We start from the raw sequence: 72,089 nt of genomic DNA, 5'->3' as shown, positions 1-72,089 counted from the left end.
GGAATGAAAACCACGCTCCAGCCACCGAAGACCATTGAACTCATAAAGAACTTTACAAAACCAAAGAAGAACAGCAAATTTTTTTTGGTGTTTTCGAATTTGGAAACAAGAACAAAAGGAAACAAGCAAACAAAGCAAAATCTTTTTTTTTTGGGTTTTCTTATAGCAAACTAGCGATAGCAAATAAAGCAAGATAAAAGCAAGAAACTAAAATAAACAAGTGGTGAAGAGAAACAACAGAAATATTTTTGGTCTTTTGGTGTTTTAGGAAAGAAACAAAGTAAGAATAAGAAAATGAAAACTAGAAGAAACACAGAAAAGCAAGATGGCAGAAATCTGCCAAAACCTGACAGCAGTACAGAAATCGATTTTTACAAAAATCTTCCGTTGCTCAGCTCGAAAAGTGTTCAACTAATGAAAGTTAGATAACAACCTGGGGAACATGCACAAAAATTTTCAGCTCAAAATAACGTTCTGGCTGTGCGCACGAAGTTTTTTAGTAACAGTCCAGAATCTGTTTTCAGGCAGCACTTCCCCAAATATCATCTCCCTCTCATTAGAAAACCACTCAAAGAAACTAAACAAGTATGTACAAGTATCCAGCAACCATAATATGCAAAGAATGAGTGATGCCGGTATACCTCTCCCCAAGCTTAGGCTTTTGACTCTTCTTGATCACATTATATCACCCTTCTCTCTTGACCCTTAAAAACTTATGCCACACCAAACTTCTCATAAACTTCATTAGAGGGGTTAGTACTCAAAAACTTTAATCCACTTTAGTCCTGTAGTGACACATTGCAAGAACTCAATAAAACATTAGCTACAGCTCTCCACGTCTAGAAAGCCTTGCTTAAAGTCCACAAGAGACAATGCGAAAAACAGAGACATAATCTGCCAAAACAGAACAGCCAGTAAAGACGAATTTTAAAGAGGTACTTCCGTTGCTCAAATCAGAAAACTCAAAACTAATGAAAGTTGCGTACATATCTGAGGATCACTCACGTAAATTGGCAGATTTTTCTGAGTTACCTACAGAGAACCCTACCCAAATTCGTGACAGCAAGAAATCTGTTTCTGTGCAGAAATCCAAATCTAGCATCAACCTTCTATTAGAGACTTTACTTAGCACAATAATGCAATAAAGTAAAGATACAAATGTATTGCTACAGTAAGTAAAATAAGTGGAGGAAGAAAGATATGTTGTTTAGTTTCTCTATGCATATAAAATGAATTTGTTAACAAGGTTGATCAAGTCTTGCCACCAAATAAATTTTACATAGCATGTGAAGAAGTAAACCTCAAATCAATCATGTTACCTTGAATTGTATTGATATGGATCCAATCACAAGAGTTTGATATTCTTCTTTAGGCTCATATATTGGACAATCAATAGTTCCCACTTTGATAGTTCTCACATTAGAAATGGTATTAACTCCACATGCTTTCTCAATCCTCTTGGGAAAATAAATGGTGTGCTCCCTATCATCAACATTGAAAGTAACCTTTCATTTATTGCAATCAATAACAGCCACTGCGGTGTTAAGAAAAGGTCTCCCAAGAATAATAGACATATTATCATCTTCAGGCATTTCCAACACAATAAAATCAGTTAATATCAAGTAGTTATTAGTAACTTGAACAGGAACATCCTCACATAGGCCAACAGGAATAGCAGTAGATTTATCAGCCATTTGCAAAGATATATCAGTAGGTATCAACTTATCTAAGTAAAGTCTCTTATAAAGAGAAAAAGGCATAACACTAACACCGGCTCCCAAGTCACATAGAGCAGTTTTAACATAATTATTCTTAATAGAACAAGGAATAGTAGGTATACCTGCGTCGCCCAACTTCTTTGGAACTTTGCCATTAAAAGAGTAATTAGCAAGCATAGTGGAAATCTCCTCATTAGGAATTTTCCTTTTGTTAGTAACAATATCTTTCATATACTTTGAATAAGGAGGCAATTTAATAGCATCAGTCAAAGGGATTTGCAAGAATAAAGGTTTCATCCAATCACAGAATTTATTATAGTGTTCTTCTTCCTTTGATTTTAGTTTCTTAGCAGGAAAAGGCATTTGCTTTTGCACCCAAGGTTCCCTTTCATTACCATGTTTCTTAGCAATAAAATCTTCTTTAGTATACTTTTTATTTTTATCTTGCTTTTCAGGTTCATCTTCAACTTCTTCTTTATCAGAAACATCATTCTTATCATTATCTTTATCATGTTCATTACCACTTTCAGTTTCAGCATCAGAAATAGAAATACTATTAGGATCATTAACAGGCTCAGAGGATTCTACAACATTTTTATGTTTCTTCTTCTTTTTCTTAGAACGAGCACTAGGTTCAATGCGTTGAGAATCTTGTTCAATTCTTTTGGGATGCCCTTCAGGATATAGAGGATCCTGGGTAGAGACACCACCTCTAGTTGTTACTTCATAAGCATGTTTCTCTTTAGAATTATTTTTTAATAAGTCATTTTGCACTTTAGTAAGCTGATCAATTTGAGTTTGAACCATTTGAAAATGTTTAACAAGCATCTTAACATCATTGGAGGTTCTCTCCACAATACCATGCAATTCACCAATAGCTCGAGAATTTTCCATTAAATGATTCTCTACTCTCATATTAAAATTTTCTTGCTTAACAATATAATTATCAAACTCATCTAAGCATTGCGCAGGAGGTTTTGAATACGGAATATCTTCCCTAGTAAAGCGCTGAAGGGAATTTACCTCAATCATGGATGAAGGGGGAATTATCTCACATATATCTTCTATGGGAGGTAGATTCTTCACATCTTCAGATTTAATACCTTTCTCCTTGAGAGACTTCTTGGCTTCCCTCATATCTTCAGCATTCAATTTAATTAAACCCCTCTTCTTCAATATTGGCGTTGGAATTGGTTCAGGCGTAGTCCAATCATCATGATTCTGGCCTATTTTAGCCAATAATTCTTCAGCTTAAATGCAGTTCTTTTTCCTGAAAACACAACCAGCACAACTATCCAAATATGCCCTAGACTCAATGGTTAGTCCACTATAAAATATATCAAGTAGATCATTCTTTTCTAAATCATGTCCAGGTCGAGCTCTGATAAGAGAACAAAATCTTGCCCAAGCCTCGGGCAATTTCTCTTCATCTCCCTGGTCAAATCTGTAAATTTTCTGTAAAGCAACATGTTGAGCACTAGCAGGAAAGTATTTTCGAAAGAAAACATCACGCAAATCAGTTTGACTTTTAATAGAACCAGGAGGCAAATTATTATACCAAGTTTTAGCATCATCCTTTAATGAGAAAGGAAAAAATTTAGCGACAAAATAAGTACGCATCTTGACATCATCAGAAAACAAACTACTCATAGAAGAAAGTTCAATCATGTGTTCTACATCACTTTCTTTTTCAGTACCACAAAAGGGTGCTTTCTCTACAATAGCTATATGAGATAGATCAAGAGAAAAATCATAATCTTTATCCTTAATGCATATAGGAGATGTGGCAAATTTAGGATCAGGAGATAACTTATGTCTTAAAGTATATTGTGTGAGAAATTTTTTAATTTTACTTGCATCAGCAGTAGCATTGCATCTATTAATAAAATCATCATTAAGCTCCACATAATCTTTATCAGGATCATCACTAGAATAATCAAGTTCAGGTGAATTAACAGGTGTAGTAGCATTAGGAGTTTCAGTATTTTCAATTTGTCTAGACCTAGCAATTGTAGCATCTAGAAAAGATCCCAATGAACCACTATCATCAAGCACAACAGAAACATTATCAATATTATGAGAGTTTTCAGATTCAGCAGAAGTACCAGCAAGTGAAGCTTGTGGCGGTGAAACAAGTTTATCAATCACAGATGGTGAATCAAGAGCAGCAGAGGTACTCAGAGTTGTACCTTTTCTTGTAGTGGTTGGTAATATGGCGACTTTAGGATCGCGAGGTTTACCCATGATGGAGAATTTGCAGCGAACAATATCAATCCAAGTGAACTTCCAAATAAAGCTATGCTCCCCGGCAACGGCGCCAGAAAACAGTCTTGATAACCCACAAGTATAGGGGATCGCAGCAGTCTTCGCGGGTAGTAAAACCCAATTTATTGATTCGACACAAGGGGAGACAAAGAATACTTGAAAGCCTTAACAACTGAGTTGTCAATTCAGCTGCACACAGAGCAGACTTGCTCGCAAGAGTTTATCGATAGTAAGAGTTTTATAGCGATGGCAGTAGTGAAATAATAGCAACAGAGTAACAGAGACAGCAGTAGTGATTATAGTGAACAGCAGGATTAAAATACTGTAGGCACGGGGACGGATAACGGGCGTTGCATGGATGAGAGAAACTCATGTAACAATCAAGCAGGGCATTTGCAGATAATAATAAAATGGTGTCTAAGTACAAAGCAATCAATAGGCATGTGTTCCAATTATAGTCGTACGTGCTCGCAATGAGAAACTTGCACAACATCTTTTGTCCTACCAGCCGGTGGCAGCCGGGCCTCAAGGGAATCTACTGGATATTAAGGTACTCCTTTTAATAGAGTACCGGAGCAAAGCATTAACACTCCGTGAACACATGTGATCCTCACATCACTACCATCCCCTCCGGTTGTCCCGATTTCTGTCACTTCGGGGCCATTGGTTCCGGACAGCGACATGTGTATACAACTTGCAGGTAAGACCATAAACAATGAATATCATGATGAAATAATAACATGTTCAGATCTGAGATCATGGCACTCGGGCCCTAGTGACAAGCATTAAGCATAACAAGTTGCAACAATATCATCAAAGTACCAATTACGGACACTAGGCACTATGCCCTAACAATCTTATACTATTACATGACCAATCTCATCCAATCCCTACCATCCCCTTCAGCCTACAGCGGGGGAATTACTCACACATGGATGGGGGAAACATGGTTGGTCGATGGAGAGGCGTCGGTGGTGATGATGGCGATGATCTCCTCCAATTCCCCGTCCCGGCGGAGTGCCGGAACGGAGACTTCTGGCTCCCGAGACGGAGTTTCGCGATGTGGCAGCGTTCTGGAGGGTTTCTGGCGACTTCGACTTCTCCCCCGTGCGTTTTTAGGTCGAAGGCAATAAGTAGTCCGAAAGAGGGCATCGGAGGCCAGCCGAGGCCGCCACACACTAGGGCCACGCGGGCCCCTCCTGGGCCGCGCCGGCCTAGTGTGTGGGGCCCTCGGGCCCCCACCTGGCTTGCCCTTCTGGCTCCGTCAGTATTCTGGTAAAATAGGACCTTTCGCATAAATTTCGAGGATTTTCCTGAAAGTTGAATTTCTGCACAAAAACGAGACACCAGAACAGTTCTGCTGAAAACAGCGTTAGTCCGTGTTAGTTGCATCCAAAATACACAAATTAGAGGCAAAACAATAGCAAAAGTGTTTGGGAAAGTAGATACGTTTTGGACGTATCAAGTATCGCGTGACAAAGGGAATCGGTATCGTATGTAAATGGTTCAATCGATCACTAAGTTATCGTTGAATATGTGGGAGCCATTATGGATCTCCAGATCCCGCTATTGGTTATTGGTCGGAGATGAGTCTCGACCATGTCTGCATAGTTCACGAACCGTAGGGTGACGCGCTTAAGGTTCGATGTCGCATAAGTAGATTCGGAATATGAGATGGACACCAAAGTTTGTTCGGAGTCTCGGATGGGATCCGGGACATCACGAGGAGGTCCGGAATGGTCCGGAGAATAAGATTCATATATGGGAAGTCATTTTCAGGGTTACCGGAAAAGTTCAGGATTTTTCGGTATTGTACCGGAGGTTCTAGAAGGTTCCGGAGGGTACCATAGTGGGGCCCACCTATCCCGGACGACCAACATGGACCGGAGGGGTCGCATAGGCCCACATGGGCCATGCACACCAGCCCCCCAAGGCCCATGTGGCTGTACCAAGTGGATAAGATCAAATCCCTTGAAAATAGGGACTTAACTTGGGGGGGAAGTTCCCCCCTTGTTTTGGCCGACCCAAAGGCTTGGAGGAGGGGCCAAGGAAGCCCCCCACGCCTATATAAGAGTGAGGGGAGGGCTGGGGCGCAGCACATTGATACGTCCCCGACGTATCCATAATTTCTGTCGTTCCATGCTTGTTTTATGACAATACTTACATGTTTTGCTTGCACTTTATGATGATTTCATGCATTTTCCGGAACTAACCTATTAACGAGATGCCACAGTGCCAGTTCCTGTTTTCTGCTGTTTTTGGTTCCAGAAAGGCTGTTCGGGCAATATTCTCGGAATTGGACGAAATCAACGCCAAACCTCCTATTTTTCCCGGAAGGCTCCAGAACACCGAAGAAGAGTCGGAGAGGGGCCAGGGGGCCACCACACCACATGGCGGCGCGGGCTAGACCCTGGCCGCGCCGGCCTAGGGTGTGGCGCCCCCAGGTGCCCCCCTGCGCCGCCTCTTCGCCTATAAAATCCCTTTCGACCTAAAAACGCAGTACCAATTGACGAAACTCCAGAAAGACTCCAGGGGCGCCGCCGCCATCGCGAAACTCCAATTCGGGGGACAGAACTCTGTTTCGGCACCCTGCCGGGACGGGGAATTGCCCCCGGAGCCATCTCCATCGCCGTCTTCATCGCCATCTTCACCGCCATCGCTGCCTCCATGATGAGGAGGGAGTAATCCACCCCCGAGGCTGAGGGCTCCGCTGTAGCTATGTGGTTCATCTCTCTCCCATGTACCTCAATACAATAATCTCATGAGCTGCTTTACATGATTGAGATTCATATGAGTTTTGTATCACAATTTATCTATGTGCTACTCTAGCAATGTTATTAAAGTAGTTTTATTCCTCCTGCACGGTGTAATGGTGACAGTGTGTGCATCCGTGTTAGTACTTGGTTTATGCTATGATTATGATCTCTTGTAGATTATGAAGTTAACTATTGCTATGATAGAATTGATGTGTATTATTCCTCCTACATAGCATGAAGGTGACAGTGTGCATGCTTTGCTAGTACTTGGTTTAGTCGAATTGATCTTTCATGCACTCTAAGGTTATTTAAATATGAACATTGAATTGTGGAGCTTGTTAACTCCGGCATTGAGGGTTCGTGTAATCCTACGCAATGTGTTCATCATCCAACAAGAGTGTAGAGTATGCATTTATCTATTCTGTTATGTGATCAATGTTGAGAGTGTCCACTAGTGAAAGTGTAATCCCTAGGCCTTGTTCCTAAATATCGCTATCGCCGCTTGTTTTCTTGTTTCTTTGCGTTACTACTGCTGCAATACTACCACCATCAACTACACGCCAGCAAGCTATTTTCTGGCACCGTTGCTACTGTTCATACTTATTCATACCACCTGTATTTCACTATCTCTTCGCCAAACTAGTGCACCTATTAGGTGTGTTGGGGACACAAGAGACTTCTTGCTTTGTGGTTGCAGGGTTGCATGAGAGGGATATCTTTGACCTCTTCCTCCCTGAGTTCGATAAACCTTGGGTGATCCACTTAAGGGAAACTTCTTCTGTTCTACAAACCTCTGCTCTTGGAGGCCCAACAACATCTACAGGAAAAGGAGGGGCGTAGACATCAAGCTATTTTAAAGCGCCGTTGCCGGGGAGGAAAGGTAAAAGGTACTCACACTCCGGATCTCGGCTACTAAGCTATTTTCGCCGTTGTAAGTACTCAAAGCTATTTCCTTTAGATCCTGCAATTGCATCTTTTTGTTTCTTGTTTACACTAGTTTGGCATAATGGACAAGAATGATCTTCTTATTCTATTTCCTGATTTAAAACATGGATTGTTTGATGCGAAAATTAAAAAACCTATGGAATCTTATTTGCATACTGGTAGTAATATTAGTATGAACGCTTTGAACACCATTGTTGATAATAATATAGAAAGTTCTAAGCTTGGGGAAGCTAGTTTTCATGATCTTTTTAGTCCCCCAAGCATTGAGGAGAAAATTTTCTTTGATGATACTTTGCCTCCTATTTATGATAATGATATTGGTCTTTTAGTACCGCCTGTTATGGAGGATAAATTTGATTATGATTACAATATGCCTCCTATATTTGATGATGAGAATAATGATGATAGCTACTTTGTTGAATTTGCTCCCACTACAACTAATAAAATTGATTATGCTTATGTGGAGAGTAATAATTTTATGCATGAGACTCATGATAAGAATGCTTTATGTGATAGTTATATTGTTGAGTTTGCTCATGTTGCTACTGAAAGTTATTATGAGAGAGGAAAATATGGTTGTAGAAATTTTCATGTTACTAAAACACCTCTCTATGTGCTGAAACTTTTGAAGCTACACTTGTTTTTTCTTCCTATGCTTGTTACTTTGCTCTTCATGAACTTTTTATTTACAAGATTCTTATGCATAGGAAGCATGTTAGACTTAAATGTATTTTGTATTTGCCTCTTGATGCTCTCTTTTGGTTCAAATACTATTTCTTGCGAGTGCATCATTAAAACTGCTGAGCCCATCTTAATGGCTATAAAGAAAGAACTTCTTGGGAGATAACCCATGTATTATTTTGCTACAGTACTTTGTTTTATATTTGTGTCTTGGAAGTTGTTTACTACTGTAGCAATCTCTCCTTATCTTAGTTTTGTGTTTTGTTGTGCCAAGTAAAGTCGTTGATAGTAAAGTCAATACTAGATTTGGATTACTGCGCAGAAACAGATTTCTTTGCTGTCACGAATCTGGGCCTAATTCTCTGTAGGTAACTCAGAAAATTATGCCAATTTACGTGAGTGATCCTCAGATATGTACGCAACTTTCATTCAGTTTGAGCATTTTCATCTGAGCAAGTCTGGTGCCATTTTAAAATTCGTCTTTACGGACTGTTCTGTTTTGACAGATTCTGCCTTTTATTTCGCATTGCCTCTTTCGCTATGTGGGTTGGATTTCTTTGTTCCATTGACTTCCAGTAGCTTTGGGCAATGTCCAGAAGTGTTAAGAATGATTGTGTCACCTCTGAACATGTGAGTTTTTGATTATGCACTAACCCTCTAATGAGTTTGTTCCGAGTTTGGTGTGAAGGAAGTTTTCAAGGGTCAAGAGAGGAGGATGATATACTACGATCAAGAAGAGTGAAAAGTCTAAGCTTGGGGATGCCCCGGTGGTTCATCCCTGCATATTTCAAGAAGACTCAAGCATCTAAGCTTGGGGATGCCCAAGGCATCCCCTTCTTCATCGACAAATTATCAGGTTCCTTCTCTTGAAACTATATTTTTATTCGGTCACATCTTATGTACTTTACTTGGAGCGTCTGTGTGTTCTTGTTTTTGTTTTTGTTTGAATAAATGCTTGTGTGGGAGAGAGACACGCTCCGCTGGTTCGTATGAACACATGTGTTCTTAGCTCTTAATTTTCATGGTGAAGGTTGAAACTGCTTCGTTAATTGTTATATGGTTGGAAACGGAAAATGCTACGTGTAGTAATTGGTATGATGTCTTGAATAACTTGATATTTGGAAATTGTTGTGTTCTTGTTTAAGCTCTTGCATCATATACTTTGCACCTATTAGTGAAGAAATACATAGAGCTTGTTAAAATTTGGTTTGCATGAGTGGTTTCTCTAGAGTCTAGATATTTTCTAGTGAGGTGTTTGAACAACAAGGAAGACGATGTATAGTCTTATAATGCTTGTAATATGTCTTTTATGTGAGTTTTGCTGTACTAGTTCATACTTGTGTTTGTTTCAAACAACCTTGCTAGCCTAAACCTTGTATCGAGAGGGAATACTTCTCATGCATCCAAATCCTTGAGCCAAACAACACTATGCCATTTGTGTCCACCATACCTACCTACTACATGGTATTTCCTGCCATTCCAAAGTAAATTGCTTGAGTGCTACCTTTAAACAATTCAAAATTTATCACCTCTGATTTGTGTCAATGTTTTATAGCTCATGAGGAAGTATGTGGTGTTTATCTTTCAATCTTGTTGGGCAACTTTCACCAATGGACTAGTGGCTTCATCCGCTTATCCAATAATTTTGCAAAAAGAGCTGGCAATGGGATTCCCAGTCCCAAATTAATTAACAAAAATAGACACTCCTCCATGGTATGTGATTGTTGGACGGCACCCGAAGGATTCGGTTAGCCATGGCTTGTGTAAGCAAAGGTTGGGAGGAGTGTCATCATAATAAAACTAAAATAAAAAGGTACTCCTTCATGGTATGAGATTGTTGGCAGGCACCCGAGGATTCGGTTAGCCATGGTTTGTGAAAGAAAGGTTGGAAGGAGTGCCACCCAAAAATAAAATAAAATGGGAGCCGCTCTTTGAAGGTTTGTCTGGCAAGGGGGTTAGAGTACCCGCTACCATTCGTTGACAACAACAAACACCTCTCAAAGTTTTACTTTTATGCTCTCTTATTGTTTTCAAAACCAAAGCTCTAGCACAAATATAGCAATCAATGCTTTCCTCTTTGAAGGACCTTTCTTTTACTTTTATGTTGAGTCAGTTCACCTATTTCTCTCCATCTCAAGAAGCAAACACTTGTGTGAACTGTGCATTGATTCCTACATATTTGCATATTGTATTTGTTATATTGCTTTGCATTGACAATTATCCATGAGATATACATGTTACAAGTTGAAAGCAACCGCTGAAACTTAATCTTCCATTGTGTTGTTTCAATACCTTTACTAAGAATTTATTGCTTTATGAGTAACTCTTATGCAAGACTTATTGATGCTTGTCTTGAAAGTACTATTCATGAAAAGTCTTTGCTATATGATTCACTTGTTTACTCATGTCATATACATTGTTTTGATCGCTGCATTCACTACATATGCTTTACAAATAGTATGATCAAGGTTATGATGGCATGTCACTCCAGAAATTATCTTTGTTATCGTTTTACCTGCTGGACGAGCGAGAACTAAGCAGGGATGCTGATACGTCCCCGACGTATCCATAATTTCTGTCGTTCCATGCTTGTTTTATGACAATACTTACATGTTTTGCTTGCACTTTATGATGATTTCATGCATTTTCCGGAACTAACCTATTAACGAGATGCCACAGTGCCAGTTCCTGTTTTCTGCTGTTTTTGGTTCCAGAAAGGCTGTTCGGGCAATATTCTCGGAATTGGACGAAATCAATGCCAAACCTCCTATTTTTCCCGGAAGGCTACAGAACACCGAAGAAGAGTCGGAGAGGGGCCAGGGGGCCACCACACCACATGGCGGCGCGGGCTAGACCCTGGCCGCGCCGGCCTAGGGTGTGGCGCCCCCAGGTGCCCCCCTGCGCCGCCTCTTCGCCTATAAAATCCCTTTCGACCTAAAAACGCAGTACCAATTGACGAAACTCCAGAAAGACTCCAGGGGCGCCGCCGCCATCGCGAAACTCCAATTCGGGGACGAACTCTGTTTCGGCACCTGCCGGGACGGGAATTGCCCCCGGAGCCATCTCCATCGCCGTCTTCATCGCCATCTTCACCGCCATCGCTGCCTCCATGATGAGGAGGGAGTAATCCACCCCGAGGCTGAGGGCTCATTTGTAGCTATGTGGTTCATCTCTCTCCCATGTACCTCAATACAATAATCTCATGAGCTGCTTTACATGATTGAGATTCATATGAGTTTTGTATCACAATTTATCTATGTGCTACTCTAGCAATGTTATTAAAGTAGTTTTATTCCTCCTGCACGGTGTAATGGTGACAGTGTGTGCATCCGTGTTAGTACTTGGTTTATGCTATGATTATGATCTCTTGTAGATTATGAAGTTAACTATTGCTATGATAGAATTGATGTGTATTATTCCTCCTACATAGCATGAAGGTGACAGTGTGCATGATATGCTAGTACTTGGTTTAGTCGAATTGATCTTTCATGCACTCTAAGGTTATTTAAATATGAACATTGAATTGTGGAGCTTGTTAACTCCGGCATTGAGGGTTCGTGTAATCCTACGCAATGTGTTCATCATCCAACAAGAGTGTAGAGTATGCATTTATCTATTATGTTATGTGATCAATGTTGAGAGTGTCCACTAGTGAAAGTGTAATCCCTAGGCCTTGTTCCTAAATATCGCTATCATTTGCTTGTTCTTGTTTCTTTGCGTTACTCTTTCATTGCAATACTACCACCATCAACTACACGCCAAAGCTATTTTTACGGCACCGTTGCTCTTTGTTCATACTTATTCATACCACCTGTATTTCACTATCTCTTCGCCGAACTAGTGCACCTATTAGGTGTGTTGGGGACACAAGAGACTTCTTGCTTTGTGGTTGCAGGGTTGCATGAGAGGGATATCTTTGACCTCTTCCTCCCTGAGTTCGATAAACCTTGGGTGATCCACTTAAGGGAAACTTGCTGCTGTTCTACAAACCTCTGCTCTTGGAGGCCCAACACTGTCTACAGGAAAAGGAGGGGGCGTAGACATCACACATCATCCCCCCAAGCCCTAGCCGCCCCTCTCTCCCTCCTCCTTCTTCCTGCGCAGGCTTGGCGAAGCCCTGCAGGAATTTCTCCTCCACCTCCACCACCACGCCGTTGTGCTGCTGGGATTCCGAGGGGATCTACCACACCTCCGCTGCCCGCTGGAACGGGGAGAGGACGGGCTTCATCGACACCGTACGCACGACCGAGTACGAAAGTGCTGCCGGATTGCAGCACAGGATGATCGACTACATCAACAACGAGATCTAATCTCGTAGGCTTTGGAAATCTTTGAGGGTTAGTCTCACATGATCTTCTCGTTGCTTCAATCTTGGTAGATTAGATCTTGGGTGTTCCATAGATTAGATCTTGGATTTATTCGTCTTGCGGTAGGAAATTTTTTGTTTTCTATGCTACGAACCCCATCAGTTTTAGGACAAACACGGGGTAGAATTGGAAAAGGGCTATGCACTTCATCGCAAAACGGGGGAATTTTTGCGCCTAAATGGATAAATCCTAGGGGGTCGATGTCTCTCTCTCTTGCTATGAATTAGGGTTTAGTCGTGGCGAGAGTGCGATAGATTTCGACATGATCTCTTTGATATTAGGATTTGAGGGGAAAGAAAATTGAATTGGAAATTCAAATCATCACTTTGAATTCAAAATGGAAGTGCGTTTAGGAGTATTGTAAGGGCACATTGCCTCTATGCGTGGTTTTGGTAATTAATGACAACCCTGTGGACTAATATTTTCATTGAGTTTATATGAAGAAATATTCCATAGGTAATACTTGTAGTCCATGTGTTGGATTCAAGTATGGATGCCATGAAGATAAAAGATATACCTTGAGTATTGGCATCAAGATTATCGATTTAAAGACATATATGTGATATGATTAAGAAGAAGAAATGAAGATGCAGTTCTTATGTGGAACTCAATATTAGCCATGCTCTAGCTTATGTGTTAAGTAATGAATGATCAAGATGTTGAGTGCTTGATTCCAAGTGAAGAATTCAAGATATGGCTCTAAGTCGGTGTCATGATAGTCTCATAATTTGAGCTAGGATCGACTAAGATTTAGAGCATGCAAACAAATGAAGAGTTCTTTATACACCTGAAGATAGTATGATAGAGCATGAGAAGATACAAGGTTGACCAATACAAAGAGTGAAGAATAGATTCAAGTTTGGTCAACACATGAAGCATGAAGAATGTTGAAAGGACACGGATGTCGCCTAGAGGGGGGGTGAATAGTCGATTTAAAACTTTTACGAGATGGGCTTAACAAATGCGAAATAAAACTAGCGTTTACTTTGTCAAGCCCAAAGCCTATATACTATTGTTCACCTATGTGCACCAACAACTTATTCTAAGCAATGGTTCACCTATGTGCACCAACAACTTATGCTAAGCAATACAAGCAAGTATGTGATAGCAAGATATATATAACTTCAAGCACGATGGCTATCACAAGGTAAAGTGCATAAGTAAAGAGCTCGGGTATAGAGATAACCGAGGCACGCGGGAGACGATGATTTATCCCGGAGTTCACACTCTTGCGAGTGCTAATCTCCGGTGGAGAGGTGCGGTTGCTTAGTGCTCCCGAACGCCACAAGAGGCTCACCTTGAGGTGTGGTTGCTCGATGCACACCAACGCCACAAAGGCCTCACCCCAAGATGCGGTACTCACACCACACACCGAACGCCACGCAGGCGCCTCACCTAAATCTCCAGTGACCCTCGCCACAAAGGCCTAGGTCACGGTTCCACTAAGGGATTTCCTTCGAGGCGGAAACCGGGCCTTACACACAGATTGGGGCACACATCCACAACTTAATTGGAGGCTCCCAACAAATCGCCACAAAGATGCTCAAGTCCTTCTCTCTCAAATTCCAACAAAGCTACAAAAGCTATTGGGGGAATAGGAGAGGAAGAACAAAGAGGAGAACACAAAATTCTCCAAGATCTAGATCCCAAAGATTCACTCACAAAGAGATGATTTGGTTTGGTCAAAGTGTGGATCTGGATCTCCTCTCTCTTTTCCCTCAAAATGGGGCAAAAATCATGGAGGGATAGAGAGAAAGGGCAAGCTTCTCAAGAACAACAATGCAGGAGAGAGAGAGTAGAAGAAGCAACAGCCCAAGGAGGAAGAAGAGCCGTTGCAGACTTTCGAGGGCCGGATAATCCGGCCTAAGTTGGGGCCGGATAATCCGCCCCCACCAAAAAATCCGGCCCAGGGGAAATTCCGGGCAAATATCCGGCCAAAAGTCCGGCCCATGTCCAGGGTAGTACTGAGCCACATCGCCAAAAGTCCTTACCCGATTTGGGGGGGGGGGGGGGCGGATATTTGCAAAAAATCCGGCCCGGAACGGATTTTCCGCCCCCCTGAAAACTGGCAGAGACAGCAAACAGAAACGGGCATAACTTTTGCATCCGGACTCCGATTTTGATGATCTTGGGCTTGTTTTGAAGCTAGGAACAAGCTCTACAAGATCATGCAGGGAACCATCATAGTCCAACAAGGGAGTATAGAAATAAGTGATGAAAGGTTTGACCTATCTAAAAAGTACATACCGGTAAAACCTCCAACCTTGAAAATTCAACAAGTTGTCTATGCGAAATCCGTTTTCGATGAACTAGAGCTTGTCATGAGAATAAGCACAAGCTCTAAAACATCACATGGATAAGATCCAAATAACAACCAAGAAAGATGATGCAAGGATGCAAAGGTTTGAGCTCTCCGAAGGATACGATCGAGTTACTCACCCGAGAGCCCTCTTGATAGTACGGCAACTAAACTATAAACCGGTCTCCAACTACACTATGAGACCGGTGAGAAAGAAACCCTATCAAGAGCAAACCTTATACTTGCGCATTCCACTTGAGCTCGATGATGACGATCTTGACCTCAACAAGATGGAACGCCTTTCTTGATTGTGCTTGCTTGACGAAGTCTTGTGGATTGCTCCCCCATAATCCACCATGGGAGAGCTTCTTCTTTGGCGCATCTTCACATATCCATGAACACCATATGGATGGCAGGAGTCAAGCAAAGGATCTCTTCAATATGGCTCATCTTGAACTTGCACTTCATTTCTTCATGTAAAGCTTCAAGCATATGATCTCTTCAAGTTGGCTCATCTTGAACTTGCACTTGATTTCTTCATGGCAAGCTTCAAGCATATGATCTCTTCGAGTTGGCTCATCTTGAACTTGCACTTCATTTCTTCATTCTTCATCATGTTGATGTCTTGAAGTAACTTGAGGGCTCACTTCATCTTCATCTTCAAGACATACTTGACACTTGATATCCTTCATCAATTTCTTCTTATTGCAACCTTGAAGCCAACATATGGTTCAAGAATTGCCTACGGACAACTCCTACAAATATAACTCAATGCAAACATTAGTCCATAGGGATTGTCATTAATTACCAAAACCACACATGGGGGCTCTGATAACCCACAAGTATAGGGGATCGCAGCAGTCTTCGCGGGTAGTAAAACCCAATTTATTGATTCGACACAAGGGGAGACAAAGAATACTTGAAAGCCTTAACAGCAGAGTTGTCAATTCAGCTGCACCTGGAAACAGACTTGCTCGCAAGAGTTTATCAGTGGTAACAGTTTTATAGCAGTAGCAGTAGTGAAATAACAGCAGCAGAGTAACAGAAACAGCAGTAGTGATTATAGTAAACAGCAGGATTAAAATACTGTAGGCACGGGGACGGATAACGGGCGTTGCATGGATAAGAGAAACTCATGTAACAATCAAGCAGGGCATTTGCAGATAATAATAAAACGGTGTCTAAGTACAAAGCAATCAATAGGCATGTGTTCCAATTATAGTCGTACGTGCTCGCAATGAGAAACTTGCACAACATCTTTTGTCCTACCAGCCGGTGGCAGCCGGGCCTCAAGGGAATCTACTGGATATTAAGGCACTCCTTTTAATAGAGCACCGAAGCAAAGCATTAACACTCCGTGAACACATGTGATCCTCACATCACTACCATCCCCTCCGGTTGTCCCGATTTCTGTCACTTCGGGGCCATTGGTTCCGGACAGCGACATGTGTATACAACTTGCAGGTAAGACCATAAACAATGAATATCATGATGAAATAATAACATGTTCAGATCTGAGATCATGGCACTCAGGCCCTAGTGACAAGCATTAAGCATAACAAGTTGCAACAATATCATCAAAGTACCAATTACGGACACTAGGCACTATGCCCTAACAATCTTACACTATTACATGACCAATCTCATCCAATCCCTACCATCCCCTTCAGCCTACAGCGGGGGAATTACTCACGCATGGATGGGGGAAACATGGCTGGTCGATGGAGAGGCGTCGGTGGTGATGATGGCGATGATCTCCTCCAATTCCCCGTCCCGGCGGAGTGCCAGAACGGAGACTTCTGGCTCCCGAGACGGAGTTTCACGATGTGGCGGCGTTCTGGAGGGTTTTCGGCGACTTCGACTTCTCTCCGTGCGTTTTTAGGTCGAGGGCGATAAGTAGTCCGAAGGAGGGCGTCAGAGGCCGGCCGAGGGGGCCACACGCTAGGGCCGTGCGCCCCTCTCCTGGGCCGCGCCACCCTAGGGTGTGGGGCCCTCGGGCCTCCCCCTGACTTGCCCTTCTGGCTCCGTAAGTATTCTGGGAAAATAGGGCCTTCTGTATAAATTCCGAGGTTTTTCCTGAAAGTTGGATTTCTGCACAAAAACGAGACACCAGAACAGTTCTGCTGAAAACAGCGTTAGTCAGTGTTAGTTGCATCCAAAATACACAAATTAGAGGCAAAACAACAACAAAAGTGTTCGGGAAAGTAGATACGTTTTGGACGTATCAGGCTCCATGCACTTTCAAATGTGCCACGTGAAGTCATGTGGTATGGTAAGGCTTGTCAATTATGCTTTATGAACTAACCCATCATATATGTGCTCTTGTGTTGTCTATGTGGGTTAGATATCTTTTCATGGGCATGCATCAAAAGTGAGATCTCATATAGCCCATGAGAGGATGACATCAAGTGGTGATCGTCATCAAGGTTGAGTTGGGCAAGTTCAAGTTGAGCATCTCAAGAGGATCACATGCTTGAAGCTTGCCGTCCATTTAGTGATAATGGACATGTGAAGATGTGCTTAATGAAGCTATCCCATAATGGCGTATGGGGAGAAAATCATGAGTCTTCACGAACAACGATGATCAAGTGATGCACTCCGGCTTGATGGAACTTGAAGCGTTGTCATCAAGATCAAGCGGGTTGTGCAAGGCAAATGTATGGCCTTGCTATGTTTTCCTTTTACCGGTCTCAAGGTGGTTGTTGGGGGACCGGGTTATAGGATAGATAGCCGCACTATCAATAGGGGATTTCGGTTGGGTAACTTGATCACATCGTCTTAGGGAGCTCAATCCTTTGCATACTTTTCATATCCCTATTGCTTCTTGGTATTTTTATGTGTGAGGTTCTTGAGCTTGTTGCTAGCTTTTCAACAAGCCTAAGTTCATCGAAAACAGAATCCGCATGCATCATCTATTGCGTTATCGAGTTTGGACGCCTTTACCGTTTCTTGATGTTGGGAGACTCCCTCTCTAAAATCATCTAAAAATATTCTACGAGGAGTCTCAGCATTTGTTGGGGTTCTATTTGTCGTTATCTTTCCAACAAAATTGGTTTCATATAAATCAGAGTTCAGGAGCATTTTCTGTTTAAAAGAAAAGGAAAAGGTTTTTCAGGGGTCCCCGAAATCCGGCCCACCACCCGGCATCAGCGCGCCAACCACCGGCCTGCTCGGTGGGGACCGGCCGCTGGGCTAGTGCACACCGGCCCGCTCCAGGGGGTCTCCCGGCCCAAGTCTGGCACCCCGTCCGGTGGCCACCGGATCGGCCGGCCCAGCGCCCGGTCAACCCCCTCCCCCCGCCGGTTGGGCTCTTTTGGCCGCTGCCATCCTGCTGCACCCCGCCCGGCCTGTCCGGCGCTTGGCCCGGTGGACCGGCCGGCTGGGTCATTTTTCTGCCCGATTTTCTCCCCAACGGCTCTATTTTTTCTCAGACTATAAATAGGCTTTCTTCCACCTTAGGCTAGGTAAGTTCTTCCACTCTCTCTCTCTCCATTGTTTACTTTGAAGAACTTGCTGTAATAACCCAGAACATAGGAACAACGAAGGGTAGATTTAGAAATGGGATGTGCATTTCATCGCAAAACGGGGGAAATTTTCGCACCTTATTGCAACTAAACCTAAGAGGGATCGAGGTTCTCTCTCATTTTGCACTTAGGGTTAGGCAATGTGAGTTAGGGAAATTTCGACATGATCTCTTTTGTATCTTGTTGATTTGGGGAATTGATTTCATTTAACAAGTAAGATGCATTTGGAATATCAAACATTAAGTATAAATGAATATGGAAATTGAATTCACAATTCAAAAACAAATTATGAATTCAAATAACTTTGAATTTCAAAGTGAATAATAAATACAACATTTATTCCAAAATATAAACATTACACAAATCAAAAGCTCATAAGTAAAATTTGAGCTTTATTGATATCACAACACAGATTACATTGTCTTTACAATATTCTTGATACAAGAATTGATGAATAATAAATAGAAATGAAAATGAAGATTACAATATTGCTCCTAAACTAAAACCTAGACTAAATGACTTGAAGTATATCTTCATGGTCATATTCATCTTCAAAACCTGCAATATAAATCACAAGTGCTAAACTAGAATGTAAGTGTTAGCAATTTCAGTTTGGACAGTTAACACAAACCACAGGAATTCAGTTTGGACAGTGAAACTGTCACTGTACACTTGTGCTTGTCCAAAACTCTGGACAGCACAAGATAAGGGCAACAGCAGACCAAACCTGAGCACCACCAGGGGCTCAAGTTTCAGCATATGAGAGCACACAGCTCATGTGTGCTGGGCAGGCCACAGCAAGGCAATGCACCAGCTTAGTCACCAAAGCAAGCTAGGCTTGTGTGTCATTGCAAGAACAGAAGTAGAGTTCATATAAAAGGGGCACAAACCCTAGAAACAGTAACCAGTCGACCAGATAAGGATTCACAAGGTAAGGGTGAGGCAAGAACAAGCACAGTTCATCCAGTTCTTGCTCAAGAACAGAACCAACACACACAACCACTCAACCACCAGAAATCATGGTGACCTGAGAAGATCATCCAAGACCTGGAGGTGAAGGGCTGTGACACAAACCACAAGTCTGCATCAACACAAAATCTCAATCTAGGAGCTGGAACAAGGTATACCAAATACCTGGACAGATCCAATGGATCTGATCCATCATATGCATGAAATAAGCATGGGATGAGCAGATGCTCAAAAGGGTAAATCATCACTTGGTTTTCACCAAGGATTACTGCCAGTCTAGAAGCCACTAAAACAGAAATCATCCAGATACAGATCTTGTGCACACACTAGCAAGATCTCATGCACAGATAGCACCAGTAGATGTATTGCAAGGTTTAGCAGCTAACCAAGACTACACAGAAAATCCTAAGCATACAACCATCAGGAAACCCTAGATTTCTTCACAGGCAAGCATATTGGCATTCATATTTATTATGATCCCCAAATATGCAAGCAAAGATGAGTAGCCAACAAGATCCAACCAACCATGTGAGCAACCAGTCAGTAGCAAGGCTACTGAGGTCACAGCACACTTAGCACCAATTAAGAGAAAGCCAAATATATCACATCATTATCCAGGAATGGATTCAGATTTAATTGCTTGCCAGATAATCATGAACAGCCAAAATCATTTGCAAGCAAATCATTTAAATCATTACTGCATAAGCAGTTCATCATAATTTAATTAATACAAGCATGAATTTATCACAGATCCATGCTTAGCACTGACAGTAGCTTGAGTAAGCAACAGCATAGTGATGCTTGAGCATCAGCATCACAAGGAAATTGAATCACTTAGTCACAGTATTAGCCAGTAAGCTATCACTGATAATTGAATTGATCAAATGGATCAATTATAGCAAGCCAAGTTACACAGAGAGGTTAGCCAACAAGCAAGGAATGATCCAATGGATCATTGGCTTGCATAGGAAGCACTGAAGCATATCACAGGCACCACTGGCACACACACAAGTGTCACAGATGCATAGCAGTACACCTAGACAAGCAAGCATGATATACCAGTAAGCTCATAAGCATGAACAGCATGGCATAGCAAGCAATAAGCAAGCAACACATGACATGCACAGCCAGCAACACACTGGTTAGTACCAGAGATTGGTAAATTGGCCAGAGCTTGCAGTAAACAGAAGCACAGGCAAATTGCACAGCAATAGCAAGGCTCTGCATGATCACAGGATCATCAGAGAGCAGTAGAACAAGAGAAGAAGGAGCACAGAATCTTGGGAGGCGCACAGGCATGGAGAGGAGAAGGAGAAGGAGCAGAGCAACTTACACGCACCTGGTGGCAGAGGCTATGGCATGGCGAGGCAGTGCTCGTGCGGCCATAGCAGCTGCAAAGCCAGGGAAGGCGCCGGCGTTACGCCGACGAACACCACCACAGCAGCACGGCACGGAGACGACGGCACTGGTACTGTGAGCAGCACCCGCGCCAGGTCGGTCTCGGAGGCGCACACGTCGACGGCGAGGGCGAGAGCTCGTCGGAGATCACCCAATCGCCCTAGGCGATTCTCCACGAGATCCAGAGAGGAGGCGATTCGCCAGGAGAGGAAGCAATCGGAGAAACCACGCGGACAGATCGATAGATCGTCTCGCGGCGGTCCAGATCAGGTAGGTGGCGAGGTCAGGGAAGCACGGCGATGGCCGGAGCGAGGCGGCGGCCATGGCGGCGACGCCATCGCCAGGGCGTCGCGAGAGAGGCTAGGGTTAGGAACGAAAAGTGAGAGAGGGCCGAGTGAGTGAGAGCGGTGGGCTCTTCGGCTCCACCGAGCCGCTATGGGGCAAGCCTTAGTGGGCTGTCCCATGGGCTTAGGTTATTGGGCTGGGCCCAATATGGGTCCAGGGGGGTATTTTGGTCTTTTAACATTTAATAAAAGGCCAGAACTTTACCAACTTTTAATAAATCAAATACAACTCTAAAAATCCATTAAAAATTGGATTAATGAATGAAAAATAAGTCTTAACAAGAAAAAAAATATGAAATGGAATTTATGAAACAAATTCAAAATTATGAATTTTAAGAATTCAAATAATAACTTGGAATTTAAAATTATTATTTACTTGTATTTAAAATTCAAGGAAAAATCTCAAATAAGTTCAAATACTTATTTTCAAACATTTCAAAATGAAATTCTATTATTCCAAGTCATTTCTTTTGGAAAAGGGTATTTTTCCCAGAAAAATACTATACTCCTTTTTATTCCAAAAACTATAGAGGTAACTCTATAATTTTCAATTATTTTTGGAATGATTAAGGGAATCACCAAGTAAATAGTTTTACTTTAAATTGTTGTACTTTGTGTGAATTAAAATGGTTTATACTTTTAAATCAATTGTAAATTACTGTCAAAGACATAAATCTTAAACGCAACCCTAAATTGATATAACTCAGCGGGGTAAAGGGATTCAACATAAAATAATACATCCATGATTGCATTATTTGGATTTTATAACATTGTCCTTACCGGACAATGATGCTTCTTACAGAACCCGAGGTCCAGGTTCCATCAAGCGCATTGAACGCACTATCTCGCAGTCCACGGGCAAGTTCCGCCTTGCTCCTGTCAACTTGAGTATTTTCTACTACTTTAATGCAAAGCTATATACTTATCATTCCTGCATCGCAAATAAAATGTTACTTTCCAACTATGAATATGACTATGTGGCTGGCAATGGAACCATGGTATGTGTTGATATGGTGGAGGTTCCATTGCAATGGGTTATATCACCCTAGGATTAATTACCAATGCCGTCCAGTGATTCTAGCGCCGTACAAACCGCGTTGACCATGAGATCTATAATGGCTCTGGGGAAGCCAGCCGTATCTTTTCCCTTCTGCACACCAACGGATTGGTAGAGCCGGCGGGGTGTTGGAGGCACTGCCGTAGGTTGGGATAGCCTTTTAAATCCCCATCCATTAGTGATGATGGCTCTACGATCTATGAAGGATTGTCCGGAGTACACCATGAGTAAAGCCGTATTATCGGGGGAAGTCTACTGGAGGTGTACGGTTGGACAAAAGGGTGGGTTTGCAGTCGCGGAGAAGGTGGTGTGGGCTTGGATCTTTATACCTGGCCTCACACCAAAGGAAGTGTGAACGGGGGCAAGTCCCTGCGGATGGCAAAAAGGGTGAGATCTCTTGTGGGAAAAGTAACGCACCTCTGCAGAGTGTATCAAATTGTGGCTGTCACTCCTTGTTCCGGGAAGGGAACTGCGACGAACGGCAGAAAGGAACTCCACGAAGTTCTAGTCAACCTGTGAAGACTGACGGGCATAGTTTTCATAATAAAAGCAACCTTTTGAAGAAATGATTTCAAAACATGCATTGACCTGCGATTTCCTGATCAATGGTCGTAGCTAGTGCATCAAACACCTTTTTATTCTTTTAGAACTTGCTGAGTACCTCTGTACTCACTTTCTTTCGACACCCTTGCTAGACTGTGATCCGGAAGTGGAGGCCATCAACGATGGAGCACCAGAAGGAAGTTACGAGCTGGTCTACGAAGAACCTGATCTTACCGGAGGAGTTGAAGGAGTAGACTATGGGATAGTCTATGGACCCGATGACACGGAGGTGGAGGAGTAGTGATATACCTAGCATCATAGAGCCGAGCAGCGTAGAACTTACCTAAATAAGCTGTTGAGCTCTTTCATCTATAGTATGAGTTGTAATCGTACTTTAGTAGTATCTTAGGGTGTTCTCATAGGACCTGTGAGAATACCAACTTGTTAAGACAATGTTTATAATAAAGTATGGAGTGTTATGACCTGCAATGTTTCTGTTGTACCACTCTGAGGGATATGGCAATTTGTGAAGAAGTCCCTTCACAAAGATCATATCAACGACTTGTATACTACAACATGCAGTGGTATGCTGGGTCACCGCAGCTGGTATCAGAGCACATGTTGCGACCTTAGGTTGGAAAGACCTAGTATAGGGAAGAAACCTGTAGGAGTTTAGTAGAAATAGTAAAGGATTCTCTAGAAATATGGTGATTATTCACTTGAGAATAGCAAAACCATATATTTTAGTGCGATAATTCTTTATTATAGCTATTATGATACATCATCACTACTAATATTCTGCTTTTGTATACAGCCATAATGGCGTACACGTTTCCTAAGAGGACTATGAGGAAGGTTGAGAGTTGGCTCGGTGATTATGATGGACCAATAACAGCTCTCCTGTGTGGGATGCTGAAGGAACTTCATTGTGATCCACGGATACCTGTTCTCAAGTATACCTATTATGACGGAGAAATCCTAACCAAGTGCAGAGTCTCGGTCCAATTACCGGCGCAACTGCTGATGAGTCGTATAATGCCATACGGAGAAGCCAAAACTATCACCACAGCCTACCACATGGGCCTATTCAAGGCAATCCTTGAGATAAGGCAGCACAAGTCAGTAGAACTGCTATGTTCAGAGTTTTCTCATATACCTCATGCCGAGGAAGATGAGGATCCCACTCTGAATCATTTGGTGTTAGCACACAGAAGTCCTGAAGCTGCGGCAAAGCACATGGACAGCTGTAAGTCTTTATTGACCACGATGTACCTTTTACACATGAAGATGAGAGGTGAGATTGACCACATGCTAGCTGAGTTCACGGACCCTGATAAAGTCCAAGCTCGGATGCATGATTTGAGGGCACAACCCCAATACACGACACCCTTCTTTAGCCTCAACAGCCCTGTAGATTTGAGTGACCAGTTGCCCAAGAGAGATCCACTTACACCCAACTTTGTCCCACACTATCCACACGTGTCAGCATCGTATGATACTGGATATGGGGGAGATCATTCATGGAACTTAAACTGCTCGGAGTCACCGATCGAGAACTCGACGGGTTGGCGTTTCGGGGAACCTTTCGGAGATGAGGAGGAGCCGATTCCATGTGATACAGGAGATGAAAGTGGTGGGGTTAACCAATACGTTGACCAACACTACGGGCAGGAAGAGAAAGGTACTGATTCCATTTCCTTAGATTTGGAGATGGGATTATCTAAACCATCACAGTACGAAGAAGGTGAGAGCTCTGGAGTTAAGAAGAAGAAGAAGAAGATGATGAGGGGGCAGGTGAATAGAAACCCTTCATGGATGACGGAAGAAGGAGGTATGTATCCTACTGGGGATACATACGAGTCATTGTCTAGCTACTTAGGCATGACTGATCTCTGTCTCGACACTTCGTCCGATTCAGATTACATACCTACTGGAAGGACCTTTGTTCCGGACGGTGTCCGGAAGACAAGTCGCTGTACCGGATGGACCCCAGGAATATATGCGGAGGCGAATGAAGACGATGAGGAGTAGAGTTCCAAGGAAGAATAAAGTAATCTAGGTGGTATTGTAATAGAACGTATTTTACATTCCGTTGGCTTGGGCTTGAAGCCAAATAAGTGGTTATATATGTACCACATGTAATATATGTGTGTATGTTATGTATTATACGGTGTATATACATAATAAATGTTTGTTTTGGATTTGCTTCTTGATTTTATTGTGTGACTAGTTCTGGGCAATGAGTTGAGCTCAGAAAACATTCGCATGGTGTAATTATGAGTAATCGCTCTTTGTTACAGGACTAGGGGGAAATGGCGTTAGTTGAAACTGAAGATGCTCGGAGAGAGCGAGAGGCGAGAGAAAAAGAGGAGGCAGATGCAGCAGCCAGAGCGGAGAATGCACCACCACCACCACACCCAATGATGCACCCAGACTTCCAACAGTATATGAGGTCAATGGAGGAAGATAGGAGGCGTTACCAGGAAAGCCAGAGCAAGAACATGCAAGATTTCTTTACCCACGTCATCAATGATAGGGGTAATGAAGGCAAGGGAGTAACTCTATCAGACTTTCAAAATACAAGACCACTACCTTTTACGTCAGCTCCAGAACCAATGGATGCTGAAGACTGGCTCATGGATACGGAACGGAAGTTGAAGACCGTTGGATGCAACGATGAGGAGAAGATCAGATACACAACTTATCTGTTGTCAGGACCAGCAGCGTCATGGTGGGAGAACCTTGTAGCAGTACACCCTCCAGATAAGGTATTCACCTGGGAGGAGTTCAAGAAGAAGTTCCGGGATGCTCATGTTCCGGACAGCGTGGTGGAGCTGAAGAAGAGGGAGTTTGAAGAACTAAGACAGAATACTGCACCAATCATGCAGTATGTTCGGGATTTCAATAGGTTATCCAGGTATGCACCTGAGGATGTAGATACAGAGGAGAAGCGGAAGAAGCGGTTCATGAAAGGCATGAATCCATACATGAAGATGCAACTGAGGTTGGCACGGACTGCCGAATTCCAGGAACTGATTGACTCGGCAATCACTTTCGAGGATGATTATAGGCAAGTCCAGGAGGACAGAAGGAAGAGGGCTCGTATAGAGCCAAGGAAGTACCCAATCAGTAAACCAACACCTGATCGGAGTTTCAAACCCCGATACAGACCTACTACTGGTAATCAATATAACCGGGGAGGTCAGAATCAGAATCCAATCAGCCAAATCATCTGCAACAATTGTGGCCTAAAGGGTCATTTGCAGAAGGATTGTCAGAAACCCAGAATCATTTGTTATGGTTGTGGGAAGGAGGGACACATCAAGCCGGAGTGTCCAAACAAGGCGTCTTGGAGCGGACAGAGCTCTGGAGGACGAGGTGGAAACAACAACAACAACAACAACCGCAACAACAACAACAACAACAACCGCAACTACAACTACAACAACAAGAGGGGAAAGCCTTATGGAAAGCTAAATTGCACATCTTTGGAACAAGCGGAAGAGTCGGATCAAACAGTCTTAGGTACGCTAAGCATTCTTACTCATCCTGGCAAAGTATTATTTGATACTGGAGCAACCACATCATTTCTTGCACGGGAATTTGTGGAAAAATTCGGGCTTAGATGTTCTAAGTTAGAAACCCCTATAATTATCTTATCTGCGGGGGGAACGATCTTAGTAACCCACGTGAAAGAAGCACAAGTCCTAACCATATGTGACTGTGTGTATTTCGCGGACCTATTCATCATACCCAAGAAGGACATATCAGTCATCCTAGGGATGGATTGGTTGACAGAAAATGGAGCGGTGATTAACTGTGGAGACAAAACAGTATCACTTCGCAACTCCATCGGAGGTCGAATAGTATTCCAAGGAGATAAGTACAGTGAGTTGGAGATCGGATTGGAACTAAATAGCCTGAAGGAAGTGAGAATTGAAGATATTCCTGTAGTGAATGAGTTTAAGGATGTATTTCCTAAGGAACTACCGGGAATGCCACCCGATAGAGAGATAGAATTCACAATCGATCTGATTCCAGGCACATCACCAATAGCACAACCACCATACAAGATGGGGCCGAAGGAATTAGTGGAACTGAAAGCTCAGATTGATGAGTTAGAACAGAAGGGATTCATTCAAGAAAGTGTGTCACCATGGGGTACACCAGTTATTTTTGTGGATAAAAGAGATGGAGGAAAGTGAATGTGTGGAGATTACAGAAATTTGAACAATGTAACTATCAAGAACAAGTATCCTTTACCTAGAATCCAAGACCTTTTTGATCAAGTTCAAGGAGCAGGAGTCTTCTCGAAGATAGATTTAAGGTCAGGATACCATCAAATCAAGATCAAGAAGGAGGATGTACCAAAAACAGCGTTCGTATCAAGGTATGGACACCATGAATACTTGGTTGTACCATTTGGACTAACAAATGCACCAGCAATTTTCATGAATTTGATGAACAAGATATTCATGAAGTACTTGGACAAGTTTGTGATAGTGTTCATAGATGATATTCTAATCTATTCCAAAGATAAAGAAGAACATGCCAAGCATTTGAAGATAGTTCTGCAAACTTTGAGGGAACATCAGCTATATGCGAAGTTCAGCAAGTGCAAATTTTGGTTAGATAGTGTTGAATTTCTTGGACATGTCATAACCAAAGAAGGCATAGCGGTGAATCCAAGCAAGGTGCAGTCCGTATTGGAATGGAAATCACCTAAAAATGCTAAGGAGATACGAGGATTTCTTGGTATGGCAGGCTATTATCGAAGATTCATAGAGGGATTTTCGAAGATTGCAGGACCAATGACCAAGTTACTCAAGAAAAATACTCCATTTGTGTGGACAGATGAGTGTGAGGCCAGCTTCCAAACACTCAAAGATAAGTTAACCACAGCACCGGTGTTAGCAGTTCCTGAACCTGGAAAGGATTACACGGTGTATTGTGATGCTTCCAAGAATGGACTTGGATGTGTTCTTATGCAAGATCGGAAGGTAATAGCTTATGGATCAAGGCAGTTGAAACCACATGAACACAACTACCCAGTACATGATCTCGAGTTAGCGGCAGTTGTGTATGCTCTGAAGAGTTGGAGACAATTTCTATATGGATCCAAGTGTGAGTTATACACCGATCACAAAAGTTTGAAATATTTCTTCACCCAGAAGGAATTAAACATGAGACAGAAGAGATGGTTAGAGTTGATTAAGGATTACGACCTTAAGATCAACTATACACCAGGCAAAGCTAATGTAGTAGCAGATGCCCTAAGTAGGAAGAGTACGGAGAATCAACATACGGAATGGGAGATTCCAAAGGAACTTCGGAAAGAGTTAGAGGAGGCTCAGATCTTGTTTATTCAAGGTGATGATAAGGGAAGTATAGCAACCATGAGGATTATGGATGAGATGTATTCAGATTTGAAGTATGAGATTATCCGGAAGCAAGCGGATGATTTGTTCATACAAGAGGAAATCAAGAGGATTGGTGAAGGAAGACCATCGGAATTCCATCTAGGGGATTTTGATTCACTATACTTCCAGAAAAGAATCTGTGTACCAGATGATCCAGGAGTGAAGTCAATCATATTAAAGGAAGCACATGAAACCCCTTATTCAATACATCCGGGAAGTACTAAGATGTATATGGATTTGAAGGAGATGTTCTGGTGGAACAACATGAAAAGAGAAATAGCACAATATGTCTCGGAATGTCATACATGTCAACGAGTGAAGGCAGAGCATCAGAGTCCTGCAGGATTACTGATACGTCTCCGACGTATCGATAATTTCTTGTGTTCCATGCCACATTATTGAAGTTATCTACATGTTTTATGCACACTTTATGTCATATTCGTGCATTTTCTGGAACTAACCTATTAACAAGATGCCGAAGTGCCAGTTCCTGTTTTCTGCTGTTTTTGGTTTCAGAAATCCTAGTAACGAAATATTCTCGGAATCGGACGAAATCAACGCCCAGGTTCCTATTTTTCCCGGAACCATCCAGAACACCCGAGAGCCGCCAGAGGGGAGCCCTGGGGGCCCCACACCACACCCTGGCGCGGCCAGAGGGGGGGCCGCGCCGCCCTATGGTGTGGGCCCCCCAGAAGCCCTCCTGCGCCGCCTCTTCGCCTATATAAAGCCTCCGTCGCGAAAACCCTGATACGATTGGCGAAAACCACAGAAACCTTCCAGAGCCGCCGCCATCGCGACGCCAAGATCTGGGGGACAGGAGTCTCTGTTCCGGCACGCTGCCGGAGCGGGGAAGTGCCCCCGGAAGGCTCCTCCATCGACACCGCTGCCATCTCCACCGCCATCTTCATCACCGCTGCTGCTCCCATGAGGAGGGAGTAGTTCTCCATCGAGGCTCGGGGCTGTACCGGTAGCTATGTGGTTCATCTCTCTCCTATGTACCTCAATACAATGATCTCATGAGCTGCTTTACATGATTGAGATTCATATGAGTTTTGTATCACAATTTAACTATGTGCTACTCTAGCAAAGTTATTAAAGTAGTTCTATTCCTCCTGCACGTGTGTAAAGGTGACAGTGTGTGCACCGTGTTAGTACTTGGTTTATGCTATGATCATGATCTCTTGTAGATTGCGAAGTTAACTATTGCTATGATAATATTGATGTGATCTATTCCTCCTACATATGCATGAAGGTGACAGTGTGCATGCTATGTTAGTACTTGGTTTAGTCTGTTGATCTATCTTACACTATAAGGTTACTTAAATATGAACAAATTGTGGAGCTTGTTAACTCCGGCATTGAGGGTTCGTGTAATCCTACGCAATGCGTTCATCATCCAACAAAAGTGTAGAGTATGCATTTATCTATTCTGTTATGTGATCAATGTTGAGAGTGTCCACTAGTGAAAGTGTAATCCCTAGGCCTTGTTCCTAAATACTGCATTCGTTTGCTTGTTTCGTTTTCTTTGCGTTACTATTACTGCAATACTACCACCATCAACTACACGCCAAACAAGCTATTTTTACGGCACCGTTGCCTCTTGCTCATATATATTCATACCACCTGTATTTCACTATCTCTTCGCCGAACTAGTGCACCTATTAGGTGTGTTGGGGACACAAGAGACTTCTTGCTTTGTGGTTGCAGGGTTGCATGAGAGGGATATCTTTGACCTCTTCCTCCCTGAGTTCGATAAACCTTGGGTAATCCACTTAAGGGAAAACTTGCTGCTGTTCTACAAACCTCTGCTCTTGGAGGCCCAACACTGTCTACAGGAAAGGAGGGGGAACGTAGACATCAAGCACTTTTCTGGCGCCGTTGCCGGGGAGGAAAGGTAAAAGGCACTCATACTTCGGTTCCAGGTAAAGTACTTTTCTGGCGCCATTGTGTTTGTGCTCGAAGCTATTTCCTTTAGATCCTGCAATTGCAACTTTTTGTTTCTTGTTTACACTAGTTAGGCATAATGGAAAACATCTGTGAGCTCTTTGTACTATTTCCTGAGTCAAGACATGAATGGTTTAATGCGAAAATTAAAAAACCCATGGAACATGTTAGCATGAATACTTTGAACACCATTGTTGCTAATGATATGGAAAATTCTAAGCTTGGGGAAGCTGGTTTTGATGAGCATGATCTTTTTAGTCCCCCGGGCATGGAGGAGAAAATTTACTTTGATGATACTTTGCCTCCTATTTATGATGATTATAATGATAGTAGTCTTTTGGTACCACCTACTATGGAGAGTAAATTTTGTTGTGATTATACTATGCCTCCTACACTTGATGAGAATAATAATGATAGCTACTTTGTTGAATTTGCTCCCACTATTACTAATAAAATTGATTATGCTTATGTGGAGAGTAATAATTTTATGCATGAGACTCATGATAAGAATGCTTTGTGTGATAGTTACATTGTTGAGTTTGCTCATGATGCTACTGAAAGTTATTATGAGAGAGGAAAATATGGTTGTAGAAATTTTCATGTTACTAAAACACCTCTCTATGTGCTGAAATTTTTCAAGCTATACTTGTTTTATCTTCCTATGCTTGTTACTTTGCTCTTCATGAACTTGTTTATTTACAAGATTCCCTTGCATAGGAAGCATGTTAGACTTAAATGTGTTTTGAATTTGCCTCTGGATGCTCTCTTTCGCTTCAACTACTATTTCTTATGAGTGCATCATTAAAACTGCTGAGCCCATCTTAATGGCTATAAAGAAAAGAACTTCTTGGGAGATAACCCATGTGTTATTTTGCTACAGTACTTTGTTTTATATTTGTGTCTTGGAAGTTGTTTACTACTGTAGCAACCTCTCCTTATCTTAGTTTTGTGTTTTGTTGTGCCAAGTTAAGCCGTTGATAGAAAAGTAAGTACTAGATTTGGATTACTGCGCAGTTTCAGATTTCTTTGCTGTCACGAATCTGGGTCCACCTCCCTGTAGGTAGCTCAGAAAATTAAGCCAATTTACGTGCATGATCCTCAGATATGTACGCAACTTTCATTCAATTTGAGCATTTTCATTTGAGCAAGTATGGTGCCATTTTAAAATTCGTCAATACGAACTGTTCTGTTTTGACAGATTCTGCCTTTTATTTCGCATTGCCTCTTTTGCTATGTTGGATGAATTTCTTTGATCCACTAATGTCCAGTAGCATTATGCAATGTCCAGAAGTGTTAAGAATGATTGTGTCACCTCTGAATATGTCAATTTATAATGTGCACTAACCCTCTAATGAGTTGTTTCGAGTTTGGTGTGGAGGAAGTTTTCAAGGGTCAAGAGAGGAGTATGATGCAACATGATCAAGGAGAGTGAAAGCTCTAAGCTTGGGGATGCACCCGGTGGTTCACCCCTGCATATATCAAGAAGACTCAAGCGTCTAAGCTTGGGGATGCCCAAGGCATCCCCTTCTTCATCGACAACATTATCAGGTTCCTCCCCTGAAACTATATTTTTATTCCATCACATCTTATGTGCTTTTTCTTGGAGCGTCGGTTTGTTTTTGTTTTTGTTTTGTTTGAATAAAATGGATCCTAGCATTCACTTTATGGGAGAGAGACACGCTCCGCTGTAGCATATGGACAAGTATGTCCTTGGTTTCTATTCATAGTATTCATGGCGAAGTTTCTCCTTCGTTAAATTGTTATATGGTTGGAATTGGAAAATGATACATGTAGTAATTGCTATAAATGTTTTGGGTAATGTGATACTTGGCAATTGTTGTGCTCATGATTAAGCTCTTGCATCATATGCTTTGCACCCATTAATGAAGAAATACATAGAGCATGCTAAAATTTGGTTTGCATATTTGGCTTCTCTAAGGTCTAGATAATTTCTAGTATTGAGTTTGAACAACAAGGAAGACGGTGTAGAGTCTTATAATGTTTTCAATATGTCTTTTATGTGAGTTTTGCTGCACCGGTTCATCCTTGTGTTTGTTTCAAATAATCCTTGCTAGCCTAAACCTTGTATCGAGAGGGAATACTTCTCATGCATCCAAAATACTTGAGCCAACCACTATGCCATTTGTGTCCACCATACCTACCTACTACATGGTATTTCCTGCCATTCCAAAGTAAATTGCTTGAGTGCTACCTTTAAACAATTCAAAATTTATCACCTCTGATTTGTGTCAATGTTTTATAGCTCATGAGGAAGTATGTGGTGTTTATCTTTCAATCTTGTTGGGCAACTTTCACCAATGGACTAGTGGCTTCATCCGCTTATCCAATAATCTTGCAAAAAGAGCTGGCAATGGGATTCCCAGTCCCAAATTAATTAACAAAAATAGACACTCCTCCATGGTATGTGATTGTTGGACGGCACCCGAAGGATTCGGTTAGCCATGGCTTGTGAAAGCAAAGGTGGGGAGGAGTGTCATCATAATAAAACTAAAATAAAAAGGCACTCCTTCATGGTATGAGATTGTTGGTAGGCACCCGAGGATTCGGTTAGCCATGGTTTGTGAAAGAAAGGTTGGAAGGAGTGCCACCTAAAATAAAATAAAATGGGAGCCGCTCTTTGAAGGTTTGTCTGGCAAGGGGGTTAGAGTACCCGCTACCATTCGTTGACAACAACATACACCTCTCAAAACTTTATTTTTATGCTCTCTTTATGTTTTCAAAACCAAAGCTCTAGCACAAATATAGCAATCGATGCTTTTCCTCTTTGAAGGACCATTCTTTTACTTTTATTGTTGAGTCAGTTCACCTATCTCTCTCCACCTCAAGAAGCAAACATTTGTGTGAACTGTGCATTGATTCTTACATACTTGCTTATTGCATTTGTTATATTGCTGTGCATTGACAACTATCCATGAGATATACATGTTACAAGTTGAAAGCAACCGCTGAAACTTAATCTTCTTTTGTGTTGCTTCAATACCTTTTACTTTGAATTATTGCTTTATGAGTTAACTCTTATGCAAGACTTATTGATGCTTGTCTTGAAGTGCTATTCATGAAAAGTCTTTGCTTTATGATTCACTTGTTTACTCATGTCATATACATTGTTTTGATCGCTGCATTCACTACATATGCTTTACAAATAGTATGATCAAGGTTATGATGGCATGTCACTCCAGAAATTATCTGTGTTATCGTTTTACCTGCTCGGGACGAGCAGAACTAAGCTTGGGGATGCTGATACATCTCCGACGTATCGATAATTTCTTGTGTTCCATGCCACATTATTGAAGTTATCTACATGTTTTATGCACACTTTATGTCATATTCGTGCATTTTCTGGAACTAACCTATTAACAAGATGCCGAAGTGCCAGTTCCTGTTTTCTGCTGTTTTTGGTTTCAGAAATCCTAGTAACGAAATATTCTCGGAATCGGACGAAATCAACGCCCAGGTTCCTATTTTTCCCGGAACCATCCAGAACACCCGAGAGCCGCCAGAGGGGAGCCCTGGGGGCCCCACACCACACCCTGGCGCGGCCAGAGGGGGGGTCGCGCCGCCCTATGGTGTGGGCCCCCCAGAAGCCCTCCTGCGCCGCCTCTTCGCCTATATAAAGCCTCCGTCACGAAAACCCTGATACGATTGGCGAAAACCACAGAAACCTTCCAGAGCCGCCGCCATCGCGACGCCAAGATCTGGGGGACAGGAGTCTCTGTTCCGGCACGCTGCCGGAGCGGGGAAGTGCCCCCGGAAGGCTCCTCCATCGACACCGCTGCCATCTCCACCGCCATCTTCATCACCGCTGCTGCTCCCATGAGGAGGGAGTAGTTCTCCATCGAGGCTCGGGGCTGTACCGGTAGCTATGTGGTTCATCTCTCTCCTATGTACCTCAATACAATGATCTCATGAGCTGCTTTACATGATTGAGATTCATATGAGTTTTGTATCACAATTTATCTATGTGCTACTCTAGCAAAGTTATTAAAGTAGTTCTATTCCTCCTGCACGTGTGTAAAGGTGACAGTGTGTGCACCGTGTTAGTACTTGGTTTATGCTATGATCATGATCTCTTGTAGATTGCGAAGTTAACTATTGCTATGATAATATTGATGTGATCTATTCCTCCTACATATGCATGAAGGTGACAGTGTGCATGCTATGTTAGTACTTGGTTTAGTCTGTTGATCTATCTTACACTATAAGGTTACTTAAATATGAACAAATTGTGGAGCTTGTTAACTCCGGCATTGAGGGTTCGTGTAATCCTACGCAATGCGTTCATCATCCAACAAAAGTGTAGAGTATGCATTTATCTATTCTGTTATGTGATCAATGTTGAGAGTGTCCACTAGTGAAAGTGTAATCCCTAGGCCTTGTTCCTAAATACTGCTGCTATCGCCGCTTGTTTCTTGTTTTCTTTGCGTTACTACTGCTGCAATACTACCACCATCAACTACACGCCAGCAAGCTATTTTCTGGCACCGTTGCTACTGCTCATATATATTCATACCACCTGTATTTCACTATCTCTTCGCCGAACTAGTGCACCTATTAGGTGTGTTGGGGACACAAGAGACTTCTTGCTTTGTGGTTGCAGGGTTGCATGAGAGGGATATCTTTGACCTCTTCCTCCCTGAGTTCGATAAACCTTGGGTAATCCACTTAAGGGAAAACTTGCTGCTGTTCTACAAACCTCTGCTCTTGGAGGCCCAACACTGTCTACAGGGAAGGAGGGGGAACGTAGACATCAATTACTCAAACCACTGGAGATACCGGAGTGGAAATGGGATGAAATCGGAATGGATTTTGTTACTGGTCTACCAATGACTAGTAAGAAGAAGGATATGATATGGGTAATAGTGGATAGACTTACCAAGAGTGCTCATTTCATAGCCGTAAATACAAAGGATACTGCAGAGAAGCTTGTGGATATATATGTTAAGGAGATTGTGAGTAAGCATGGAGTACCAAAGAAGATAGTCTCAGATAGAGGTTCAATTTTCACATCAGCATTCTGGAAACAACTACAAGAATCTTTGGGATCCAAATTGGATTTCAAGACAAAGATATCATCCACAAACCGGAGGACAAACCGAAAGAACCAATCAGATACTTGAAGACATGCTTAGAGCTTGTGCTCTGAACTTTGGAGGCTCATGGGAGGACCATTTACCTTTAGCGGAGTTCTCATATAACAATAGTTATCAGAGTAGCATCCAGATGGCACCGTACGAAGCATTGTACGGAAGAAAGTGTCGATCACCAATTTGTTGGTTTGAAACCGGAGAAAACAAGGAGTTTACACTGGACTACATCAAGGAGAGACAAGGAGTCATCGAGGTGATCCGGGATAGACTCAAAATAGCTCAGAGTCGTCAAAAGAGTTATGCCGACTTAAGAAGAAGAGATTGGGAACCAAAAGTAGGTGAGATGGTATATTTAAAGGTTAGCCCAATGATAGGACTTAAGAGGTTCGGAGTGAAAGGAAAGTTAAGTCCTCGATATATAGGACCATTTAAGATACTCAGTCAGAATCGAGGAACAACTTTTGAGTTGGAATTACCAGCACAACTAAGTCAAGTTCACAATGTATTTCATGTATCACAACTCAGAAGGTGTTTAAAGGCACCAGATGATCCCATCACATATGAAGAAATAGAATTGCAATCTGATCTAACTTATGTGGAAAGACCTGAAAAGATCTTAGAAGTACAGTGGAAGAAGTTAAGGAACAGAGCAATCAAATACTGCAAAGTTCAATGGCAACATCATCCTGAGCGAGAAGCCACTTGGGAGACAGAAGAAGAACTCAGGAAGTCTTACCCCGAGATGTTCAGGTACCAATCTTAACTTCGGGACGAAGTTTCTGTTAAGGGGGAGAGGCTGTAATAACCCAGAACATAGGAACAACGAAGGGTAGATTTAGAAATGGGATGTGCATTTCATCGCAAAACGGGGGAAATTTTCGCGCCTTATTGCAACTAAACCTAAGAGGGATCGAGGTTCTCTCTCATTTTGCACTTAGGGTTAGGCAATGTGAGTTAGGGAAATTTCGACATGATCTCTTTTGTATCTTGTTGATTTGGGGAATTGATTTCATTTAACAAGTAAGATGCATTTGGAATATCAAACATTAAGTATAAATGAATATGGAAATTGAATTCACAATTCAAAAACAAATTATGAATTCAAATAACTTTGAATTTCAAAGTGAATAATAAATACAACATTTATTCCAGAATATAAACATTACACAAATCAAAAGCTCATAAGTAAAATTTGAGCTTTATTGATATCACAACACAGATTACATTGTCTTTACAATATTCTTGATACAAGAATTGATGAATAATAAATAGAAATGAAAATGAAGATTACAATATTGCTCCTAAACTAAAACCTAGACTAAATGACTTGAAGTATATCTTCATGGTCATATTCATCTTCAAAACCTGCAATATAAATCACAAGTGCTAAACCAGAATGTAAGTGTTAGCAATTTCAGTTTGGACAGTTAACACAAACCACAGGAATTCAGTTTGGACAGTGAAACTGTCACTGTACACTTGTGCTTGTCCAAAACTCTGGACAGCACAAGATAAGGGCAACAGCAGACCAAACCTGAGCACCACCAGGGGCTCAAGTTTCAGCATATGAGAGCACACAGCTCATGTGTGTTGGCAGCCACAACAAGGCAATGCACCAGCTTAGTCACCAAAGCAAGCCAGGCTTGTGTGTCATTGCAAGAACAGAAGTAGAGTTCATATAAAAGGGGCACAAACCCTAGAAACAGTAACCAGTCGACCAGATAAGGATTCACAAGGTAAGGGTGAGGCAAGAACAAGCACAGTTCATCCAGTTCTTGCTCAAGAACAGAACCAACACACACAACCACTCAACCACCAGAAATCATGGTGACCTGAGAAGATCATCCAAGACCTGGAGGTGAAGGGCTGTGACACAAACCACAAGTCTGCATCAACACAAAATCTCAATCTAGGAGCTGGAACAAGGTATACCAAATACCTGGACAGATCCAATGGATCTGATCCATCATATGCATGAAATAAGCATGGGATGAGCAGATGCTCAAAAGGGTAAATCATCACTTGGTTTTCACCAAGGATTACTGCCAGTCTAGAAGCCACTAAAACAGAAATCATCCAGATACAGATCTTGTGCACACACTAGCAAGATCTCATGCACAGATAGCACCAGTAGATGTATTGCAAGGTTTAGCAGCTAACCAAGACTACACAGAAAATCCTAAGCATACAACCATCAGGAAACCCTAGATTTCTTCACAGGCAAGCATATTGGCATTCATATTTATTATGATCCCCAAATATGCAAGCAAAGATGAGTAGCCAACAAGATCCCACCAACCATGTGAGCAACCAACAAGAGCAAGGCTACCGAGGTCACAAAGACACTTAGCACCAATTAAGAGAAAGCCAAATATATCACATCATTATCCAGGAATGGATTCAGATTTAATTGCTTGCCAGATAATCATGAACAGCCAAAATCATTTGCAAGCAAATCATTTAAATCATTACTGCATAAGCAGTTCATCATAATTTAATTAATACAAGCATGAATTTATCACAGATCCATGCTTAGCACTGACAGTAGCTTGAGTAAGCAACATCATAGTGATGCTTGAGCATCAGCATCACAAGGAAATTGAATCACTTAGTCACAGTATTAGCCAGTAAGCTATCACTGATAATTGAATTGATCAAATGGATCAATTATAGCAAGCCAAGTTACACAGAGAGGTTAGCCAACAAGCAAGGAATGATCCAATGGATCATTGGCTTGCATAGGAAGCACTGAAGCATATCACAGGCACCACTGGCACACACACAAGTGTCACAGATGCATAGCAGTACACCTAGACAAGCAAGCATGATATACCAGTAAGCTCATAAGCATGAACAGCATGGCATAGCAAGCAATAAGCAAGCAACACATGACATGCACAGCCAGCAACACACTGGTCAGTACCAGAGATTGGTAAATTGGCCAGAGCTTGCAGTAAACAGAAGCACAGGCAAATTGCACAGCAATAGCAAGGCTCTGCATGATCACAGGATCATCAGAGAGCAGTAGAACAAGAGAAGAAGGAGCACAGAATCTTGGGAGGCGCACAGGCATGGAGAGGAGAAGGAGAAGGAGCAGAGCAACTTACACGCACCTGGTGGCAGAGGCTATGGCATGGCGAGGCAGTGCTCGCGCGGCCATAGCAGCTGCAAAGCCAGGGAAGGCGCCGGCGTTACGCCGACGAACACCACCACAGCAGCACGGCACGGAGACGACGGCACTGGTACTGCGAGCAGCACCCGCGCCAGGTCAGTCTCGGAGGCGCACACGTCGACGGCGAGGGCGAGAGCTCGTCGGAGATCACCCAATCGCCCTAGGCGATTCTCCACGAGATCCAGAGAGGAGGTGATTCGCCAGGAGAGGAAGCAATCGGAGAAACCACGCGGACAGATCGATAGATCGTCTCGCGGCGGTCCAGATCAGGTAGGTGGCGAGGTCAGGGAAGCACGGCGATGGCCGGAGCGAGGCGGCGGCCATGGCGGCGACGCCATCGCCAGGGCGTCGCGAGAGAGGCTAGGGTTAGGAACGAAAAGTGAGAGAGGGCCGAGTGAGGGAGAGCGGTGGGCCGTTCGGCTCCACCGAGCTGCTATGGGGCAAGCCTTAGTGGGCTGTCCCATGGGCTTAGGTTATTGGGCTGGGCCCAATATGGGTCCAGGGGGGTATTTTGGTCTTTTAACATTTAATAAAAGGCCAGAACTTTACCAACTTTTAATAAATCAATTACAACTCTAAAAATCCATTAAAAATTGGATTAATGAATGAAAAATAAATCTTAACAAGAAAAAAATATGAAATGGAATTTATGAAACAAATTCAAAATTATGAATTTTAAGAATTCAAATAATAACTTGGAATTTAAAATTATTATTTACTTGTATTTAAAATTCAAGGAAAAATCTCAAATAAGTTCAAATACTTATTTTCAAACATTTCAAAATGAAATTCTATTATTCCAAGTCATTTCTTTTGGAAAAGGGTATTTTTCCCAGAAAAATACTATACTCCTTTTTATTCCAAAAACTATAGAGGTAACTCTATAATTTTCAATTATTTTTGGAATGATTAAGGGAATCACCAAGTAAATAGTTTTACTTTGAATTGTTGTACTTTGTGTGAATTAAAATGGTTTATACTTTTAAATCAATTGTAAATTACTGTCAAAGACATAAATCTTAAACGCAACCCTAAATTGATATAACTCAGCGGGGTAAAGGGATTCAACATAAAATAATACATCCATGATTGCATTATTTGGATTTTATAACATTGTCCTTACCAGACAATGATGCTTCTTACAGAACCCGAGGTCCAGGTTCCATCAACTGCATTGAACTGCACTATCTCGCAGTCCACAGGCAAGTTCACCCTTGCTCATGTCAACTTGAGTATTTTCTACTACTTTAATGCAAAGCTATATACTTATCATTCCTGCATCGCAAATAAAATGTTACTTTCCAACTATGAATATGACTATGTGGCTGGCAATGGAACCATGGTATGTGTTGATATGGTGGAGGTTCCATTGCAATGGGTTATATCACCCTAGGATTAATTACCAATGCCGTCCAGTGATTCTAGCGCCGTACAAACCGCGTTGACCATGAGATCTATAATGGCCTGGGAAGCCAGTAGTATCTTTTCCCTTCGCACGCCAACGGATTGGTAGAGCGGCGGGGTGTTGAGGCACCGCCGTAGGTTGGGATAGCCTTTTAAATCCCCATCCATTAGTGATGATGGCTCTACGATCTATGAAGGATTGTCCGGAGTACACCATGAGTAAAGCCGTATTATCGGGGGAAGTCTACTGGAGGTGTACGGTTGGACAAAAGGGTGGGTTTGCAGTCGCGGAGAAGGCGGTGTGGGCTTGGATCTTTATACCTGGCCTCACACCAAAGGAAGTGTGAACGGGGGCAAGTCCCTGCGGATGGCAAAAAGGGTGAGATCTCTTGTGGGAAAAGTAACGCACCTCTGCAGAGTGTATCAAATTGTGGCTGTCACTCCTTGTTCCGGGAAAGGAACTGCGAACGCGGCAGGAAAGGAACTCCACGAAGTTCTAGTCAACCTGTGAAGACTGACGGGCATAGTTTTCATAATAAAAGCAACCTTTTGAAGAAATGATTTCAAAACATGCATTGACCTGCGATTTCCTGATCAATGGTCGTAGCTAGTGCATCAAACACCTTTTTATTCTTTTAGAACTTGCTGAGTACCTCTGTACTCACTTTCTTTCGACACCCTTGCTAGACTGTGATCCGGAAGTGGAGGCCATCAACGATGGAGCACCAGAAGGAAGTTACGAGCTGGTCTACGAAGAACCTGATCTTACCGGAGGAGTTGAAGGAGTAGACTATGGGATAGTCTACGGACCTGATGACACAGAGGTGGAGGAGTAGTGATATACCTAGCATCATAGAGCCGAGCAGCGTAGAACTTACCTAAATAAGCTGTTGAGCTCTTTCATCTATAGTATGAGTTGTAATCGTACTTTAGTAGTATCTTAGGGTGTTCTCATAGGACCTGTGAGAATACCAACTTGTTAAGACAATGTTTGTAATAAAGTATGGAGTGTTATGACCTGCAATGTTTCTGTTGTACCACTCTGAGGGATAAGGCAATTTGTGAAGAAGTTCCTTCACAAAGATCATATCAACGACTTGTATACTACAACATGAAGTGGTATGCTGGGTCACCGCACTTGCCCTATCTCTTGATTCCCCCGATGATTTTGCTCATTCTTGAGGGATCTAACAGAGGAGATCTAGATCTACAATCCCACCAATCCATTTCTCCTCTAAGTGAGGGGAACCCTTTGGATCTAGATCTTGAAGTCATTTGTTGATTTCCTCCAGTGTTCTTCCTCTGTAATCTCATTATAGCATTTGTTGCTTTGGTGAGATTTGAGTGTGAAAGATTTGAACATCTTTGGTGTTCTTGCTTTGCATCATTGCATAGTGTTGAGCTCTCCACCACGATTAGTTCGAGTGAGAGACCGTGAGCTTGTTACTCTTGGAGGGTGACCTCCTAGTTGGCTTGGTTGGTGTCCCGGTGACCTCCTTCGTGGAAGGTTGTGAAGAGGCTCGGGCATCTCCTTCGTGGAGCTTGCCATCTCCGGAGTGGAGGATAATCTAATCATAAGAAAATGGGCTATTATTTCGTGAGATAGGCTCGGAGAAGAAGGTGAGCCTTCGTGGAGTTGGGAAATCCTTCGTGGGATCCCCACCTCTCCAAACGTGACGTACCTTCTTGTAAAGGAAGGGAACACAGGAATACATCTTCGTCTCTGCGTGCCTCGGTTATTTCTATACCCGAGTTTACTTTCCCTTGTGATAGCCATCGAGCTTGAAGTATTTATTATATCTTGTTATCACTTGTTGTTCATATATATATTGTGCCTATCTTGCTTTGCCCTAGTTGTTGTTGTTGCACTTAGTTGGACCTAGCATATTTAGGGTTTGTGCTTGTAAAATAAACGTTAGTTTAATTCCGCATTCTTACAAGCAAAATTCGTATGAGTTTTTAAAACGTTTATTCACCCCCTCTAGGCGACATCTCGTCCTTTCAAGTAGCACTTGAATTAAAACTACTCATTTGAATTTGAGTTCAAATAGACAAATTGAATTCAAATTTGAATATTAAACAAGACATCAAATGGAATTCAAATTCAAAGGTTGAACAATCATTACAATATTTTCAAATAGGGAAAATTTGAGCTTTATTAATAAATAAACACATTACATTGTGTTTACAACATTCTTTATATAATACAACGAATGAACATATAAATAAATGGAAAATTTCAAGGTTTTCAAAACAGAAATGTAAACCTTCACTAAAAACCCTAGCTACGACCATCTTCATTTTCCTTTCCATTGCTTTGATTACGAGCCAGCATAGCTGGAGCTATGAAGAGAACGCTGATCAAGCAGCAAGCACAACTAGTTGATTTGGGACACACTTTGTCTAGGAGCTAGAACAAGGTCTAAACCATGGCCTGAAATGGATCCAAAGGATCTATTTCATACCATAGTATAGCAACTAAAAAGAATCAACGCTGGTAGATAAAGTTTATCATCGACGCGGAGAGGAAGATGTAGTGTCGAGCGACGCGTTGAACATGACCCATGGCGGCAACCAAAACGATCGAAGCAAGACGGCGACGGTGGAGGCGACACAGGAGTCGCGAGAGCTCGAGGGGAATTAGAGTTAGGGTTGAATCGAGTAGGGTCATGCGAGTGAGGCAGGTGGGCTGAGTCACCCAAGGTGGTTCGACCTAACCTGCTAGTTGGTCTGACTATGGGGCCAAGGAGTATGTCCGTCTTTTCACAAAATCAATAAATCCAGAGAACCCTAAAAATCCAAAATTAGAATAATAATAATAGTTTTTCTGAATTCTAATTAAATTCTTGAAATGTTTTGAATAAAATTTCAAAACTCAATTTTCTTAAATAAAAATATTTTTAAGAATTAAAATAAAAACCAAATTCTTAAGTAATAAAAAGGTAAAATCTTAAAAGAGAATTGAAAGTTTCATTTTCGGACTTGAAAAATAAAATAGTAAAATAACATTATTGAGAAATCCTTTATTAAAAGAGTTTTAGTAAATCTTTAAAATAACACCAAATTAACATTTAGAATTAACTCTCATTCTTTAAATAAAATCAAATTTAACCCAAACCTAAGAATCTGAACCACAATCACATAAGGAGGGTAACAACACCAAATCCACATAGGCATGCATCACTTGGATCTTTAAACATTGCCCTTACCGGACAATGATGCTTCTTTTTCAGAATCTGAGGTCCGATGTCGGGCCTTCAATGCCGCCCGCCACTGGTAGGATTCCTCATTCTGGGTGAGTCCCGCTTGCTCGCGAGCGGCCGCCTTGGTCTGGCGGTAAGAGTTGAGCTCAATCTGCCTTTGCTGCTCAGCCGCCATGAGAAGTGGTCGAAGTTGAAGTCCGACAGGTTTAGCTTGTCTTCGGGCCGAGGCGGCTCTTGTTGTGGCGATTCTGGCCTTGCATCGAGTAGGTGGTGTCGAGACATCACAACATTGTTGAGAGTGTGGAGTAGAATGCGGCGGTGGTGAGTGGAGAGTGCACACTAAATAGAAGAACAAGGTCGGTGTGTGCACTTACCATGGCGGTATTCGAGGCGTCTACGCGAGGGAAATCAACGGGTTCATCAAAGATGTTGATCTACCGCCGAACATCCGAGGCGTCACATTAAAGAGGAAGCCGTGCCAATCCCGCGCTTGAAATCTAGCGTCCGTTCGTTCGGCGTCCTATGCGTCCTAGAGCATCTCTAACAGAGCCCATAAATCCCACCGGAACCGAATTTTTCCGGCGGATTTACGGGTTCGGGCCGAATGTGGCACAGAACGGAGCCCGAATCGATGGGCCGGCCCGTAAAAGAAGTTTAGGGGCCCGAGAAACTCCCCGCACGCCCCGTATTAAAAGAGGCCGCGAAGGGGAGTTCGGTTCGCAAACCCTACTCCCCTCCGCCGCTGCCGCCGCCTTGCTCCGCCAACTCCGACGAGCAACTGCCGTCTCCCCTACGCCGCATCGCCGCTCATAGAGGTCCGCATGGAAAGCCGCGGTAGCTCCGCTAGGGGAGGAGGAAGCTTGGGCGGCGGCGACTCGCCTCCGCGCCCACCCGTATTCCGCATGGAGGAGGAGCAACGAAAATGGGTCCGCTCGGAGGGCGCGTGCAAGCGGAGCGCCCGCCGGTGGACCAACTTGGGGATCATGCCCCCGGGGAAGCTCGCCAAGTACGCACTCGGAGGCGAGGGGTCCTCCTCCGGCGGTTCGCGCAAGTCCGGGAATACGAGGCGGTGCACCGGGAAGAATGCGTCCGCCGCGTGAAGCTGGGGATCGTCGAGCTCGACGCGGAGTAGGACCTCCACGCGTCCTCTGCCTCGCCTTCCACCGCCACCACCTCCGCCGCCGCGCGTAGAGGCCATCGGGACCTAATTTTGGGCAAAATTAGCTCGCGCCGCTGCGGATAGTACTTAATTTAGTTTATTAGTTTGTATTATGCAAACTTTCGTGCTAAATCGGAGCTAGAACTATCATCTATATGTGTTCATCAATGAATTCTTCGGCGAGAATTTTAATTTCGTGTTTTCAGTTCGTATTTTACGGTTTCTGTTCTGCGCCACTGCCAAAATCGAACGAACTCACGTTTTCAGGAGACTGAATACCATGTTTTCGGTTTCAACTTTTTCGGGCTCTACTAGAGATGCTCTAAGAGCATCTCCAACAGGTGCGGTAAAAGACGCGCGCGCAAAAAAACGCCAGTTTGGCGCGCGCGGACGCCCGCGCAAACCTCCAGCGGACGCGCGAAAAAGAGGCATGCGCTAAAAAGTTTACCGCGCCCGCGCTTTTGCGCTATCCCACGCGGGAACTTGCCGCTTCGGCTGGCGCGCGCGCTATAAAATGCCACGCGGGCGCGTACCCAACCGTCCGGAAACTTCAGTTGCCCGCGTGTCGCTCCGCCTCCGCCTCCCCCTATCGCCGCTCTGCCTCCCGCGTCGCGCCCGCGCCGCCACTCCGTCTCTGACAACACCATGCCTCCGCGCCGCTGCTCCACCTTCGACGCCGAGATCCGCTCCGCCGTCGCCTAGCGCCTCGGCCGCTCCTGCCGCCAGATGAATTTCTACGATGTGTGGACGCGGGAGCAGGCGGAGATGCTCGCGCCGCCATCGTCGGCTGTCACACGCGAGCAGCAACGGCGAGCTCGAGCAGCGGCTCCACATCGAGGAGCAGGACTGATGCAGCCCCGCTCAAGGACGACACTACATCATGGCCAACTTATCCCCCAAGTGGACCGAGGACTCCCGAGTGAAAACTACACATGACAGTGTGAACTCACTCCTCTCTACGCTTGACCTAGACACATCCCCGAATGGAATGCTACCTCATGCCAACGCTCCATGTGTCATTAGGTACATGGTTCATCAAGGATACGAGGAGGAGGAAGTCCCATTGCTCATGGGAGAAGAAGCTAAGGTCAAGGAAGGAGGAGTGGAGAGAAGAGAAGAAGAGCAAGTGGAGGAAGACCTGCCGGTCAGACCGGCCCCCATGGCCGGTCATAACGGCCCTCAGCCTGAGGCTCCACAGCGCCGAAACCAGAGACCAGGAGGTCCAGCCAGTATGACCGGGCCAGGCCGGTATGACCGGGCCATGCTGCGAAGGCCGCAACGAGACCAGGAGCTGGAGCCGGTCATATCGGGTCCCATGGCCGGTATGACCGGGTGGACCCCGACCAGAACTAATCCAAGTCAATCTTAGCCCTCTATTTATCATCTATGGTCAAGTAAACTTTGTTGTAATGCCCCTTTTACCCCTTGGACGAATCTGGACCTATATGTATCTCATCCCCACCTCAATTAGGGTTTAGACAAGATTTGAAGCTTAAACTACTTGAGCTTTGTCTCCCTAGAACTATGTTCTTTGTATCAAGGCACTCTTGAGGATTTCCTACTCTTCATGGATGATTCAAGGCTCCCCCCTCTTTCATCCAAGTTCTAGTTTGGATCTTCATCACCAATCTCTCCCTTCTTGGATTCTACCCAAGGGTCTTTCCAAGAAGTGATTCTATTGGCTTGGTCTAACCTACCAAGGGAGTAAAGTTTGTTTGTGTTGGGTTGTGTGTGTTTTGATTTGAGTTTTGTGTGTGTTCTTCCCCTTTCCCACCTTTCCCATCCACACACTTGATCAAATTCGTGAGATCTGGGCACTCCCTAGCCCTTAGGCCTCATCAAGGACGAGCGCCTCCGCCTCGAGTGGGCGTGGCAGTTCCCGGAGGATGTCGCCGCGATGGAGGCGTTCTACGCGCAGAAGAAGGAGCAGAAGGCGGCGGCGAAGAAGAAGAAGACTGACCGCATGAAGCGCCGGGCGGAGTTGGCGGCGAGGAAGACGGAGAGGGCGGAGAAGGCGGTGATGAGGGCGAGGAGGGCGGAGGAGAAGAAAAACGGCGCTGGGCCGTCCACGATCATCCCCTCCTCCTCCTCCTTCGAGTGGACAACTACTCCGGTGTCCGACACTACTCCGAGCAGCCACTCGTCGGACTTCAACTGGGACTCGGAGTAGATTTTAGGGTAGTTTAAATAAAATGTGGCTGTACCGTCAAACTTTTAATATATTTCGTAATTCCCGATTAATTTATCGTATTTTGTTTGATTTGTTTTGAACAAAAGACGATCAAACTTGTTCGCGCCGCGCACTGCATAATGGCTCGCCCGGTGAAGGACCACTTTTACCGCCCGAGCACGCGCCGCAAAATACCGCATCCGGCGGGGCAACTTTCAGCGCAGCACGCTATCAGGGCATGAGCAATGGTGGCATACACAACTAGCTGCTCAATGTAAAAAAGTTGTCAGAAGCAACATGGTCAATTTTATCTCTCCAATGGAAGCTACAACTTTAGCCAGAAAAAAGAGAGAAGGAACCCCACAAATATGACACTATGTATCTCTTTCTCTCTCAAAAAAGCATGCTTTTTAGGCTTAAGATCCCACTTCTTGAAGAGGAGGCTGCCTCCTCATCCGAACCTAATTTGGACCACCCGAATCTAGTTAAAGGTGTGAGGCAGTAGCTCTAGGGCAGTGCATTGGGCATGCCCTCAGTTTACAGCGCGGCCGAAATGATTTTTAGCGCACCGATTTTTAGCTCTAAACAAAGCAAAGGCAATGAAGCTGCCCGGCTGATGTGGTCGTCCATTCGGTGCCACATTGGTGATACGAAAGCATGTGGATGGAGATGCATATCGGGGAACTTCGCATGCACGTGAAGGTGACATCCGCAGTGAACACCGTGAGTGCAGCGCAGTAGTTGAAATGTCATCCGAGCAAGAAGGAAACGAGCTCTCGTTCTCAACGGTAGGTCCTCTCCTACTCCTATTTTGAACTTGCGGTTTTTACTCAAAGGAAAAAAAAGAGATAAAAGCCCTCGGAAATCGGGCCTGCCACAATCCTTGGCTTCGCAACGACGTCTGATGAGGGCAAATCGGTCCTTCCACCCGGCCCCAGCGAGCGGCAGCCGTCCACCCGAAAATTTTCAAAATCCAAAAGCGCCCCCAACGGGCCACCCGAAGCCGACGCGAGCAGCCGGCCGCTCCTCCCCGTCGGACGGCTGCGATCTTCCCGAGCGCCTCCTCGGAGAAAGCGAGCGCCCTGGGCCGTCCGATCCCGTGCCCTAGCCCCACGCGCCGCTATAAAAAAACCGCCCCCCATTCCGGCCACACCAAGAACAACAACAACACACTCCAATCCCATCTCGCTTCTCCGCCCGGACGCTCCAATCCCCTCCTCAGGTACCCGAATCTCCCCAATTTTCCACCGTCCCCTGCTCTCCGGCGGATCTCCGTCGGTTAACCTGCGTCTACTTCGCTTCGATTCCTTCGTTTTGGTCCGGATTCATGGCGCGGTTCCACGCAGATCTGAACCCAACATTTCCCGTCGTTTTCCGCAGGTAGTGAAGGAAGCCGAACTCGGCGCCGGCGAAGATGAGGGAGATCCTGCACATCCAGGGCGGGCAGTGCGGGAACCAGATCGGGTCCAAGTTCTGGGAGGTGGTGTGCGACGAGCACGGCATCGACCCCACGGGCCGCTACGTCGGCACCTCCGACCTGCAGCTCGAGCGCGTCAACGTCTACTACAACGAGGCCTCCTGCGGCCGCTTCGTGCCGCGCGCCGTGCTCATGGACCTCGAACCCGGCACCATGGACTCCGTCCGCACCGGCCCATACGGCCAGATCTTCCGCCCCGACAACTTCGTCTTCGGCCAGTCCGGCGCCGGGAACAACTGGGCTAAGGGGCACTACACCGAGGGCGCCGAGCTCATCGACTCCGTCCTCGACGTCGTCCGCAAGGAGGCCGAGAACTGCGACTGCCTCCAAGGTACTCTTCACCTTTCACGACTCTCTCAGATTCCACAAATTCCAGCGAGCAATTCTGAATTTCGTACATGTGTTCTCGTCAGGCTTCCAGGTTTGCCACTCGCTCGGCGGGGGCACCGGGTCCGGCATGGGCACGCTCCTGATCTCCAAGATCAGGGAGGAGTACCCGGACCGGATGATGCTCACCTTCTCCGTGTTCCCGTCGCCCAAGGTCTCTGACACGGTGGTGGAGCCCTACAACGCCACCCTCTCCGTCCACCAGCTGGTCGAGAACGCCGACGAGTGCATGGTGCTCGACAACGAGGCCCTCTACGACATCTGCTTCCGCACCCTCAAGCTCACCACCCCTAGCTGTAAGCAGATCTGTGATACCAAGTTTAATTACCTGCTCGTATTTGACTTCGTAGTAATGTGGATGGTAAATGGCCATTATGTGAGCGATTTGATGGATGCTAGCTCTTACCAGTCATATGGGTAGTGATTTCTCGTTTTTTTTTCTTCTGAAGAAGCTTGTTTGTCAATTGTAATATTTGCTAGTAGTTTAGTTCTGGTGATACAAACGACTGCCTGTAGTGTCCAAATAAAAGGGTGTTTGTTTGATGCCATGATGGGATCTGAACTAGTTTGATCTGCTAGGAATATGTTATCATTCTGGGGATGCTATTTCTTAGTTGTGGTGCTTAACCACTCTATATCCACCAAACTGCCTGCTTTTAGTTCCCAAATAAAATGAGAATAAAATGCTGTTAGTTTGATGCCATGATTGAAGCTGAATTAGTTTAATCTGGTAGGAATATGTTATCAGTCTGGGTATGATATTTCTTAGTTGTTGTGCTTAACGCTTGACTGCCCAGCTTAGACAGCATTTGTTAGTTGGTGTGCTTGTCTTGTTTGATAGCCTAAGTTAGACATAGTTGGAGTGACTTTAAACCTACCTGTCCTTCAGCACTGATGAAGAAATATTAAATTAATAAACTGACAAATGCTGGTGGATATATAGATTGGGTCTTCTACTGTATCTATTTCAGTACCTTGATGCACCATGCATTACAGGCAGTTCCTGCTATTACATTTTCTTGGGATACTTCCTGCTAAAATATAAGTTATGCAATGATTAAAATCCATCCAGCATGTTAATTTCTTGTCAAATACTCCTTATTAAGCCACTTTTGCTGATGATTGAATCTTGCTTTTTTGTTGACAGTTGGTGACCTGAACCACCTGATCAGTGCCACCATGAGCGGTGTCACCTGCTGCCTCCGCTTCCCAGGACAGCTGAACTCAGACCTCCGCAAGCTTGCCGTCAACCTGATCCCCTTCCCGCGTCTGCACTTCTTCATGGTGGGCTTTGCGCCACTCACCTCTCGTGGGTCGCAGATGTATCGCTCCCTCACTGTCCCTGAGCTCACCCAGCAAATGTGGGACTCCAAGAACATGATGTGTGCTGCTGACCCGCGCCACGGCCGCTACCTCACCGCCTCGGCCATGTTCCGTGGCAAGATGAGCACCAAGGAGGTTGACGAGCAGATGATCAATGTGCAGAACAAGAACTCCTCCTACTTCGTGGAGTGGATCCCGAACAACGTCAAGTCAAGTGTCTGTGACATCCCGCCGCGTGGCCTCTCCATGGCGTCCACCTTCATCGGCAACTCCACCTCCATCCAGGAGATGTTCCGCCGCGTGAGCGAGCAGTTCACGGCCATGTTCAGGAGGAAGGCTTTCTTGCATTGGTACACTGGCGAGGGGATGGACGAGATGGAGTTCACTGAGGCTGAGAGCAACATGAACGATCTTGTCTCCGAATACCAGCAGTACCAGGATGCCACCGCTGATGAGGATGGCGACTACGAGGAGGAGGAAGAGGCCGAGCAGGAGTAGATCCAGTTGCCCCCAGCGATGGTATCTTGGTTAATTTGGTTGTAGTGTCATGTTATAGTCTGGTGCTTGTTTGTGTATCCTGGCATGTAGTTTGGGTATTGAGTACTGAGTTGGTCTGCAGGCATGTTCACTCGATGCTACCTTTGTGTGATTTGTTATGTCGAGCTAGTGGATTGGAAATAGAATGCTTGCTTTGAAAATTGATGCGATGGTTCTGCATGTTTTCCTGTCCCTCGTTAAGTTCATCTGAATTTGTGGCTTCGCTCTTCTGCAAGAATTGAAAAATCTGTAGTACATGAGCCAATATCTCCATGTGAAGTTCATGAGACAGATTCTAGGTATTCAACCCGGTTACGGTAATGCTGAATGTTGCGGAAATGAATTTTGTCAAAAGTCACAATAAAACGTGGTCATGCCCTTCAACGCAGCGCTAACATGTGTTTTGACTTTTGACTAGCACAGGGCTTCGGGGGCGGCTATTTTTGTTCAGTCTGCCACGCCACACCATGACACCAAAGAAATAGGGACCCGCTCTCTCTTTGTGTTCAGTCCCCGTCCAAAGCCGCCCTGCGCGCTCCCTAACAACCCCACCAAATCCAGCCGGCGCGAGCACCTTCTCTACCATGGCGGCCTCGGCGGCGCGCTCCCTCGCGCTCTTCTCCTCCGCCTCGCTCGGCCTCGGCCGTGCCTCGTCTCGCCTCGCGGTCTCCTCCTCATCCTCGGGGCTCCTCCCCAGGACGACGCTCGCCGTCCGCGGGCGCTCCGCTTTCGCCGCCACCGCCGTCGTGATGGGGAAGTCAGGCACCGCCGACGCCGAGGCAGACGCAGGGATGGACGCCGTCCAGCGCCGGCTCATGTTCGACGACGAGTGAGTGCCAAATCTCGTCCCGCCAACTTGCTCTCTGCTCAACTGCCCTGGAACTGTGCCGGCCTGCTCGTGGACTTGTCGTTCGGTTTCATGTCTCTGTCTGGCGTGCTGGTCAAAAAGCGATTGCCCTGAGATTATGCCCATTAAGATTGATTTTGTCGAGGATTGGATGCTTAGCATAAGCAATGATTCTTTCACGTGATTATCTAGATTGATGCTGTTAGCCTATTGACAGATTTAGGTTACGCTATGGCAAAACTAAAACTGAGTTCGACCATTTCATCTCTTGTCAAGTCCTGTAACTCAAGCGTTCAATTTGTTGTGCAGGTGCATCTTGGTGGATGAACAAGACAACGTCATCGGCCACGAGTCCAAGTATAATTGTACGTCTAAATCATTTCCTCCATTCTTGTTTGATTGCGTTCCATATAGCATGACTTTTCTTGAGCACACATGTCCGATGCTACATGTCTTTTCTTGAACACGCATCTTAAATGCGCATCACATCACATTGTGTATTATACGAAGAATGCCAAAAGGGCACGAGCAAACCAATTGTGGAATGACCAACAAAGAAGCCAAAAGGGGAAATAAAAATGAGAGCAAAATCAAACAACGAAAACTTAAACTGAGCTAATAGCATCTACGCTGCCCTTCAAAGCTGAGGGAGCTTAGGCTATTTGTTATCTGAATACTTGGCCCGGTTGTTATTCCGTTTCTATGTTTGGCCACATCCATTGAACTGCCAGAAATTTCTTGCTATTGCCATCATACATGATTTTTGCTGGAGTTTAACTGAACTATTTTGTTGATCGTTGCATCATGGAAATAATTTTGTCAACTTACTAGGTCCATTGCACTGGATCATGCTATTTGAAAAAATATTAGCAGATAATATACTGCAGCCTGACTATGAGACTCACCGCCAGCAGATTTTTTTTTGCTGTAATTTTAACCTCATGCGGTCATGCCTATAGACGTGTTTTAAAAGTTTGAAGCCCGGCCGGTAAGACATTAATGGCTTCCATTTTTTAGAGATCATGAAAAATGTATTTTTCATTAAGAAAAGAAGCAGACTGCATTTCCAGCCAAGACTCGGAGTGGCACATCACATCCACCAGTCAGAAAATTGTGATGAGCAGGAGCTCATTCAGGCAGAATTAGACCCTTTTTTTTTTGGTTAATTATGTGGAAAATAATAATGCTTTTCTGTTTGCTCTTTGATATATTATCGCTTTCTGAACTGATAAACTACAATGGAAGTATCTATCGCTTTCTGAACTGATAAACTACAATGGAAGTATCTATCGCTTTCTGAACTGATAAACTACAATGGAAGTATCTATCTCTGCAGATATTGCTCTGGTTTGTTAATCACGCTATTGTAATTGTAGGCCATCTCATGGAAAAGATAGACTCGGGGCATGCACTTCACAGAGCATTCAGTGTCTTCCTTTTCAACTCCAAATATGAGTTGTTACTTCAGGTATATGCACAACATCAATATGGTTGTTTGGTTTAAGACGTAGTCTTACTCTGATTTTACAATGTATGAAGAACATGATGCACTTTCATTATCTCTCTCATTCAGTTTGGATATGTGATTTTTTTTTGTTAGGCTTTGAACAGTTTGAGCTTGATTAAGAATGAAAAATTGCTGCTTGTTTTCTAGATTGGTATGCGTGATCAAATTTAGTTTGAGTTGGGATGCGCAGTAAAGTTGAAAAGTACAAGCTAGGAGGTACTAGAGGAAGTTGGCATAGATGAGCTGAACGTGCGCATAACACAGTAAGTTTGAACATTGTAGCTCAGAGGTACTTGACATAGATGAGCTGGATGTGTGCATAACTGATTACACGATGAAGGTAGGAAACATCAAGCTCAGACGCATTGGAGGAACTTGTCATTACTGAGCATGTCAGGAAGCTAACAGTTTGGATATACCTTATACTTGGTCCAGTTTGAGATCATCTTGAAATTGGAATCAAACTTAGTTTGATTTTACACATTTCCTTTGTCTGGTCCTAGCTGCTTCCTCTTGAGTTTCTTCTCTTAATGGGCAAAGTTATTTTCTGACGTAGAATGGTGAAACTGAAGAAATCACCTGAAAGTATTTGAGATAACTATATTCATTGGTCTTGAATTATTGGAAATTTGCACAGTCAAACAATAACCACAGTTATAACCATAAAACACGACCATCATTGCCCCTGATTATATATCATGCATTGCCCCTGATTATATACCTAACGTGTGGAAACACAAATATATTTGTTTTTACATCATGAATGCCACAGTCTGCAAATGTTATTTAGCATACACAAGATTTTATTGTCCTAGCCTTCTAAGCTCATAATCAACCATTGGGAGGTAAGTCCCCTCTTTGGAAGTGCAATTTTCACCCTCTGTTGAAACTTCAACCGTACAGTGGCACAGTTCAACCCACTACTAACAACAATGCAGCCCACTAAACCTGAATCATGTATTAGCATTTATTTCTGCCTTAGCCTGAAACTTTTGTTCACTACTATCGTTCTCCAATAAATATTTTAAGCCTTTTCATCATAGACAAGTTTCTAATATTAAACTTCTTACAGCAAAGGTCTACGACAAAAGTGACATTTCCACTTGTCTGGACAAACACTTGCTGCAGCCACCCTCTGTACCGTGAATCTGAGCTAATTGAGGAGAATAGCGAAGGTACATTAATCTGCCCTGAAGAGTGAACAGAACTGTTTCATACCATTAGATGCACCATCCATGCTGTTGCTTCCACCTTACTGAATACCGGTCGCAACCTTTTATTTTGGTTCAGGTGTCAGAAATGCAGCACAGCGGAAACTATTTGATGAACTGGGAATACAGGCTGAGGAATTACCGGTTGACCAATTCATTCCACTCGGAAAGATGCTTTACAAGGCTCCATCTGATGGAAAGTGGGGCGAACACGAGCGTAAAATCTTGCCCTTTGTTCATCACCCATGGATTTTTAGTTTTCATGCAATTTTGTTTAATTGGATGCCCCGTATAGTTAAGCAGTATCTCATAGCAATTATTTGTTGATTCGTCATTATTTCAGTGGACTACCTCCTGTTCATGGTTCGTGACGTGAAGCTCAACCCGAACCCTGAAGAAGTGTCCGACGTCAAGTACGTGAACCGCGAGGAGCTGAAGCAGCTGCTCAAGAAAGCAGACGCAGGGGAAGGCGGGATCAAGCTGTCCCCTTGGTTCAGGCTGGTGGTCGACAACTTCCTCATGGGTTGGTGGGATCATGTCGAGCAAGGCACTCTGAAGGAGGCCGCTGACATGAAAACTATCCATAGGTTGTAGAATGCACAGCATTACTGTTAGTTACTCCCTAGAGAAATAAGCGCCGGTGTTCTGGTTGGTGCATGGATTTCTTTTCTATTTCCTTCTTTGTTCCTTTGCAGTCGTGGATGCTGTATTTTCCCTTTTTGTTGTTGAGAAATGCGAGTATATCTTTTTTAAGAACTGAGGTGCCTTGTAAATAATGATGATTCACATCTATAATACGGAGTATCTAAATTGAAGCAACCCACTATGTGTATTTCTCTCAACATGCAAGCATGCCACATCACCCCAATTCTTTCTATTGGCTGTCACTCATCCCCACTTTCGTTCAGGACACTGAATGCACATTCACATTATTTAATCTATTTGTCCCCGAAAAGATTATCTTTCCCACATACTCCCGTTTCATGTAACTCAAATGCTCTCAAGTAATGGAATGACTCTTCGTTGTCTCCAAAAAACTGTGGCTAGCCTGAGACCCCAGTTCCCCTCTGAACTCATCGTCTTCTCTGCTATATCTACCAAACAATTCAACGCATTCTCTCTCATTCTCCTTGCCTCCTCGACTCCAGATTTGTTGCAGTTTCATTTCTACAGATACCTCCCTGATCCATCCCCATGGACGTCCAGGTTTCATTTCCATAAGCTCCCCCAGGGATCTACAGAGCCAGCGGACATGGGTCACCGCTTGCATCATTTATCGTTCCTCTACCAATGCCATGTGCATCTCCACCCCAGCCCAGGTGTTCCATTTTCCTAAAATTTTCTACCCGTTAGTCCACAATATGTTGATAATTAAAGTCTTTTTTTCTGCATCCAACTCCTTTGGCCTTTGCAGTATAGGAGCGTGCTGGTGGTTCATGATTAAGGACCTGCACACCAAGATGTCAAGAAGGTTAAGGTGCTGCTCTCAAACCTGGTTTAGTTACCATTTATTTCGTTATAGAAATATTATCCCTCAGGGATCTACAGAGCCAGCGGACATGGGGCACCGCTTGCATCATTTATCGTTCCTCTACCAATGCCATGTGCATCTCCACCCCAGCCCAGGTGTTCCATTTTCCTAAAAATTTCTACCCGTTAATCCATAATATGTTGATAATTAAAGTCTTTTTACTGCATCCAACTCCTTTGCAGTATAGGAGCGTGCTGGTGGTTCATGATTAAGGACCTGCACACCAAGATGTCAAGAAGGTTAAGGTGCTGCTCTCAAACCTGGTTTAGTTACCATTCATTTCGTTATAGAAATATTATGTAGCCTAACAATACTGCGTCCATGTAATTTACTAACAGAGATTTCTTACCATTCAGGCATTCAGATGCAGCTTAACCTGACGATTATTGTATTCTTCTTTGCTTGGTTATTTACTCTTCCACCTATTCTATATTTTTTCTTATTTATTTCAGACATTTTTAAAAATAAGGGAACGGAAATTGATATGGCAAGAATAAATCTGGAAGGTAAGGTCAATTCTCTGAAATTTATAGACTGTTCTTTTCCCTTCTGATCTTTCGCTTTGTACATCTGTTTAACTGTCAATATTTGACCTGTGCTGGTCTCACTAATCTCTATTGCTCCAAAATATATGTGTTCATTCTAATTCATGCATGTTTCTTTATTGGATGGAGATGCACCTGAACATCTTAGCTCTCATGGATAGCTCTACATATAACAGATATATTTTGCAAGATCCATTGTCAGAAAGAACAGCTTAGCAATCTTCCCGGTAGTGGCATGCGCAAGTGGATATCTTAAAACAAATAAATGGATTTCTCTTCATTCTGGTAGTGGATCAGCCACTTCATGCTAATGATAAATTTGATCAGTAACTGCCACCCCTATTAACCTGTATATATTTTATTGGAGCAAGTGTGAGTAAGTTCAAATATACAATATGAGCAGGTTGCAGAGAATAGCTCTCAGACATTATCCTGATGCCCTTCTTTATTCATGTCACCAAGAAATTTTCCTTAGCTTTCTGAGGTGACTCTTATAGAAATAAGAAATGAGTAAATTTTCAGATTGCACTACAATAAACTTAACTAAATATATTATTTTTGGGAAAAGGTCACTTTTCTCACTTCTAGCATAAATCCCTGCAATGATCCGTATGTACTCCCGCCTCTTTCTTTTAGCAATGTTGTCATAAATTATATTCATTGATGGAACATGCGGTTAATAAGCATTTTTAAAGAACTTTTTTTTTACTTTTATCTAATGTATCAAACTTTTCTTGCTAGAAATTCCCACTGCAACGCGCGGGGTAGCATCTAGTTAGCAACAATTATAGACACAAACAAGGGATCTTGCACATTATAAGTAGCATTCTCGAGGCCTCATGGAATGTAAAAAAAACTGGGTGGCAACAATTGTTTCAGAGAAACTGTTTGTGTGTTCAAGATAATGAGACGGTATACAAGTCTACTATCTACATCCAGTTCGCCTTTGAAACATTTATTCCAGTCAAGCATCCCTTGTCTTGTCCGATTTGGTAATGGTTTTGTTTTTGTTTGCAGAAGCAAAAATAAATATAGAACCCGAAGACAAAAAAGAAAAAATATTGTCAAAAACAAATATAGACTGAATACAGTGCGAACGCCGGAGTGATGCAAATATTGGTCGGAACCAAGAGAACCCTTGAATCATGCAAAAAAAATAAAATCTTGAGCATTCAAACAAGCCAACAAAGTTGTTCCCTAATTCTAGCATCGTCCTCGATTTATTATGATTTAGGGGATGGTCAAACCTTTGAACCCTCTCCAAATGCATGAAAGGATTACATGGTGGCCAGGATTACATGGTGGCCAATTCTGGGAAGAGGCGCTTTAAAAGTTCAGCTTGACAAGGTCATGTGATGGGCATGTGGGATTGAGCCATGGACATCAAATCTAAAACGGAAATTTCATATTAGTTGGAAACGAAAATTCCGTTTGTGCTTCCGTTCCGCCGGGAAACGTTGTTCCATTCCGCCAAATAAATTTACATTTCTGTTATGCAAAATTCCGTTTCTATATTCATATTTCAATTTTATTTTAGTTTTTCCGCTGAAAAGTCACAAACTTTCCGCTCCACTTTATTGAGCAATTTGTTGTGTATCATAAGGTAGTCGGTGTAGCGTATGTGTGGGTATGTCCTGCATAAGAATACACTATATCCTACTTATATTTTGCGTGGAACCATGATTCTCACAATACATCTACTTGTATTTTTTGCACATCTTCAGTAGCTCTTCTTTCGCATCGGTAGGCAGATAAACTTAAAGGCACACCATCAGCCTCAACTAGCACTTGGTCTCAACTCAAACCTGCCTCTGTAAAATGTTGCTAAGCAATAAAATTCCCCCCCAGTTCAAACAAAATTTGAAAATCGTTGAGGGGTAATTTGTATTTTTGAGAAGTTGTATCTTTTTCACTTGTTCAGAAAATGGATCCATCTGTTTTGTGGGCCAAGCCTATGTAATTCCATTCACGTTGGCCCATTTAGGCCGCCGCAGTAGACAGCAGTCGTGAAGAGCCCGACGCTTTTCCCAGCATAGCATTCCCCTTTGGCCCTTTCTCGTTCGTGTCTTCCGCTCCTCCACGCCGGCGCCGGCGCCGCTGTGCGGTGCTCCACTCGTGCCGCCCTCCTCCGCCCGTCGCACAAAGTTCAGGAGGAACCAGGCCAGGCTCCATGTCGGAGGGAGGCAAGGAGATGGCCTCTCTGCCGGTCCCCGACGAGCTCGTGGCGGAGATCTTCCTCCGGCTGCCCACCCCAGCCGACCTCGTACGCACCGCCGCCTCCTGTGTCTCCTTCCGCCGCGTCGCCGCACACCGCTCCTTCGTTCGCCGGTTCCGCAAGCTCCACGCCCCGCCCCTCCTCGGCTTACTAGACGGGGCCCGGACCTTCCACCCCGCCGCCTCCGCGCCAGCAGCAAGCGCTGCCGCACTCGTCGCCGACTTCTCCTTCCTCCCCGCCACAGCCCGCGCCTGGGCCGTCCAGGACAGCCGCGACGGCCGGGTACTCCTCCACGGCGCCGAGACCACAGAGATGCTGGTGTGTGACCCCTTGCATCGGCGATACCTCGTGCTGCCCCCAATCCCCGATGACCTAGCCGCTTCTGTGGAGGACCCGTTCCCTCTACCACCCCTACCCTGGCGCCAGATCTTCCTCGCCGATCCAGGCGAGGATGAGCCTGCGGACGAGACGTCCTTCAGAGTGATCTCGATGGCGCAGTGCAAAACTAAGCTGTTCGCCTTTGTCTTCTCTTCCAGCTCCGGACAATGGCGAGCCCTTCCTTCCCAGCGCTGGGACGATTTGATTGCAGGCTTCCTACCATCAGCAGACACTCTCGTCGGCTTTCGCGAATACTCCTATCGCTGCTTTTACTGGCGGATAGATTGTGATGCGGAGAAGGATATGCTGGTGCTCGACACTCGGAGGATGGAGTTCTCCATTACTGAATCCCCACCCGATGCCAAATGTTCTTATGGTTGCATGGTGGAGGCAGGGGAAAACAGGCCTGGGATGTTTGTGATTACAGCTGGTGTCCTCAGCTATAGCATTAGGCAAAATTGTAGTGGGGGTTCAAGCGAGTGGCAGAAGGAGAAAACAATCTCACTAGGTTCTGGGCACTTCCTCATAGGTTCAAATGAGAGGTACTTGCTCCTGTATAAGTTGCGACCCTCATGCACCGGGTCAGACTTTTACACACTAGATGTCAAAACATTCCAGCTTGAGAAGATGTGCAGCGCTTCAGTGTATAGGCCCCCTAAGCTGTGCACATATAGCAACTTCCCACCATCATTGCTATCGTTACTGACAATATCAAGTGGTAAACTTTCCCTTGCATCCTAGTTAGCCTTTTTTTTTTTGTAAATCACACAGCTTGTCTGTTGATGCCTGATAGTTCATATTGTTATTGCCAATCCTTCTATTCAAGACTATTGCTACTCCCTCCGATTCATATTAATTGACTTTAATATGGATGTATCTAGAACTAAAATGTGTCTAGATACTTGTGATTCATTTGTTTGTTACTTTGTTTGCTATATTTCTGTTTTAAGTTACTAAATTAGTGAAACAAGTGGTTTTGTACATTATAAGTAGCATTCTGGAGGCCTCGTGGAATGTAAAAAACACTAGATGGCCAGAATTGTTTCGGAGAAATTGTTTGTGTGGTCAAGAAAATGAGTAAGGAATGCAGGTCCAGTCCAAATCCAGCTTGTCTGATGCCTGATTCATATTGTGATTGATAATTCTTCTTCACACGACTTGTTTGTTGTTATTTTGCCTGTTCTTCTAGCAAGGCTAGTCATTCAGGAAAATAATTGTGATTCATTTGTTTATATGTTATAGTTTCCATTTTAAAGTTAATTAGACAAGTAAAAGAGAAGATCGTGCTATGAGTAAGTAACATTCTCGAGGCCTCATAGAATCATAAGAGACACCAGATTACAGAAATTTGTTTTGGCGAAAATGGTTTCTGCTGTCAAGCTAATGAATAAGGAATACAGGTCCGGTCCAAATCCAGTTAATGTTTTGGATTGTTTCACCTTGGAAAAACTCGTTCCAGTGAAGCATGCTTAATCTTGTCTTATTGTCTTTTCATAAAAAGAGGAGGCGGAGAGGGCTTCTTTTTGTTATTTTTATCCTTATAAATTTATCTCATGATGCTGATTTTACAAAATCTGCATGGCTATTGTGGTATTCCCTCCGTTCCATAATTCTTGTCGCAGATTCGGAGAATAGGTACATCCGAATCTGCGACAAGAATTGTAGAACAGTGGGAGTAGCAAATAAGCGGCCAAAGGCATTGCATCCTACCGTATCTGGCACGCTTGAATATTACTAATGCATCTGGCACGCTTAAATATTTGTTCTACGTTGACTTCTACTCAAATAGTAGAATAGCTTGTCAGCTTGTACTAAGAAGGGGTTAAAAACTGGAGTCAGTTGGGCATCAATGTTTGTTTAGACAATATGTGCTTCTATCTCTGCCATTCAGTCAAGGCACATGCCAAATGCAATCAATCAATTTTTGTAGGATGACAGGACATATGCATAATTTGTTGATTGTTGCTACTTGAGAGCCCAGAGGTATTTTTTTAAGTTGGTAACTACTAGGTAACGTATGAAGCCTTGCAACACGGAACTACCATTTCTTTACAACTTTTAAGTTCTTTCATGATTTATTTCCACATTAATTTTTCTTGCTATGTATTTTAATTTGTACTGCAAATTACGTTGGTGAACACACAAAAGTGAGTGTCTGAGACTGTGGTCGATAAACCAATTGGATCATGGGTAAAAGAATTCCAAAGTTTTATTTCCGATGTACTGTGTGTGGTTTGTTTTAAGTCCTTGTATTTCATCTCAGCAATTCTGCTGCTTCCCATGCTTTTCCCTACAACAGTTTACTTAGTGATGCCTGATACGAAGACCTAGCATTTATTCCCGAGCTCTTGAATATCTACAACTTGAGTACTCGTAATTTTTAGATATTCGGCAGGTGTTGAGAAAGAGGCTGAGGAGTGCTGGTAAAAGGCTGCGCTGCAAGCTCAAGCGGATAGTCACCATGATCAGAATACCGTTTGGATGGATGTTGGATGTCATGTATTGATGTTGGATCTTGGGGCCTGGGGGTTATGTATTGTGACACAACTTGACAGCTGACCACTAAGTTGGTCTGCTTTTGCCTTTGTTTTGCATGTAGTTTTTCCCGAAGGATACACCAGAAACCTGGAGTGTTCTTCTGTGACTTGAACTGACAATAACTGTTGCGTTTGTCATGATAAGGTGAGGGCATTAATGTTGTGTAGTTTCTAGTAATCATTAGCTTAACTAAGACTCTGTGAGAAGTCAAAATAAGTGTCATCTTGTTGTATGTATCTACAACTCCAAAGTTTGTGTGTCACTGAAGATTTTCGTTTTTGTTTTGTATTCGTTTCAGATTGAATACTTTCATTTCAGATTTCCTGATATGCCGCTGGAGTTTATCTTGTGTGCCTTTTGATCTGACATTGATGGGTGTATTTTGCCGGATAAGGTATGTCAAAGATCAGAATGTTGGTTAAGACTCTTAAGAACTGAGAGTGACAATGGTCTTGGAGTATATTTATATTTTTCCTGCTGTAGGGAACAGTCTTTCTGCGGGAAGCTAGAAAATTCAATGGGCCGCACTGACAAAACGAAACGGTGAAGCAGTCAGCTAGCAGGCCAGTACCATTTCCAGCGATGGCTGGGCTCGAGCATAGCCGAGATGAGAGCATGATTGAACACCATGGAACATATGGTCGAGATCAGAGAGCATGGTTGAACTACCGTAACGAGTAATCCATGTGACCTCATAACCTTTTACCTGAATATTGCACTCTGTGGTAACTTCCGCTCGTGGCACCAGTAATATGATGAACTCAGTGGGACATCCATGAGCCTCGTTTCCTTTGGACCGGGGCGACCAGTTTTCTGTCAGCATAATCAAAGACAAGAGCGCAACCGTGGAGCCGTTGAGGCAACGCGCGGTCACTCGGTAGGCTTGGGATTAACGACGGCAGAGACACAACACAGCGATTAAATACTAGCATGTAACATTATAAATAGCAGAATCTCGAGTTTCTAACATATATGGGCACAAGCAGCTGCACATTGCTGACAGGTGCAAATTCAGGTGTGTTCAAAACGTAGGAGCATTCACGGCAGGAGGATGGTTACATATGCAGACGAGAAAGAACCCATGCCGACACAGAGAGCACCATAACACTTTTTTTGTTTGAAATCTCAATAACATGCACATCACCACCGCATCCTTTCTCTTGAAAAAGTTGCACGCACTGAAGTAAGATGGTCTCATGGTGGATCGGATCGCATCACTCCATCAGTCGAGTTAATCAACCCCTAGGGGAGGTCGCAATGGGCGCTGGCCCGGTCCAGCACAGAACAATTGTCACTAACCACGATTAATGATTCAATCAAAATAGCTCGGAGAGGAAAACCATATCTACATGAAATGACAACATCATAGAGAGGCGGAATACGATGGAGTAAATATGTATACATTCTAGTATATTTTATTGGATAACTTGACATACCCTTTTAGAACATACTAGTATGCAGATTATTGTTTATTGACCTTTACTAGAGCAAGGAAACAATAACTTAATTACTGAAATCAATATAAGTGATGACTTGATTTTGACCTTTGCAGTCAGTTAGTTGATGTTCCTTATTGCTACGATACCTAGAAATACTACTAACAAGCAAAGAAAAGATGCATGGTGAGGAGCGAGCTAATTATAACTCTCACAAGTCATTAAGTAGTTAAACATATTGGATGGCTTTGCTAGATTTGAATACACCGCTCTATTATCTTACACTTGCTTATTGTTTCATGAATAGATAAATTGAAAAATAACTACTATACTAACTTAGTGACCTATGTTATTTTAGTTCTGTATCGTGCTCTAGAAAATTCTATCAATATATTTATTTGGATACCGCCACATATATATCAAATATACAATCATGCATGATATGACACACAATAGTTATCCATCACTGTGCACTGCTGTGTTCAATTTGTTTTAATAGAAGCAGAGTTGCTTATGTTAAATAAAAGCTTATTTGTGCCTAATTTATACTAAACATGTTTAAATTTCGATAACTCTTCATATCACTAAATCTTAACTAAGTCTAGTGCAAATTTACCATAGAATCTTGATGTTGTTTTCTTCTATTTGAAACCATAATATAACACACATTTCTTCGTGGTATTAAGTAACAAAGTACATCGTCTCCTAATTCAATTTTACATCTCCATCCCTTTGCTAAAACAAAGTCTTATTCAGCGGAGGATATTATTTTAGAAATTTTTAGTTTTAAATTTTCCTTTAATTTCTATTTATATCTAAGGAAAGCGAAAGAGGTAACAAGAGCAAAACTGTGTATATATTATTCATATCTATAAACAACTATAGTATCTTTAAAAAATCTTAGAGCCTCCTAGAACGCGCGAGACTACAAAGTTGAATTGTTAGCTTTTCCTAACAGTTGGAAGAAACCTAAAGTGTGTTGTTGCGCTGCCTCTCCTATGTTGGACATATAACGGGACCGAGCTTCCCGGCCGCTTGAAGCGGAGGATTCATGGGCCGCTCCAACGCGACCCAACTAAAAGATGCTGCGTTATTTTTCTTTCTCTCTAAATTTTGAAAATTGTTTAAACTTGAAAATTATTCTATTTTAAAATAGTTCAAACTTAAAAATTGTTCAAAATAAAAAAAGTGTTGAATTTTGAATAATGTTCAAACTTAAAAATTGTTCAAACTTTAAAAGGTTCAAAACAAAAAAAAAATGTTCAAATTTTTTTTTCAAAGACCTAACTGCAAAAACTGAAAACCAGCAACAAAATCGAAGAAAACCAGAAGAAACCTGAGAAAAACGACATAAAATAGAAAAACCACCGAAGAAAAACACCCAAAATATCCCACCCTCTCTATTGGGCCTAGCCCACATAGCGCCTGCTGCGGGGGGTGAATAGGGTTTGCCGCACCATTTCCAGATGGGTGGGCTGGAGCATAGCCGAGATGAGCTCATGATTGAACACCATGGAATGGAACATATGATCGAGATCAGAGCATGGTTGAAGTACCGGAATGAGTAATCCTGGTGACCTCATAACCTTCTACCTGAATATTGCACTATGTCGTAACTTCCACTCGTAGCACGAGCCATTCGATCATCTCAATTAAGAACATCGACGAGCCGCGTTTTCTTTGCATCGGGGCGATTAGTTATATGTCAGAAGCAATCAGACAAGACAAGAACGCAACCATGGATGCTTAGACACGACACAAAAGTTGCGTCCGGTTCGAAAATGCTGTTTCTACCTCAGCCCAGCTGTCCGACGCATAGTGTCCAGTCCATCCGTCGAGACACAAACGCGACACAAATATACGGCACGTTTGCGTCTGCACGGATAGCACGGTCGTCCGCATGCTTCTCGCATGGGCCCACCTGACAGCGGCATATATGCTTTATGTTCAACACATCATAACTTATGGCCGGCGCGTTGCAGTTTTTCTGCGCCGCGTTAATGGCGCGCCTCGCCTTCCGCGCTCATACGCTGGTGGGCGGCGTCGCAGTGGAGGGCATTGAAGGCGAGGTGGCATCGAGCCTTTTTAAGGTCCGCTGGCGGTGCCCATTTTCTCGACCACACCATTGCCAGAGCCCGCCATATCCACCCAACCGACGCCATGGGAAAATTTTGGCCGTTACGCAAGACGAAGGACGACCGGCTCGCGGTCCGGCAAAAAGCCGCGGGTAGAGCGGTACGTCCGCATCAAGTTCGCGCGCCGCCTATAGGAGGAAAATCAGCCGGTGCCATGGCCGGATGCGAGCCTGCTTGGAGGAGGCTGGTACCTCAAATCCAGGCGCGTGCCGGTCCCTCCTGTGCCACGCGAGGGCCGATAGCGCCACGACGAGGTGCGCCGCCGATGAGCCATTTTGCCGGCCGATCTCCGAGAAGATATGGCGTACGGGCTCAACTCCTACAACTGGATCTCGTTCGGGACGTGGGAATTCGACGCGCGCCACTGAGCGGGATACCTCGGCGACGTCGACTACTTCGACCGCGAGCTCGCCGCGAACGACGACGATGACGACATGGACGAGGACGAGGACACCGCCACCGAGGACACCGCCGAGGCCGAGAATGAGGCCTCGTCGGACAACCATATCCAAGGTGGAGACAACGGCCACTACGAAAGTGGCCCGGCATGGGATCTGGAGACCTAGCCGCCGGAAAATAGCGAGGAGGAGGCCATTGCCCTTGCGCCAATAGCGAGCTCGACTAGCTCGCAATGTGAGACGGCCTCACCATCCAGCTCTGTGAGTCATCGCTGGCACAGGGGAGGCCAGGGACTCCTCCGACCACGCCAGCACGTACCCATGGACGCGCGCCGTTTGCTACTCCTTCGACGGTATCGGATCCGTGGCCAAATTCACCACAGCCTCCTGCTCCGCCGATGGTCTGGCAGCAGCCACCGCAAGCTTCCCTTTCTCTTCCAATGTCGGCATACCAGCTCCCTTGGCGGATGTCGGAGTTCATTAACCTCGCCAGCGACGACGAGCAGTAGTCCGTAGCTAGGTTTTAGTTTTTTTTACGTATTTTTAGAATTTTTTAAATTATGGGTTTCAATTTTAAAAAATGTGTCGGACCACTAGGGACGCCCCTAAACGCAAATGGGCACGCGGTCATTTCGACCATTCGGCTCGACGCAAACAAACGGTTCGCGTCGTCCATTTTGCTTGCGCCCTTAAAGATGCCCTTAATTAGAGCATCTCCAACATCGCTAAATTTTGGCGCTGTAAAAGCACTTTGCAGCGCGCTCCATCCGTGTTTCGCGCGTGAGGCCATATTCACCTCCACCAGAAGCTCTAAAATTTGAAACCGTAAAACTTGGTAGTTGTTTCTACGCGCGATTTGTACCGCACGCTCTTTCTGGCACGGTAGATATAGTGCACGAGATAGCGCTTTTACAGCGGGCTCCACTTTACAACACCGGTTGAAGCATCTGTTGAAGCGTCAATTTGCGCCTCACGCGCGCTAAACTAGTCGATTTTTTGGATACAACTCTAGATACAGTGACTGTTGGAGATGCTCTTACGCCAAAGTCTGACTTTAGGGACTGGCAAAGTCACCGAAGCACTGTATCTAGAGGGATTGATCTTCGGTGACTTTGCCAGGCTGACTTTGCCGTGACTTTGGGTGGCTGACATGTAAACCCTTCATTATGTGAGCCCCATTTAACCCACTTGTAAGTGACTCAAAGTCACTGACTTTGGGGGCCGGCAAAGTCACTGAAGCACTGTCCCCTACCGAGAGCGGTCACTCGGTTAAGCAAGTGCAGGCCCCGACAGAACAGAAGGTAGCCTCGTCATTAACGTCGGCATGTACACAACACGGTGGTAAAATCATCTCTAGCCGCGTCCCCAAACGGCACCAGATCAAGCGTTTTGGGGGACGTGTTTCCTTCGTGTCGTGTTTGGGGGACGTCGCTCCCCAGCCGCATCCCCAAATAAAATTTCAGATATTTAAAACTTGAGCAAATTCATTAAAACTTGGATATTACATAGATTCGAACGAAATCCAATGAAATTTAAACTAAATCCTAATCTAGTAGTACTTGCGGCGGCCAGAGGCGTCGTAGTACTGGTGGAAGCTGTACATGTCGTCGGTGACGACCTCCTGCTTGACGCGCTCGCCGGGCTCGTCGACAGGCTCATCCTTCACCACGCCGCTTGGCCCAGTCTCGCCGTCGTCGGTTAGGTCCACAAGCGGCTTCCCGGTGTCGCGGATGGACATGGCGATCGCTGCCTCGAGGTCGCCCCTCCAGGCGTCCTTATTGTTCAGTGACGCCAAGTACGCTGCTCGCAAGCCAGGGCAGTCCTCGGGGTCGTCGCTGCTGGCGATGAGACGCTGCTGCCGCTCGTACTCCGCCAACAGTGCCGCCTTCCCGGCTTCCTCGTCGTCCTCCTCCTCCTTCACCCCCGGCTTTAGGATGAGGATGGTGCCGTCGGCGCGCCTTTGCTGCTGCCGTCGCGCCTGGGATTGACGGGCGGTGTCACGAACTCCGGCTCCTCCTTCACCTCGCGCTTGGGTACGGTGTAGGGCGCGGCGCGGTGCAACGAGGAAGGCGTCGATCGCGCCGGCCCTGACGAGGAAGAGTTGGAGGAGGACTAGTACGTCCTCCTCGGCTGCCAGCGCGTTGCAGGAGATGGTGACAGCGACGATGGCGTCTCCAACCTCGGCGCGCCGTTCTGGATGCCGTCGACGACGTGCTCCAGGGTGCGCCCCGGAACGCCCATGAGAGGAGGCGCCCGTCCTTGTTCTAGTTGTTCCGCCGGCCAACAATGCCGGTGGTGCTATTCATCTCGACGTTGTGCTGCGCCTGGAAGTAGGCGACCCACCAGGCGGCATTGCCGGTGGCCGCCTAGGTTGGATCGGCCCGCTCCTCTTATCCCTCCAGCGCTCCGTGCCCGGCGACTGCGGCGGCGGGACGTCTACGCCATTGACGGCCATCCTCCACCTGTCGCTGCTTGGCAGGCGCATGTCCGGTGGGACGGGATATCCTGTGCGGTACAACGCCCATACCTCCGTCACGGTGAGGCTGCCGCGGCCGAAGCCGTTCGCCGCAACGATCTTGCGGGACGACGAGGACAACATTGGCAAGGGAGGAGGAGATTTGGGAGCGGCAAGAGATTGGTAAGTGGAAGGAAGCAGGGGTGCTATTAATGTACAACGGCGGCAGGCGAAGCGGCAGCGGGGCGTTGGACACAATAAACGCCAGCGCGGATGGCCACACGGCCATGCACGACGAGACGCGTCCCTGCGTCGCCTGGGAAAGTTAGGATGCCATTAACGTCGCTTGACCAAAGATAGGCAACATAGTTTTAGGCTTCCGAGCGCATCTCCTCGCCTCGCTTTTCGTAGTGTCCGGCGTGCCCAGAGGTCCCCTGTGTAGCGGGGATGGGCTCGGGGCAACGGAAACCGTATTGGGCCACACCAGACGGAAAGGGCCTTTGGGGCGCGCGGCTGGGAACGATTTTTCGTCCGGTGCGCCCCAAATCCCTTTGGAGACGCTTTGGTGGATGCGGCTGGAGATGCTCTAAGGGTATCTCTAATGTGGCGATGTATTTCGGGCGTCTAAAATTGCCGCGTGTGTCCATTTGCGTCAGACCGTGGACACGAAAATGGTCATTTTTTTACCGCGCGTCAGTTTGCGCCTGGGTGTGCTCCCAGCGGGGCGACCCATATTGTTTTTCCATTATTTTTTTCAGATCACAAATGCATAAAATATACATATGGAAAAGTAGAGGGAAGAACAATCCCTAGACTACTTGTTGCCCCTTGGGGTGGTTGACGGCCAACCCCGTCGTTGCCTCCCTCCCTCTTCCTTAGCTTCTTCCCCGCCCGCCGCTCCATCTGTTGTGCGGCCGCTAGAGCTCAGTGGGCCGCCGTGTTCTCCAGTAGTCGCTCCCGCAACGTCTCGTTGGCGGCATCCTCGGCCTTCTTCAGCGTCTCGATGGACTCGACTAAAGCCTTTGCTCCACCGACTTCTCCTCCGAGTCAGGCCCATTCCAGTTGAACTCGAAATGGTCATCGTTGGACTCAGCCTCTGCGGCCGCCGCCTCCCTGCGGCGTTCCCGCTCCGCATCGAACGCCGTGTGGGCCGCCCACTCCTCCTCTGCCTCCTGCTCCACGTCAGCCATGAACTTCATGTCCATGGCCTCGTCGATGAAGTTTTCCATGCTATCTTCGTTGTCCTCGTCGGAGCTATCGGCTGAGGGAGGTGGAGTTGGAGGTGGAGACGGAGGTGGGGGCGCAGTAGTCTGGCCGCGTCCGACGTTGCTCATGACAAAGGTGGAGGACAGGCGCGAGGCGGCGCTATGGTGAAGGTCGGCGGCTAGGGTTATGCGTGGAGATGATATGGGGCAGCCGAGCGCACGCCCCTCTTTATATACGCCGGAGGCAGCTGAGGGGCGCATCATGTGTGGCATCGCCATTAACTTCGTTGGCAGAGGTGGGCGACGACCGCTCGGCGGGTGAGGCATCGCCATTAACGTGGCGCAGACTGCCGAAGCGACGCCTCGTCGCCAATACTGGCGCTGCTGAGAAGACGAATCAAGCCAGGTTCCCTGCGAGGACGGCCCGACAAAACATCCACCCAGACGAGGCGCATATTTAGGCCGCGTTTGTGTCTGCACAGATAGCCCGGTCACTATACGTCGGACCGCTGGGCCTGGTTCTAGACGCATTTTTCGACCGCGTTGTCGCAAATAGTCGCTCCGCGTCTATTTACGTCGCCCCGTTAAAGATGTCCTAAGAGCATCTCCAGTCGCGTCCCCCCAAAACGTCCCCAAACCACGCCGGATTGAGCATTTGGGGGACGTGTTTTGTTCGTGCCGCGTTTGGGGGACGTCGCTCCCCAGCCGCGTCCCCCAAACGCCGCCCCCCAAACATTAAAAATACTTATTTTTTAACACAAAACCATTTATCAAATATATCATATGAATAAAAATGTCTGTGAGGATTGTTTTCAAATTAAAATACAACAAACAATAAAACAAGTAAACAAATATAATAAATAGGGCTAGATGCTAGATCAAGGTGCCACGGTATTTCCTTTGATCCTCCACAAATGCTCAACGAGATCAGCTTGAAGTTGATCATGAACATTGCTGTCACGGATCTCTGCGTGCATGGCGAGGAAATCAGCAAAATCTGCAGGTAACTCATGATCAACCTCTGCAAGAGGGCCCTCACACTCATAGGGACCAACATGTGTCCTGGCATGATTCTTGCGGTCATCCTTGATGATCATGTTGTGCATGATCACACAAGCCTGCATCACCTCCCACATTTGGTCGTGAGACCAGCTTAGAGCAGGGTACCGGACAATGGCAAATTGTGCTTGAAGCACACCAAATGCCCGCTTGACATCCTTCCTGCAAGCCTCCTGTCGCGTAGCAAAGTGGGAATTCTTCAGACCTGATGGATTCGAGATTGTTTTGACAAAAGTGGCCCATTTTGGATATATACCATCGGCTAGATAATAGCCTTTGGTATATTCGTGGCCATTGATCTCATAGTTGCATGGTGGAGCATGTCCTTCCACCAGTCTGCTGAACATCGGAGACTGCTGCAACACGTTGATATCATTGTGTGATTCCGCCATGCCAAAGAAAGAATGCCAAATCCACATGTCATAATCTGCCACAGCTTCAAGCACCACACTGCAATATCCATGACGCCCTTTGTGTATACCTTGCCAAGTGATACGTCTCAAACGTATCCATAATTTCTTATGTTCCATGCTACTTTTATGATGATACTCACATGTTTTATACACATTATATGTCATTATTATGCATTTTCCGGCACTAACCTATTGATGAGATGCCGAAGAGCCGATTCTTTGCTTTGCTGTTTTTGGTTTCAGAAATCCTAGTAAGGAAATATTCTCGGAATTGGACGAAATCAACGCCCAGGGGCTTATTTTTCCACGAAGCTTCCAGAAGACCGAGGGAGAAACGAAGTGGGGCCACGGGGCGCCGCCACACTAGGGCGGCATGTCCTAAGGGGGGCCCGCGCTACCCTAGCGTGTGGGGCCCCCGTGACTCCTCCGACTCCGCCCTTCCGCCTACTTAAAGCCTTCGCCGCGAAACCCTCTGTACCGAGAGCCACGATACGGAAAACCTTCCAGAGACGCCGCCGTCGCCAATCCCATCTCGGGGGATTCAGGAGATCGCCTCCGGCACCCCGCCGGAGAGGGGAATCATCTCCCGGAGGTCTCTTCATCGCCATGATCGCCTCCGGATCGATGTGTGAGTAGTTCACCCCTGGACTATGGGTCCATAACAGTAGCTAGATGGTTGTCTTCTCCTCATTGTGCTATCATGTTAGATCTTGTGAGCTGCCTATCATGATCAAGATCATCTATTTGTAATGCTACATGTTGTGTTTGTTGGGATCCGATGAATATTGAATACTATGTCAAGTTGATTATCAATCTATCATATATGTTGTTTATGTTCTTGCATTCTCTCCGTTGCTAGTAGAGGATCTGGCCAAGTTGATACTTGTAACTCCAAGAGGGAGTATTTATGCTCGATAGTGGGTTCATGCCTCCATTGAATCTGGGACAGTGACAGAAAGTTCTAAGGTTGTGGATGTGTTGTTGCCACTAGGGATTAAACATCGATGCTTTATCTAAGGATATTTGTGTTGATTACATTACGCACCATACTTAATGCAATTGTCTGTTGTTTGCAACTTAATACTAGAAGGGGTTTGGATGATAACCTGAAGGTGGACTTTTTAGGCATAGATGCATGCTGGATAGCGGTCTATGTACTTTGTCGTAATGCCCTGATTAAATCTCATAGTACTCATCATGATATATGTATGTGCATTGTTATGCCTTCTTTATTTGTCAATTGCCCAACTGTAATTTGTTCACCCAACATGCTATTTATCTTATGGGAGAGACACCACTAGTGAACTGTGGACCCCGGTCCATTCTTTACATCTGAAATACAATCTACTGCAATTGTTCTTTACTGTTCTTGGCAAACAAACATCATCTTCCACACTATACGGTTAATCCTTTGTTTACAGCAAGCCGGTGAGATTGACAACCTCACTGTTACGTTGGGGCAAAGTACTTTGATTGTTTTATGCAGGTTCCACGTTGGCGCCAGAATCCTTGGTGTTGCGCCGCACTACATTCCGTCACCAACGATCTTCACGTGATCCTTGACTCCTACCGGTTCGATAAACCTTGGTTTCTTACTGAGGGAAACTTGCTGCTACACGCATCCCACCTTCCACTTGGGGTTCCCAACGGGCGTGTGCTTTACGCGTATCAAGCTAAATTTCTGGCGCCGTTGCCGGGGAACGAAGAAAAGTTACACCACAAAGATTTCTAACTCCCACGTCAACTACACGCCAACAAGTAAATTTCTGGCGCCGTTGCCGGGGAGATCAAGACACGCTGCAAGGGGAGTCTCTCACATCCAATCTCTTTACTTTGTTTTTGTCTAGCTTTACTTTACTTTATTTACTGCTTTGTTTGCTCTTATATCAATAACACAAAAAAATTAGTTGCTAGTTTTACTTTATTTACTGTCTTGTTGCATTCTCTATATTAAAAAACACAAAAAAATTAGTTACTTGCATTTACTTTATTTACCTTTTGTTTATTTCATCATGTTTCCTCCAAAATACACTCTGAAAGACATAC

The 72,089-nt window shown here is 44.5% G+C and overlaps 3 protein-coding genes across 3 annotated transcripts; all 3 read left to right on the top strand.

Annotated features, from left to right (window-relative positions):
- Positions 1 to 47,523: 47,523 nt before the first annotated feature.
- LOC127313825 (tubulin beta-1 chain) lies at positions 47,524 to 50,331 on the top strand. The gene is made up of 4 exons (XM_051344292.2): positions 47,524 to 47,668; positions 47,827 to 48,254; positions 48,337 to 48,606; positions 49,458 to 50,331. The coding sequence occupies exons 2-4, from the start codon at positions 47,861 to 47,863 to the stop codon at positions 50,129 to 50,131; spliced, it is 1,338 nt and encodes a 445-aa protein (XP_051200252.1). The 5' UTR covers positions 47,524 to 47,668; positions 47,827 to 47,860; the 3' UTR covers positions 50,132 to 50,331.
- A 317-nt stretch (positions 50,332 to 50,648) lies between these two features.
- On the top strand, positions 50,649 to 54,485 carry LOC127313841 (isopentenyl-diphosphate Delta-isomerase I). Its single transcript, XM_051344315.1, has 6 exons — positions 50,649 to 50,999; positions 51,327 to 51,382; positions 52,394 to 52,485; positions 53,597 to 53,699; positions 53,815 to 53,952; positions 54,079 to 54,485. The coding sequence occupies exons 1-6, from the start codon at positions 50,755 to 50,757 to the stop codon at positions 54,327 to 54,329; spliced, it is 885 nt and encodes a 294-aa protein (XP_051200275.1). The 5' UTR covers positions 50,649 to 50,754; the 3' UTR covers positions 54,330 to 54,485.
- Positions 54,486 to 57,695: 3,210 nt separating this feature from the next.
- On the top strand, positions 57,696 to 61,211 carry LOC127313835 (uncharacterized). Its single transcript, XM_051344303.1, has 2 exons — positions 57,696 to 59,122; positions 60,800 to 61,211. The coding sequence occupies exons 1-2, from the start codon at positions 57,982 to 57,984 to the stop codon at positions 60,829 to 60,831; spliced, it is 1,173 nt and encodes a 390-aa protein (XP_051200263.1). The 5' UTR covers positions 57,696 to 57,981; the 3' UTR covers positions 60,832 to 61,211.
- Positions 61,212 to 72,089: the final 10,878 nt, after the last annotated feature.

This window comes from Lolium perenne, chromosome 1 (assembly GCF_019359855.2).
Source record: "Lolium perenne isolate Kyuss_39 chromosome 1, Kyuss_2.0, whole genome shotgun sequence".
Lineage (NCBI taxonomy): Eukaryota > Viridiplantae > Streptophyta > Magnoliopsida > Poales > Poaceae > Lolium > Lolium perenne.
This window is presented reverse-complemented; position numbering and strand designations above follow the sequence as displayed.

Excerpts from the sequence above, each read along its gene's own strand:
- LOC127313825 (XM_051344292.2), top strand. The coding sequence starts at position 47,861 with ATGAGGGAGATCCTGCACATCCAGGGCGGGCAGTGCGGGAACCAGATC. Across the intron at positions 48,255-48,336 it reads GAACTGCGACTGCCTCCAAG|GCTTCCAGGTTTGCCACTCG; the intron begins GTACTCTTCACC and ends TGTTCTCGTCAG. Across the intron at positions 48,607-49,457 it reads CAAGCTCACCACCCCTAGCT|TTGGTGACCTGAACCACCTG; the intron begins GTAAGCAGATCT and ends TTTTGTTGACAG.
- LOC127313835 (XM_051344303.1), top strand. The coding sequence starts at position 57,982 with ATGTCGGAGGGAGGCAAGGAGATGGCCTCTCTGCCGGTCCCCGACGAG. Across the intron at positions 59,123-60,799 it reads GTTACTGACAATATCAAGTG|GTGTTGAGAAAGAGGCTGAG; the intron begins GTAAACTTTCCC and ends GATATTCGGCAG.
- LOC127313841 (XM_051344315.1), top strand. The coding sequence starts at position 50,755 with ATGGCGGCCTCGGCGGCGCGCTCCCTCGCGCTCTTCTCCTCCGCCTCG. Across the intron at positions 51,000-51,326 it reads CGGCTCATGTTCGACGACGA|GTGCATCTTGGTGGATGAAC; the intron begins GTGAGTGCCAAA and ends TTTGTTGTGCAG. Across the intron at positions 53,700-53,814 it reads AATTGAGGAGAATAGCGAAG|GTGTCAGAAATGCAGCACAG; the intron begins GTACATTAATCT and ends ATTTTGGTTCAG.